The 72,089-nt window shown below is 42.5% G+C and overlaps 4 protein-coding genes across 5 annotated transcripts in view; all 4 read right to left on the bottom strand.

The window, feature by feature from the left end:
- Positions 1 to 20,589, bottom strand: part of LOC135530472 (zinc finger protein 135-like) — a 21,038-nt gene extending 449 nt beyond the window's left edge. Inside the window, exons 1-3 of the mRNA XM_064958789.1 lie at positions 20,206 to 20,589; positions 5,192 to 5,572; positions 1 to 1,725 (exon numbers count right to left, since the gene is read on the bottom strand). The exon at positions 1 to 1,725 is cut by the window's left edge and continues 449 nt beyond it. Coding sequence (XP_064814861.1) covers positions 1,205 to 1,725; positions 5,192 to 5,572; positions 20,206 to 20,401 — 1,098 coding nt within the window. The 5' untranslated portion in view covers positions 20,402 to 20,589 and the 3' untranslated portion in view covers positions 1 to 1,204. The remainder of the gene's footprint in view (positions 1,726 to 5,191; positions 5,573 to 20,205) is intronic.
- A 10,418-nt stretch (positions 20,590 to 31,007) lies between these two features.
- On the bottom strand, positions 31,008 to 43,760 carry LOC135530477 (zinc finger protein 239-like). Its single transcript, XM_064958793.1, has 3 exons — positions 43,517 to 43,760; positions 32,880 to 32,890; positions 31,008 to 32,644 (listed from the first exon to the last, which is right to left on the bottom strand). Exons 1-3 carry the CDS (start codon positions 43,758 to 43,760, stop codon positions 31,901 to 31,903), a joined length of 999 nt encoding a protein of 332 aa, XP_064814865.1. The 3' UTR covers positions 31,008 to 31,900.
- A 5,033-nt stretch (positions 43,761 to 48,793) lies between these two features.
- Positions 48,794 to 59,701, bottom strand: LOC135530478 (zinc finger protein 239-like). The gene is made up of 2 exons (XM_064958794.1): positions 59,222 to 59,701; positions 48,794 to 50,041 (listed from the first exon to the last, which is right to left on the bottom strand). The coding sequence occupies exons 1-2, from the start codon at positions 59,553 to 59,555 to the stop codon at positions 49,269 to 49,271; spliced, it is 1,107 nt and encodes a 368-aa protein (XP_064814866.1). The 5' UTR covers positions 59,556 to 59,701; the 3' UTR covers positions 48,794 to 49,268.
- A 2,469-nt stretch (positions 59,702 to 62,170) lies between these two features.
- On the bottom strand, positions 62,171 to 69,327 carry LOC135530479 (zinc finger protein 239-like). 2 transcript variants are annotated; one of them, XM_064958796.1, is made up of 2 exons: positions 68,790 to 69,327; positions 62,171 to 63,218 (listed from the first exon to the last, which is right to left on the bottom strand). In XM_064958796.1, exons 1-2 carry the CDS (start codon positions 69,106 to 69,108, stop codon positions 62,617 to 62,619), a joined length of 921 nt encoding a protein of 306 aa, XP_064814868.1. In that variant the 5' UTR covers positions 69,109 to 69,327; the 3' UTR covers positions 62,171 to 62,616. The 2 variants fall into 2 exon arrangements, with proteins under 2 accessions (XP_064814868.1, XP_064814869.1); XM_064958797.1 differs by having other exon boundaries at positions 62,171 to 63,215.
- Positions 69,328 to 72,089: the final 2,762 nt, after the last annotated feature.

Raw genomic sequence — 72,089 nt, 5'->3', positions numbered from 1 at the left:
ACTTCGTGGGCCGGGTTCCCGCTTGATTAGGAGGGTTCAGTTGGGCCTTCCCTCTGTTGGGCCCATCGTGGGCCGGGTTCCCGCTTGATGAGGAGGGTTTAGTTGGGCCCTTCTCTCTGTTGGGCCCTTCATGGGCCGGGTTCCCACTTGATGAGGAGGTTCCTTATTTCGGCTGGCCTTCTCTGGTCGTTCTCAGGTGTAAGGCTCTGATCTGTCCATAAAATGTCACAATGTCCTTCTTTTTAGTTGTCTGATTACTTTGCACTCATTCTGAAAGATGTCCTGAGGACATTAAGAACAGCTAATTAACCGTAGCATTGATTGTTAAGAGGTTCCGTTGTCTTCTTCGTGTGTTGTGTTTTGCGCTGTGTGTGTGTGTGGGGGGGGGGGGGGGGTCGTGACTAATCGTAGACCTCAGCTACAGCTTGTGGTTCTCCTAGTCTGATATGATCATTCTTAACTCAATATTTTTATACCGGGGAAAAACTGAGGCATTTTTCGTCATTCTGACCCGTTCTCCGGGCTCCCTGGGGCGTGGCTAGTTACGAGGCAAGGTATCAGAATTACTATCTCGTTAGAGTACTAAAATCACAATCCCATCATCACAAAAACATTCTCTTTATCCTTGATATTTTCTACACAACGTAAAGAATGTAAACCTGATATACACAGTGCGAAAGCTCTTGAAGTTAATGCTTTCATTAAAACCTATTTATAACAATTTTAATGACATCACAAAATAGACATTACATTTTCCATATTCCATCTCTCATCGTTCCCAACATTCGGATGTTGGAATATATTGTCCCAGTGTCCATTGTTTGATGTTGAAGTTTTTGGGGTCGTCTAAGAATCTCTCGGTAACAAAGAGAAATTCCAGTCGCCCAAATTAGACCCCAAAAGGAATAGTCTGCCTACAATTTACAATCGATGGTGAGGTGTCATAAAACCCCCATATCCCTCCCTCCCTCTATTGAATGCTGATCCACTGTAACCTGATCCTCGGATCCTCACAGGAGTCATGGCAACAGTATATCTGGAGAGAGAGAGAGCCATGATTCCGTGTAACAGAGTATGTTAGAAACCCTTGGATCCTCACAGGAGAGTCATGTCAGTCTCCAGATGAAAACTAAGACAAAAAAGTAGGTCTATTTCAATAATGATTTCATTTGGCAGAAACAAAAAAAACACACAACTTCTCAGGTCAAAAACACAAGTCAGAACACAGCCTCTCTATTCTCTCATGTGTTTTCAGGTCCTCTGACTGGGAAAATGTCTTTCCACAATGAGAGCAGTGGTATGTCTTCTCCTCCTGTGTATGTATTCTTTCATGCCTATTCAGATGTCTTAACCGGTTAAATCTCTGTCCACACAGGGAGCAGCGGTAGGGCTTATCCCCTCCTATGTGTGTCCTGTCATGCACATTCAGGGCCTCTAACTTGGTAAAACTCATTTCACACAGGGAGCAGTGATAGAGCTTTTCGTGTGTGTGTGTCCTCTCATGGAGTTTCAGAGTCGTTAACCACCTAAAACTCTTTTCACACCGGGAACAGTGGTTGGGCTTTTCTCCTGTATGTATTCTCTCATGTGATTTCAGGTGTAGTAATCGGGTGAAACTTTTTCCACAGTAGGAGCAGTGGTGTCGTCTCGCTGGTTTGGGTGTCACTGGGCCTGGTTCCCCTGAAGGACTCTTCCCACTGTCAGAGTGAGAGTCTGGTCTCTCACCTGCCAAAGACAAACAGATTATTTAGTTAAATACTTAATAGAGACCAGAATAAAACTTCTACATGATAAAACTGGCTCCATGTCGAGTAGGAGCCTGGTGAAGAGCTCCGGTCTGAGTAACTGACTGATGCTGCTCCCTCTGTGACATCGCTGCTCCCTCTGTGACATCGCTGCTCCCTCTGTGACATCGCTGCTCCCTCTGTGACATCGCTGCTCCCTCTGTGACATCACTGCTCCCTCTGTGACATCGCTGCTCCCTCTGTGACATCGCTGCCCCCTCTGTGACATCGCTGCTCCCTCTGTGACATCGCTGCTCCCTCCTTTTAAACTACTGCCCAGCCTTTCTGAACTGCCTGACTGAACAACACACATCATCTGAAGCTGTGGAAGACCATCTCCAAGACCTGCCAGATCTCTACATGGGTTTTGTTAGTTTTGACAGTCTGGGGGGGTTGATCATGCTGTTTAATCAGCTTCTTGATATGCCACACCTGTCAGGTGGATGGATTATCTTGGCAAAGGAGAAATGCTCACTAACAGAGAGGCTTCCCATTAACTTCAAGGAGGGGTCCCCTTGAGGCCCAGTGGTTCTGGTGTTAAAAAGACTTGGTGGCTTTAACAACACAGTAGATCTCCAGGAAGAGGGTTGGACTGAACCTACAGGACAGTAGATCTCCAGGAAGAGGGTTGGACTGAAAACCTACAGGACAGTAGATCTCCAGGAAGAGGGTTGGACTGAAAACCTACAGGACAGTAGATCTCCTGGAAGAGGGTTGGACTGAAAACCTACAGGACAGTAGATCTCCAGGAAGAGGGTTGGAGTGAAAACCTACAGGACAGTAGATCTCCTGGAAGAGGGTTGGACTGAAAACCTACAGGACAGTAGATCTCCAGGAAGAGGGTTGGAGTGAAAACCTACAGGACAGTAGATCTCCAGGAAGAGGGTTGGAGTGAAAACCTACAGGACAGTAGATCTCCAGGAAGAGGGTTGGAGTGAAAACCTACAGGACAGTAGATCTCCAGGAAGAGGGTTGGGTAGCACAGGCTTAGATCACAGACATCATTGTGCTGCCTTATTTCCAGACCCTTCCAAGGCCTTCAACACTGTTGACCATAACATGGGGTTTCTCTTTGTCATTATGGGGTATTGTGATGTCATTATGGAGTATTGTGATGTCATTATGGGGTATTGTGTGTAGATTGATGAGGAAAAACATTTAATTTAATCCATGTTCAGAACAGGGCTGAAACGTAACAAAATGTGTGAAAAAGTCCAAGGGATCTGAATACTTTACAACAGTAAATAACACTGGTCCATCTGTTGTAACTTGTATAGTCATCTGTATGCAGACGACACCTACAGTTGAAGTGGGGAAGTTTTGCATTCACTTAGACTGGAGTCATTAAAACTCGTTTCTTTCAACCACTCCACACATTCCTTGTTAACAAACTATAGTTTTGGCAAGTCGTTTTGGACATCTACTTTGTGCATGATGCAAGTCATTTTTTCCCAACGAATATTTACAGACAGATTATTTCACTTATATTTCACTGTATCACAATTCCAGTGGGCCAGAAGTTTACATACACTAAGTTGACTGTGCCTTTAAACAGCTTGGAATATTCCAGAAAATGATGTCATGGCTTTAGAAGCTTCTGATAGGCAAATTGACATCATTTGAGTGAATTGGAGGTGTACATGTGGATGTATTTCAAGGCCTGCCTTCAAACTCAGTGCCTCTTTGCTTGACATCATGGGAAAATCAAAAGAAATCAGCCAAGGTCTCAGAAAAAAATTGTGGACCTCCACAAGTCTGGTTCATCCTTGGGAGCAATTTCCAAATGCCTGACGGTACCACGTTCATCTGTACAAACAATAGTACGCAAGTATAAACACCATGGGAGCACTCAGCCGTCATACCGCTCAGGAAGGAGATGCGTTCTGTCTCCTAGAGATGAACATACTTTGGTGCGAAAAGAGCAAATCAATCCCAAAACAACAGCAAAGGACCTTGTGAAGATTCTGGAGGAAACAGGTACAAAAGTATCTATATCCACAATAAAACGAGTCCTATATCGACATAACCTGAAAGGCCGCTCAGCAAGGAAGAAGCCACTGCTCCAAAACGGCCATAAAAAAGCCAGACTACGGTTTGCAACTGCACATGGGGACAAAGATCGTACTTTTGGAGAAATGTCCTCTGGTCTGATGAAACAATAATAGAACTGTTTGGCCATAATGACCATCGTTATGTTTGGAGGAAAAGGGGGAGGCTTGCAAGCCGAAGAACACCATCCCAACCGTGAAGCACGGGGGTGGCAGCATCATGTTGTGGGGGGGCTTTGCGGCAAGAGGGACTGGTGCACTTCACAAAATAGATGACATCATGAGGAAAGAAAAAGATATCAAGATATCAGTCAGGAAGTTAAAGCTTGGTCACAAATGGGTCTTCCAAATGGACAATTGCCCCAAGCATACTTCCAAAGTTGTGGCAAAATGGCTTAAGGACAACAAAGTCAAGGTATTGGAGTGGCCATCACAAAGCCCTGACCTCAATTCCATAGAAAATGTGTGGGCAAAACTGACAAAGCGTGAGCGAGCAAGGAGGCCTACAAACCCGACTCAGTTACACCAACTCTGTCAGGAGGAATGGGCCAAAATTCACCCAACCTATTGTGGGAAGCTTGTGGAAGGCTACCCAAAAAGTTTGACCCAAGTTAAACAATTTAAAGGCAATGCTACCGAATACTAATTGAGTGTATGTAAAACTTCTGACCCACTGGGAATGTGATGAAAGAAATAAAAGCTCAAATAAATCACTCTCTCTACTATTATTCTGACATTTCACATTCTTAAAAATAAAGTGGTGATCCTAACTGACCTAAAACAGTGAATTTTTACTAGGATTAAACGTCAATAATTGAGAAAAACTGAGTTTAAATGTACTTGGCGAAGGTGTATGTAAACTTCCAACTTCAACTTGCCATTGACCCAACTGTTGGCCAGCCTATGTTAGAGCTGCTATCTGACCTTGTTACCTAACAGAACGCCCTGGTTGGTTTAAAACGTGTACTGTAATGTGGACAAGACTAAATACATGTTGTTCTGTAGTTCAGGATGTTTCAGATGGACGATATATTTATTCACTGGATGGTTTTTCCCATCGATCGGGTTCCGATAAATATCTGGGCATTTGGATTGACAAAGACTTCATGTTTTTTTTTTAACATATGGATGAGATAGTTAAAAAGCTCTGATTTAAACCGGGCTTCTTTTTTATTTTTTTTTAGATCTTGCCTCTAACTAAAGAGCAGAAATCAGATTGTACAGTCAACTGTTCCTGACCGTTCTTGATTATGGTGACATCGTTTACCAGAATGCAGCAGTCACTACCCTTAAACATTTGGATGCCATCTACCATACAGCACCACTTGTTTTATCACTGGTGGCAGTTCTGATACTCACCACTGCATCCTGTATCAAAAGGTTGGCTGGTCCCTTGGTATTGGAAAGGCTTTTCCCCTGCGTGTATCTTCTTATGCTTCTTCAGGCTCCTTAACCAGGCAAAACTCTTTTCACATTGGGAACATTGGTAAGGCTTTCCCGCTGCGTGTATCTTCTTATGCCGATTTAGATTCCCTAAACAGGTAAAACTCTTTCCACACTGGGAACATTGGAAAGGCTTTTCTCCTGTGTGTTTTTTCTCATGCCGTTTTAGGTCCCCTGAGAGGGAGAATCTCATTTCACGTTGGGAGCAGTGGTGTCGTCTCGCTGGTTTGGGTGTCTCTGGGTCTGGTCCCACTGAAGGACTCTTTCCGCTGTCAGAGTGAGAGTCTGGTCTCTCTCCTGCCAAAGACAAACAGATTATTTAGTTAAATACTTAATAGAGACCTGAAGAAAACTTCTACATGATAAAACTGGCTCCCTCTGTGACATCGCTGCCCCCTCTGTGACATCGCTGCTCCCTCTGTGACATCGCTGCCCCCTCTGTGACATCGCTGCTCCCCTCCTTTTAAACTACTGCCCAGCCTTTCTGAACTGCCTGACTGAACAACACACATCATCTGAAGCTGTGGAAGACCATCACCAAGACCTGCCAGATCTCTACATGTGTTTTGTTAGTTTTGGCAGTTTTTACAGTCTGAGATTGTCTTTGTAATGAAAAGTGTTGTATATAATACATTATAATTACTACTATTGTTATACTATCAGGTTTAGTCCCCCAATCACCTCATGAATTTAAATAAAGACCATCACTACTACTGTTATACTATCAGGTTTAGTCCCCCAATCACCTCATGAATTTAAATAAAGACCATCACTACTACTGTTATACTATCAGGTTTAGTCCCCCAATCACCTCATGAATTTAAATAAAGACCATCACTACTACTGTTATACTATCAGGTTTAGTCCCCCAATCACCTCATGAATTTAAATAAAGACCATCACTACTACTGTTATACTATCAGGTTTAGTCCCCCAATCACCTCATGAATTTAAATAAAGACCATCACTACTACTGTTATACTATCAGGTTTAGTCCCCCAATCACCTCATGAATTTAAATAATGTATTACTCTGCCATTTTTTTCATCCTTGATTTTCCCTCAATACGTCTAAATAATGATTTATATATATAATGGAGTGTCATTGTTACAATCTTAATTTCACCTACAGGACTGACATTTACCCACTTTGGGTTTTGCCCACTAGATGCCGCTGTTCCTGCTATTGTTTTTTTTATAAATTTTGCTGTGTTTATTAAATGGATCACAACAATTTCTTTCCAACTTTGGGTAGAAAACCAATAGCTTTTTTCTCACCATTAAAATATATTGTCCTCCGATTCAGTCCTCCATGAAAGCAATTTAGTCCTTCTCTGGCGTGTGGATTATTCCTTTCAAAGAAGTGATCTGGATTAGTTAAGACCATTCCTGGTTGGTGGGGTCTGGATTAGTTAAGACCATTCCTGGTTGGTGGGGTCTGGATTAGTTAAGACCATTCCTGGTTGGTGGGGTCTGGATTAGTTAAGACCATTCCTGGTTGTTGGGGTCTGGATTAGTTAAGACCATTCCTGGTTGTTGGGGTCTGGATTAGTTAAGACCATTCCTGGTTGTTGGGGTCTGGATTAGTTAAAACCATTCCTGGTTGTTGGGGTCTGGATTAGTTAAGACCATTCCTGGTTGTTGGGGTCTGGATTAGTTAAGACCATTCCTGGTTGTTGGGGTCTGGATTAGTTAAGACCATTCCTGGTTGTTGGGGTCTGGATTAGTTAAGACCATTCCTGGTTGGTGGGGTCTGGATTAGTTAAAACCATTCCTGGTTGTTGGGGTCTGGATTAGTTAAGACCATTCCTGGTTGGTGGGGTCTGGATTAGTTAAAACCATTCCTGGTTGTTGGGGTCTGGATTAGTTAAGACCATTCCTGGTTGGTGGGGTCTGGATTAGTTAAAACCATTCCTGGTTGGTGGGGTCTGGATTAGTTAAAACCATTCCTGGTTGGTGGGGTCTGGATTAGTTAAAACCATTCCTGGTTGGTGGGGTCTGGATTAGTTAAAACCATTCCTGGTTGGTGGGGTCTGGATTAGTTAAGACCATTCCTGGTTGGTGGGTCTGGATTAGTTAAAACCATTCCTGGTTGGTGGGGTCTGGATTAGTTAAAACCATTCCTGGTTGTTGGGGTCTGGATTAGTTAAGACCATTCCTGGTTGGTGGGGTCTGGATTAGTTAAAACCATTCCTGGTTGGTGGGGTCTGGATTAGTTAAAACCATTCCTGGTTGTTGGGGTCTGGATTAGTTAAGACCATTCCTGGTTGTTGGGGTCTGGATTAGTTAAGACCATTCCTGGTTGGTGGGGTCTGGATTAGTTAAAACCATTCCTGGTTGTTGGGGTCTGGATTAGTTAAGACCATTCCTGGTTGGTGGGGTCTGGATTAGTTAAAACCATTCCTGGTTGGTGGGGTCTGGATTAGTTAAAACCATTCCTGGTTGTTGGGGTCTGGATTAGTTAAAACCATTCCTGGTTGTTGGGGTCTGGATTAGTTAAAACCATTCCTGGTTGGTGGGGTCTGGATTAGTTAAAACCATTCCTGGTTGGTGGGGTCTGGATTAGTTAAGACCATTCCTGGTTGGTGGGGTCTGGATTAGTTAAGACCATTCCTGGTTGGTGGGGTCTGGATTAGTTAAAACCATTCCTGGTTGGTGGGGTCTGGATTAGTTAAGACCATTCCTGGTTGGTGGGGTCTGGATTAGTTAAAACCATTCCTGGTTGGTGGGGTCTGGATTAGTTAAAACCATTCCTGGTTGGTGGGGTCTGGATTAGTTAAAACCATTCCTGGTTGGTGGGGTCTGGATTAGTTAAAACCATTCCTGGTTGTTGGGGTCTGGATTAGTTAAGACCATTCCTGGTTGGTGGGGTCTGGATTAGTTAAAACCATTCCTGGTTGTTGGGGTCTGGATTAGTTAAAACCATTCCTGGTTGGTGGGGTCTGGATTAGTTAAAACCATTCCTGGTTGGGGGGTCTGGATTAGTTAAAACCATTCCTGGTTGGTGGGGTCTGGATTAGTTAAAACCATTCCTGGTTGGTGGGGTCTGGATTAGTTAAAACCATTCCTGGTTGTTGGGGTCTGGATTAGTTAAAACCATTCCTGGTTGGTGGGGTCTGGATTAGTTAAAACCATTCCTGGTTGGTGGGGTCTGGATTAGTTAAAACCATTCCTGGTTGTTGGGGTCTGGATTAGTTAAAACCATTCCTGGTTGTTGGGGTCTGGATTAGTTAAGACCATTCCTGGTTGGTGGGGTCTGGATTAGTTAAGACCATTCCTGGTTGGTGGGGTCTGGATTAGTTAAGACCATTCCTGGTTGGTGGGGTCTGGATTAGTTAAGACCATTCCTGGTTGGTGGGGTCTGGATTAGTTAAGACCATTCCTGGTTGGTGGGGTCTGGATTAGTTAAAACCATTCCTGGTTGGTGGGGTCTGGATTAGTTAAGACCATTCCTGGTTGGTGGGGTCTGGATTAGTTAAAACCATTCCTGGTTGGTGGGGTCTGGATTAGTTAAGACCATTCCTGGTTGGTGGGGTCTGGATTAGTTAAAACCATTCCTGGTTGGTGGGGTCTGGATTAGTTAAAACCATTCCTGGTTGTTGGGGTCTGGATTAGTTAAGACCATTCCTGGTTGGTGGGGTCTGGATTAGTTAAAACCATTCCTGGTTGGTGGGGTCTGGATTAGTTAAAACCATTCCTGGTTGTTGGGGTCTGGATTAGTTAAGACCATTCCTGGTTGTTGGGGTCTGGATTAGTTAAGACCATTCCTGGTTGGTGGGGTCTGGATTAGTTAAAACCATTCCTGGTTGTTGGGGTCTGGATTAGTTAAGACCATTCCTGGTTGGTGGGGTCTGGATTAGTTAAAACCATTCCTGGTTGTTGGGGTCTGGATTAGTTAAAACCATTCCTGGTTGGTGGGGTCTGGATTAGTTAAGACCATTCCTGGTTGGTGGGGTCTGGATTAGTTAAGACCATTCCTGGTTGTTGGGGTCTGGATTAGTTAAGACCATTCCTGGTTGTTGGGGTCTGGATTAGTTAAGACCATTCCTGGTTGTTGGGGTCTGGATTAGTTAAAACCATTCCTGGTTGTTGGGGTCTGGATTAGTTAAGACCATTCCTGGTTGTTGGGGTCTGGATTAGTTAAGACCATTCCTGGTTGTTGGGGTCTGGATTAGTTAAGACCATTCCTGGTTGTTGGGGTCTGGATTAGTTAAGACCATTCCTGGTTGGTGGGGTCTGGATTAGTTAAAACCATTCCTGGTTGTTGGGGTCTGGATTAGTTAAGACCATTCCTGGTTGGTGGGGTCTGGATTAGTTAAAACCATTCCTGGTTGTTGGGGTCTGGATTAGTTAAGACCATTCCTGGTTGTTGGGGTCTGGATTAGTTAAGACCATTCCTGGTTGGTGGGGTCTGGATTAGTTAAAACCATTCCTGGTTGTTGGGGTCTGGATTAGTTAAGACCATTCCTGGTTGGTGGGGTCTGGATTAGTTAAAACCATTCCTGGTTGTTGGGGTCTGGATTAGTTAAGACCATTCCTGGTTGGTGGGGTCTGGATTAGTTAAAACCATTCCTGGTTGGTGGGGTCTGGATTAGTTAAAACCATTCCTGGTTGGTGGGGTCTGGATTAGTTAAAACCATTCCTGGTTGGTGGGGTCTGGATTAGTTAAAACCATTCCTGGTTGGTGGGGTCTGGATTAGTTAAGACCATTCCTGGTTGGTGGGTCTGGATTAGTTAAAACCATTCCTGGTTGGTGGGGTCTGGATTAGTTAAAACCATTCCTGGTTGTTGGGGTCTGGATTAGTTAAGACCATTCCTGGTTGGTGGGGTCTGGATTAGTTAAAACCATTCCTGGTTGGTGGGGTCTGGATTAGTTAAAACCATTCCTGGTTGTTGGGGTCTGGATTAGTTAAGACCATTCCTGGTTGTTGGGGTCTGGATTAGTTAAGACCATTCCTGGTTGGTGGGGTCTGGATTAGTTAAAACCATTCCTGGTTGTTGGGGTCTGGATTAGTTAAGACCATTCCTGGTTGGTGGGGTCTGGATTAGTTAAAACCATTCCTGGTTGGTGGGGTCTGGATTAGTTAAAACCATTCCTGGTTGTTGGGGTCTGGATTAGTTAAAACCATTCCTGGTTGTTGGGGTCTGGATTAGTTAAAACCATTCCTGGTTGGTGGGGTCTGGATTAGTTAAAACCATTCCTGGTTGGTGGGGTCTGGATTAGTTAAGACCATTCCTGGTTGGTGGGGTCTGGATTAGTTAAGACCATTCCTGGTTGGTGGGGTCTGGATTAGTTAAAACCATTCCTGGTTGGTGGGGTCTGGATTAGTTAAGACCATTCCTGGTTGGTGGGGTCTGGATTAGTTAAAACCATTCCTGGTTGTTGGGGTCTGGATTAGTTAAGACCATTCCTGGTTGGTGGGGTCTGGATTAGTTAAAACCATTCCTGGTTGTTGGGGTCTGGATTAGTTAAGACCATTCCTGGTTGGTGGGGTCTGGATTAGTTAAAACCATTCCTGGTTGGTGGGGTCTGGATTAGTTAAAACCATTCCTGGTTGTTGGGGTCTGGATTAGTTAAAACCATTCCTGGTTGTTGGGGTCTGGATTAGTTAAAACCATTCCTGGTTGGTGGGGTCTGGATTAGTTAAAACCATTCCTGGTTGGTGGGGTCTGGATTAGTTAAGACCATTCCTGGTTGGTGGGGTCTGGATTAGTTAAAACCATTCCTGGTTGTTGGGGTCTGGATTAGTTAAGACCATTCCTGGTTGGTGGGGTCTGGATTAGTTAAAACCATTCCTGGTTGGTGGGGTCTGGATTAGTTAAAACCATTCCTGGTTGTTGGGGTCTGGATTAGTTAAAACCATTCCTGGTTGTTGGGGTCTGGATTAGTTAAAACCATTCCTGGTTGGTGGGGTCTGGATTAGTTAAAACCATTCCTGGTTGGTGGGGTCTGGATTAGTTAAGACCATTCCTGGTTGGTGGGGTCTGGATTAGTTAAGACCATTCCTGGTTGGTGGGGTCTGGATTAGTTAAAACCATTCCTGGTTGGTGGGGTCTGGATTAGTTAAGACCATTCCTGGTTGGTGGGGTCTGGATTAGTTAAAACCATTCCTGGTTGGTGGGGTCTGGATTAGTTAAAACCATTCCTGGTTGGTGGGGTCTGGATTAGTTAAAACCATTCCTGGTTGGTGGGGTCTGGATTAGTTAAAACCATTCCTGGTTGTTGGGGTCTGGATTAGTTAAGACCATTCCTGGTTGGTGGGGTCTGGATTAGTTAAAACCATTCCTGGTTGTTGGGGTCTGGATTAGTTAAAACCATTCCTGGTTGGTGGGGTCTGGATTAGTTAAAACCATTCCTGGTTGGGGGGTCTGGATTAGTTAAAACCATTCCTGGTTGGTGGGGTCTGGATTAGTTAAAACCATTCCTGGTTGGTGGGGTCTGGATTAGTTAAAACCATTCCTGGTTGTTGGGGTCTGGATTAGTTAAAACCATTCCTGGTTGGTGGGGTCTGGATTAGTTAAAACCATTCCTGGTTGGTGGGGTCTGGATTAGTTAAAACCATTCCTGGTTGTTGGGGTCTGGATTAGTTAAAACCATTCCTGGTTGTTGGGGTCTGGATTAGTTAAGACCATTCCTGGTTGGTGGGGTCTGGATTAGTTAAGACCATTCCTGGTTGGTGGGGTCTGGATTAGTTAAGACCATTCCTGGTTGGTGGGGTCTGGATTAGTTAAGACCATTCCTGGTTGGTGGGGTCTGGATTAGTTAAGACCATTCCTGGTTGGTGGGGTCTGGATTAGTTAAAACCATTCCTGGTTGGTGGGGTCTGGATTAGTTAAGACCATTCCTGGTTGGTGGGGTCTGGATTAGTTAAAACCATTCCTGGTTGGTGGGGTCTGGATTAGTTAAGACCATTCCTGGTTGGTGGGGTCTGGATTAGTTAAAACCATTCCTGGTTGGTGGGGTCTGGATTAGTTAAAACCATTCCTGGTTGTTGGGGTCTGGATTAGTTAAGACCATTCCTGGTTGGTGGGGTCTGGATTAGTTAAAACCATTCCTGGTTGGTGGGGTCTGGATTAGTTAAAACCATTCCTGGTTGTTGGGGTCTGGATTAGTTAAGACCATTCCTGGTTGTTGGGGTCTGGATTAGTTAAGACCATTCCTGGTTGGTGGGGTCTGGATTAGTTAAAACCATTCCTGGTTGTTGGGGTCTGGATTAGTTAAGACCATTCCTGGTTGGTGGGGTCTGGATTAGTTAAAACCATTCCTGGTTGTTGGGGTCTGGATTAGTTAAAACCATTCCTGGTTGGTGGGGTCTGGATTAGTTAAGACCATTCCTGGTTGGTGGGGTCTGGATTAGTTAAGACCATTCCTGGTTGTTGGGGTCTGGATTAGTTAAGACCATTCCTGGTTGTTGGGGTCTGGATTAGTTAAGACCATTCCTGGTTGTTGGGGTCTGGATTAGTTAAAACCATTCCTGGTTGTTGGGGTCTGGATTAGTTAAGACCATTCCTGGTTGTTGGGGTCTGGATTAGTTAAGACCATTCCTGGTTGTTGGGGTCTGGATTAGTTAAGACCATTCCTGGTTGTTGGGGTCTGGATTAGTTAAGACCATTCCTGGTTGGTGGGGTCTGGATTAGTTAAAACCATTCCTGGTTGTTGGGGTCTGGATTAGTTAAGACCATTCCTGGTTGGTGGGGTCTGGATTAGTTAAAACCATTCCTGGTTGTTGGGGTCTGGATTAGTTAAGACCATTCCTGGTTGTTGGGGTCTGGATTAGTTAAGACCATTCCTGGTTGGTGGGGTCTGGATTAGTTAAAACCATTCCTGGTTGTTGGGGTCTGGATTAGTTAAGACCATTCCTGGTTGGTGGGGTCTGGATTAGTTAAAACCATTCCTGGTTGTTGGGGTCTGGATTAGTTAAGACCATTCCTGGTTGGTGGGGTCTGGATTAGTTAAAACCATTCCTGGTTGGTGGGGTCTGGATTAGTTAAAACCATTCCTGGTTGGTGGGGTCTGGATTAGTTAAAACCATTCCTGGTTGGTGGGGTCTGGATTAGTTAAAACCATTCCTGGTTGGTGGGGTCTGGATTAGTTAAGACCATTCCTGGTTGGTGGGTCTGGATTAGTTAAAACCATTCCTGGTTGGTGGGGTCTGGATTAGTTAAAACCATTCCTGGTTGTTGGGGTCTGGATTAGTTAAGACCATTCCTGGTTGGTGGGGTCTGGATTAGTTAAAACCATTCCTGGTTGGTGGGGTCTGGATTAGTTAAAACCATTCCTGGTTGTTGGGGTCTGGATTAGTTAAGACCATTCCTGGTTGTTGGGGTCTGGATTAGTTAAGACCATTCCTGGTTGGTGGGGTCTGGATTAGTTAAAACCATTCCTGGTTGTTGGGGTCTGGATTAGTTAAGACCATTCCTGGTTGGTGGGGTCTGGATTAGTTAAAACCATTCCTGGTTGGTGGGGTCTGGATTAGTTAAAACCATTCCTGGTTGTTGGGGTCTGGATTAGTTAAAACCATTCCTGGTTGTTGGGGTCTGGATTAGTTAAAACCATTCCTGGTTGGTGGGGTCTGGATTAGTTAAAACCATTCCTGGTTGGTGGGGTCTGGATTAGTTAAGACCATTCCTGGTTGGTGGGGTCTGGATTAGTTAAGACCATTCCTGGTTGGTGGGGTCTGGATTAGTTAAAACCATTCCTGGTTGGTGGGGTCTGGATTAGTTAAGACCATTCCTGGTTGGTGGGGTCTGGATTAGTTAAAACCATTCCTGGTTGTTGGGGTCTGGATTAGTTAAGACCATTCCTGGTTGGTGGGGTCTGGATTAGTTAAAACCATTCCTGGTTGTTGGGGTCTGGATTAGTTAAGACCATTCCTGGTTGGTGGGGTCTGGATTAGTTAAAACCATTCCTGGTTGGTGGGGTCTGGATTAGTTAAAACCATTCCTGGTTGTTGGGGTCTGGATTAGTTAAAACCATTCCTGGTTGTTGGGGTCTGGATTAGTTAAAACCATTCCTGGTTGGTGGGGTCTGGATTAGTTAAAACCATTCCTGGTTGGTGGGGTCTGGATTAGTTAAGACCATTCCTGGTTGGTGGGGTCTGGATTAGTTAAGACCATTCCTGGTTGGTGGGGTCTGGATTAGTTAAAACCATTCCTGGTTGGTGGGGTCTGGATTAGTTAAGACCATTCCTGGTTGGTGGGGTCTGGATTAGTTAAAACCATTCCTGGTTGGTGGGGTCTGGATTAGTTAAAACCATTCCTGGTTGGTGGGGTCTGGATTAGTTAAAACCATTCCTGGTTGGTGGGGTCTGGATTAGTTAAAACCATTCCTGGTTGTTGGGGTCTGGATTAGTTAAGACCATTCCTGGTTGGTGGGGTCTGGATTAGTTAAAACCATTCCTGGTTGTTGGGGTCTGGATTAGTTAAAACCATTCCTGGTTGGTGGGGTCTGGATTAGTTAAAACCATTCCTGGTTGGGGGGTCTGGATTAGTTAAAACCATTCCTGGTTGGTGGGGTCTGGATTAGTTAAAACCATTCCTGGTTGTTGGGGTCTGGATTAGTTAAAACCATTCCTGGTTGTTGGGGTCTGGATTAGTTAAAACCATTCCTGGTTGGTGGGGTCTGGATTAGTTAAAACCATTCCTGGTTGTTGGGGTCTGGATTAGTTAAAACCATTCCTGGTTGTTGGGGTCTGGATTAGTTAAAACCATTCCTGGTTGTTGGGGTCTGGATTAGTTAAGACCATTCCTGGTTGGTGGGGTCTGGATTAGTTAAGACCATTCCTGGTTGGTGGGGTCTGGATTAGTTAAGACCATTCCTGGTTGGTGGGGTCTGGATTAGTTAAGACCATTCCTGGTTGGTGGGGTCTGGATTAGTTAAGACCATTCCTGGTTGGTGGGGTCTGGATTAGTTAAAACCATTCCTGGTTGGTGGGGTCTGGATTAGTTAAGACCATTCCTGGTTGGTGGGGTCTGGATTAGTTAAAACCATTCCTGGTTGGTGGGGTCTGGATTAGTTAAGACCATTCCTGGTTGGTGGGGTCTGGATTAGTTAAAACCATTCCTGGTTGGTGGGGTCTGGATTAGTTAAAACCATTCCTGGTTGTTGGGGTCTGGATTAGTTAAGACCATTCCTGGTTGGTGGGGTCTGGATTAGTTAAAACCATTCCTGGTTGGTGGGGTCTGGATTAGTTAAAACCATTCCTGGTTGTTGGGGTCTGGATTAGTTAAGACCATTCCTGGTTGTTGGGGTCTGGATTAGTTAAGACCATTCCTGGTTGGTGGGGTCTGGATTAGTTAAAACCATTCCTGGTTGTTGGGGTCTGGATTAGTTAAGACCATTCCTGGTTGGTGGGGTCTGGATTAGTTAAAACCATTCCTGGTTGGTGGGGTCTGGATTAGTTAAAACCATTCCTGGTTGTTGGGGTCTGGATTAGTTAAAACCATTCCTGGTTGTTGGGGTCTGGATTAGTTAAAACCATTCCTGGTTGGTGGGGTCTGGATTAGTTAAAACCATTCCTGGTTGGTGGGGTCTGGATTAGTTAAGACCATTCCTGGTTGGTGGGGTCTGGATTAGTTAAGACCATTCCTGGTTGGTGGGGTCTGGATTAGTTAAAACCATTCCTGGTTGGTGGGGTCTGGATTAGTTAAGACCATTCCTGGTTGGTGGGGTCTGGATTAGTTAAAACCATTCCTGGTTGGTGGGGTCTGGATTAGTTAAAACCATTCCTGGTTGGTGGGGTCTGGATTAGTTAAAACCATTCCTGGTTGGTGGGGTCTGGATTAGTTAAAACCATTCCTGGTTGTTGGGGTCTGGATTAGTTAAGACCATTCCTGGTTGGTGGGGTCTGGATTAGTTAAAACCATTCCTGGTTGTTGGGGTCTGGATTAGTTAAAACCATTCCTGGTTGGTGGGGTCTGGATTAGTTAAAACCATTCCTGGTTGGGGGGTCTGGATTAGTTAAAACCATTCCTGGTTGGTGGGGTCTGGATTAGTTAAAACCATTCCTGGTTGGTGGGGTCTGGATTAGTTAAAACCATTCCTGGTTGTTGGGGTCTGGATTAGTTAAAACCATTCCTGGTTGGTGGGGTCTGGATTAGTTAAAACCATTCCTGGTTGGTGGGGTCTGGATTAGTTAAAACCATTCCTGGTTGTTGGGGTCTGGATTAGTTAAAACCATTCCTGGTTGTTGGGGTCTGGATTAGTTAAGACCATTCCTGGTTGGTGGGGTCTGGATTAGTTAAGACCATTCCTGGTTGGTGGGGTCTGGATTAGTTAAGACCATTCCTGGTTGGTGGGGTCTGGATTAGTTAAGACCATTCCTGGTTGGTGGGGTCTGGATTAGTTAAGACCATTCCTGGTTGGTGGGGTCTGGATTAGTTAAAACCATTCCTGGTTGGTGGGGTCTGGATTAGTTAAGACCATTCCTGGTTGGTGGGGTCTGGATTAGTTAAGACCATTCCTGGTTGGTGGGGTCTGGATTAGTTAAAACCATTCCTGGTTGGTGGGGTCTGGATTAGTTAAAACCATTCCTGGTTGGTGGGGTCTGGATTAGTTAAAACCATTCCTGGTTGGTGGGGTCTGGATTAGTTAAAACCATTCCTGGTTGGTGGGGTCTGGATTAGTTAAAACCATTCCTGGTTGGTGGGGTCTGGATTAGTTAAAACCATTCCTGGTTGGTGGGGTCTGGATTAGTTAAGACCATTCCTGGTTGTTGGGGTCTGGATTAGTTAAAACCATTCCTGGTTGGTGGGGTCTGGATTAGTTAAAACCATTCCTGGTTGGTGGGGTCTGGATTAGTTAAAACCATTCCTGGTTGGTGGGGTCTGGATTAGTTAAGACCATTCCTGGTTGTTGGGGTCTGGATTAGTTAAAACCATTCCTGGTTGGTGGGGTCTGGATTAGTTAAAACCATTCCTGGTTGGTGGGGTCTGGATTAGTTAAAACCATTCCTGGTTGTTGGGGTCTGGATTAGTTAAAACCATTCCTGGTTGTTGGGGTCTGGATTAGTTAAAACCATTCCTGGTTGGTGGGGTCTGGATTAGTTAAGACCATTCCTGGTTGGTGGGGTCTGGATTAGTTAAAACCATTCCTGGTTGGTGGGGTCTGGATTAGTTAAAACCATTCCTGGTTGGTGGGGTCTGGATTAGTTAAAACCATTCCTGGTTGGTGGGGTCTGGATTAGTTAAGACCATTCCTGGTTGGTGGGGTCTGGATTAGTTAAGACCATTCCTGGTTGGTGGGGTCTGGATTAGTTAAAACCATTCCTGGTTGGTGGGGTCTGGATTAGTTAAAACCATTCCTGGTTGGTGGGGTCTGGATTAGTTAAAACCATTCCTGGTTGTTGGGGTCTGGATTAGTTAAAACCATTCCTGGTTGTTGGGGTCTGGATTAGTTAAAACCATTCCTGGTTGGTGGGGTCTGGATTAGTTAAGACCATTCCTGGTTGGTGGGGTCTGGATTAGTTAAAACCATTCCTGGTTGGTGGGGTCTGGATTAGTTAAAACCATTCCTGGTTGTTGGGGTCTGGATTAGTTAAAACCATTCCTGGTTGTTGGGGTGGTGGTGTGGACTGATACTGTATACTGGAAACTGCATCTAACGGCTATCTAAGCTCCATTCATGTAGATCAGGTTGTCATTCCTGTGGTATTATTGATCAGGTTGTCATTCCTGTGGTATTATTGATCAGGTTGTCATTCCTGTGGTATTATTGATCAGGTTGTCATTCCTGTGGTATTATTGATCAGGTTGTCATTCCTGTGGTTTTATTGATCAGGTTGTCATTCCTGTGGTATTATTGATCAGGTTGACATTCCTGTGGTTTTATTGATCAGGTTGACATTCCTGTGGTATTATTGATCAGGTTGTCATACCTGTGGTATTATTGATCAGGTTGTCATACCTGTGGTATTATTGATCAGGTTGTCATACCTGTGGTATTATTGATCAGGTTGTCATTCCTGTGGTATTATTGATCAGGTTGTCATACCTGTGGTATTATTGATCAGGTTGTCATACCTGTGGTATTATTGATCAGGTTGTCATACCTGTGGTATTATTGATCAGGTTGTCATACCTGTGGTATTATTGATCAGGTTGTCATTCCTGTGGTATTATTGATCAGGTTGTCATACCTGTGGTATTATCGATCAGGTTGTCATTCCTGTGGTATACGGGCTTTATTGCTTAAACTATTTATACCCTACGTATTTATCTAGACAGGGAAGATAACAGTTTAATGTGGCTCTGTGATCCCCTACGTATTTATCTAGACAGGGAAGATAACAGTTTAATGTGGCTCTATACTCCCCTACGTATTTATCTAGACAGGGAAGATAACAGTTTAATGTGAATCTATACTCCACTATTTTAGATTGGAGATCAAATGTTTCATATGAGACAAAGGAACAGAACGTCACCTTTTAGTTGAGGGTATATTCATACATATCAGTTTTACCATTTAGAAATAAAATATCTAGTCCCTACATTTGAATGCCTCAGAAGTATTTGGACAAATTCACTTATATGTGTATTAAAGAATTTGATCCCATATTCCTAGAACACAATGACTACATCAAGCTTGTGACTCAGCAAACTTGTTGGATACATTTGCAGTTTGTTTTGGTTGTGTTTCAGATGATGTTGTACCCAATAGAAATGAATGGTGAGAGGGTGATGTATAATGTTTACATTATATCAGGGATCCTATTGGAAGACTGAGAGCAGGGAGGCGATCACATTGATAAGGGGAGAGATGGTGATGTATAATGTTTACATTATATCAGGGATCCTATTGGAAGACTGAGTGCAGGGAAGAGATCACATGTGGCAGACATTGATAAGGGGAGTGAGACATGGATTAGTGATGAAGGGGGGTTCGAGGTCAGGCCATGTTAAGGGAGGAAGAAAAGTGTATGGCCCGCATTATTTAGTGTCCAGTAAAGTGAAGTAAAGTGCAGTAAAGTAAAGTGAAGTAAAGTGCAGTAAAGTGAAGTAAAGTGCAGTAAAGTGAAGTATAGTGCAGTAAAGTGCAGTAAAGTGAAGTATAGTGCAGTAAAGTGAAGTAAAGTGACGTATAGTGCAGTAAAGTGCAGTAAAGTGAAGTATAGTGCAGTAAAGTGACGTATAGTGCAGTAAAGTGCAGTAAAGATACAATGTTTGTACAGATGTGCAGTTTTTTTTGTTGGTCTCATCGAGCTGGATCCTCTGGGAAGAATAAACGGGTTCCGTTTTTTCCGTTGAGTTTTAACTCTGAGAATTAGAACCTAACAACGGTAAATAATGTATTGTATCATACGAGTCACACAAGAATAGAACATGTTTCTAAACACTTGTATATTAATGTGGATGCTAACATGATGGGTTCGGTAGGTAGCCTAGTGGTTAGAGAGTTGGGCCAGTAACCAAAATGTTGCTGGGTCGAATCCCGAGCTGACAAGGTAAAAATCTGTCGTTCTGCCATTCTGCCCTTGTACAACCCACTGTTCATCGTAAATAATCTGTTCTTTACTGACTTGCCTGGTTAAATAACTTTTTTGGGGGGGGTAATCATGAATGGATCATGAATAATAAAGTGTGAGAAAGGTAGAGCCATAAATACCATACTCCTTATTGGTACTTAAACGTTTTATATCTCCACTGTCCTAATAAACAGATAGGGAGAGTAGCTGAGGGTTTGAACAAATGGAACATCTCTAATTCATAGACAGAGCTGTGAATGCAAGGACCCACCATGAGATCAAAATTATTGTTTTAAAACCGTTTTGAGTCAAATAAGGTGTTTGTTTACATTTTCATTGTTTACACACAACGGAGCTTTACAAGCTTATATTTGGGGTTCTGGTGAGGTGCACATTTCAGTGCAATGTCCCTTTGGCTTTAAAACAACAACGACAAAGTTTCTGGCCATGTTTTTAAGACAGTACTCACTGGTGTTAATCAGATCTTCAGTCTCCTCTTCCTCCTTCACTCTAAAATGTTCTTTCTCTTCTTTCACTGTAATATCCCCCTTCTCTTCTTTCAGGACAATGTTCAGCCCCTGAGCTTCTTTCTCCGTCCAGCAGACCGCCTCTTCTTTAACAAGAGGATAGTCGTTCAGTGAGTTCATTGTCGGGCTAGCTAGCATTAACGATAAGCTTAGTGCTAGACTCGGTATAATCAACACATTTGTACATTTAACAGGCAAATTACTTTAAGTTAAATAGTAGATACGTAAAGAGAATTGTGTTAAAAACACCGAGATCAATATACACAAAAATGGTCTAAAGCGCTTTAATGTTTTCGGTTGTATGTTGGCTACCAGGCTAAAGAGGTGGTTGAATGAGTCAGTATCCGTGTTGTTGAAACAGCTTCCGGTGTCGTGTGGTCCACTAGATATGACGTCATCACATGAAGGTCGCATATCGCCGTCAGCTGACTGGAATGGGTAACGCAGTTTAGAAAAAATATTCACTCCATTGTTTGTTCATTTAAAGATGAGGAAATATGTTGTGTCTGACTTCTTGCAGCCAATACTTTCGTCTATGCAGACCTGTAGCTACATGTGAATATGTACATTATGAATATATACTGTTAGAATAGTTTAATGCAGACCTATAGCTACATGTGAATATGTACATTGTGAATGCGGACCTATAGCTACATGTGAATATTACATTAGGAATATATACTGTTAGAATAGTTTAATGCAGACCTGTAGCTACATATGAATACACGAGGATATACATGAGGTGAGAATAGTTTCCTGTAGATCAGTTGGTAGAGCTTGGCGCACACAACGCCAGTCTTGGCAATATGATGTCAGTTGCATGCTATCGAGGTGGTTGACTAGCTGCGGTTATTGAAGAATTGTCCCGTCTACTAGATTACATGTCACGCTGGTTTTCTGTACACATGTATATTTGGATAGACTAGATTAGACTACACCTAATAGAGAATCGAAGAGGCATTTGAATTTCACTGTATTCAGTTATATAATATATATTTCAAAGTCGAAATGCAAAGAACTACCTCTCTACCAACAATCTGCATGAACCCTTCTAGTCTGGCTAGATACAACTACAGAACTACCTCTCTACCAACAATCTACATGAACCCTTCTAGTCTGGCTAGATACAACTACCTCTCTACCAACAGTCTACATGAACCCTTCTAGTCTGGCTAGATACAACTTCAGAACGACCTCTCTACCAACAATCTACATGAACCCTTCTAGTCTGGCTAGATACAACTATAGAACTACCTCTCTACCAACAATACCAAGAGTGTGCAAAGCTGTCATCAAGGCAAAGGGTGGCTACTTTGAAGAATCTGAAATATAAAATATATTTTGATTCGTTTAGTTTTTTGGTTACTACATGATTCCATATGTGTTATTTCATAGTTTTGATGTCTTCACTAATATTCTACAATGTAGAAAATAGTAAAAGAAAATAAACAAAAACCCTGCAACAAGTAGGTGTGTCCAAACTTTTGACTGGTACTGTAAGTATTCAGACCCCTTTGCTATGAGACTCAAAATTGAGTTTAAATGCATCCTGTTTCCATTGATCATCCTGGAGATGTTTCTACAACTTGATTGTCTATATAAAGGTCTTAGAGTTGACGGTGCAAAACACAAGCCATGAGGTCAAAGGGATTGTGTCAAAGCACAGATCTGGGGAAGGGAACCAAAACGTTTCGGCAGTATTGAAGGTATCCAAGACCACAGTGGCCTCTGTCATTCTTCAATGGAACAAGTTTGAAACCACCAAGACTCTTCCTCGAGCTGGCCACCCGGCCAAACTGACCAATCGGAGGAGAAGGGCCTTGGTCAGGGAGGTGACCAAGAACCCGATGGTCACTCTGACAGTGCCCCAAAGTTTCTCTGTGGAGATGGGAGAACCTTTCAGAAGGACAACCATCTCTGCAGGAGTCCACCAGTTGGGCCTTTATGGAAGAGTGGCCAGACGGAAGCCACTTCTCAGTAAAAGACAGATGACAGCCCGCTTGGAGTTTGCCAAAAGGCACCTAAAGGACGCAGACCATGAGAAACAAGATTCTCTGTTCTGATGAAACCAAGATTGAACTCTTTAGCCTGATTGCCAAGTGTCACGCCTGGAGGAAACCTGACACCATCACAACGATGAAGCATGGTGATGGCAGCATCATGCTATGGGGTTGTTTTTCAGCGGCAGGGACTGGGAGACTAGTCAGGATTGAGGGAAAGATAAACGGAGCCAAGTACAGAGAGATCCTTGATGAAAACCTGCTCCAGAGTGCTCAGGACCTCAGACTGGGGTGAAGGTACATTTTTCCAACAGCACAACGACCATAAGCACACAGCCAAGACAACGCAGGAGTGGCTTCGGGACAAGTCTCTGAATGTCCTTGAGTGGCCCGGCCAGAGCCCGGACTTGAACCCCGTTCTAAAATCTCTGGAGACCTGAAAATAGCAGTGAAGCAAAAGAGAACAATGGGAGAAACTCCCCAAATACACGTTGGCCAAGCTTGTAGCGTCATTCCCAAGAAGACTCAAGTCTGTAATCAAATACACGTTGGCCAAGCTTGTAGCGTCATACCCAAGAAGACTCAAGTCTATAATCACTGCCAAAGGTGCTTCAACAAAGTACTGAGTAAAGGGTCTGAATACTTATGTAAATGTGATCTTTCAGTTTTTTCGCAAAAAATATCTAAAACCTTTGTCATTATGGGGTATTGTTTGTAGATTGATAATGGGGGAAAAAAAAACAATTTAATCCATATTAGAATAAGGCTGTAACGTAACAAAATGTGGAAAAAGTCAAGTGGTCTGAATACTTTCCGAATGCACTGTACATTCAGTACGGTGTATAATTGATTGTACCATGAAATAAATTATGCTCCCTTCAGGGTGTAAAACAAAATAAATAATACTATTAGTTTAAATGGTGTTTCTTTGTTGACGAGGTTGAACACCCCCTCTGCTTTTAGAGTTAAAGGAAGAACAATACATCAGGCCTATCCTCTTTATTTGTCATTGTTCAGGATCAATTCGGTGTAAAACATATATCTGACAAATGTTTTAGTTCAGTTTATTCCTCTCACGTTTCAAGAGGTTGTATCAGTCATTAGTTTCAATTGACATTCAAATATATGTGGTATTATGACATCATTATTAACCCTTCTAGTCTGGTATTATGACATCATTATTAACCCTTCTAGTCTGGTATTATGACATCATTATTAACCCTTCCAGTCTGGTATTATGACATCATTATTAACCCTTCCAGTCTGGCATAATGACATCATTTTCAACCCTTCTAGTCTGGCATAATGACATCATTATTAACCCTTCCAGTCTGGCACAATGACATCATTATTAACCCTTCCAGTCTGGCACAATGACATCATTATTAACCCTTCCAGTCTGGTATTATGACATCATTATTAACCCTTCCAGTCTGATATTATGACATCATTATTAACCCTTCCATTCTGGCATAATGACATCATTATTAACCCTTCCATTCTGGCATAATGACATCATTATTAACCCTTCCATTCTGGCATAATGACATCATTATTAACCCTTCCATTCTGGCATTGACATTATTAACCCTTCCATTCTGGCACAATGACATCATTATTAACCCTTCCAGTCTGATATTATGACATCATTATTAACCCTTCCATTCTGGCATAATGACATCATTATTAACCCTTCCATTCTGGCATTGACATTATTAACCCTTCCAGTCTGGCATTATGACATCATTATTAACCCTTCCAGTCTAGCATTATTACACTATTGTACTTGTGTCTATGAGCGTCGATGTAAATGTTGCTGAGAATATGACATAACAAGGAGCCCATTAAGCGAACAGACAGTTTGATCAGGCAGCAGCTAGAAAGAATTGGCCTTCAGAACATGACACACAACACCATTGAAGCGCACACATTAAGTATGCAGGACAACAGAGAACATATCAATGAACAACTTATCCAATGTTATCAGAACAACGTCGTCACATTTCATACACCTTTAGCTTGACGACACCAAACAACAAAATTAAAAGAGGTTCCGAGGATAGAATCAAGAAATGCACATTCTATTCATCTATTCATCTTCACATTCTATTCATCTATTCATCTATTCATCTACACATTCTATTCATCTATTCATCTATTCATCTTCACATTCTATTCATCTACACATTCTATTAATCTATTCATCTATTCATCTTCACATTCTATTCATCTACACATTCTATTAATCTATTCATCTTCACATTCTATTCATCTACACATTCTATTAATCTATTCATCTTCACATTCTATTCATCTACACATTTTATTCATCTATTCATCTTCACATTCTATTCATCTACACATTCTATTCATCTATTCATCTTCACATTCTATTCATCTACACATTTTATTAATCTATTCATCTATTCATCTTCACATTCTATTCATCTACACATTCTATTAATCTATTCATCTATTCATCTTCACATTCTATTCATCTACACATTCTATTAATCTTCACATTCTATTCATCTATTTCAGGGGACAAGACGGGAACAGGGTCTATTTAATCATTTCCATTTAAAAAAATATGTAAATAATCAAATTAACATTAAGGGATTATACTTATATCCAATATGTGAACGTGTACAAACAAAACACACATTTTAAACTTTTTATCAGAGATAAAAAAAATAATAAAAAAAAAAGTAGTGTCAAGAAAAAGTATGTGAATTAGAGTGTCCTGGGTTTCTGCATAAATTGGTCATCAAATTTGATCTGATCTTCATCTAAGTCACAACAATAGACACACAGTGTGCTTAAACTAATAACACACAAATTATTGTATTTTTCGTGTCTATATTGAATACATAATTTAAACACTCACAGTGTAGATTGGAAAAAGTATGTGAACTCCTAGGCTAATTACTTTTACAAAAGCAAATTGTAGTCAACTAACCTGGAGTCCATTCAATGAGATTGGTTAGAGCTGCCCTGCCCTATAAAAAAACTCACAAAATGTTCAGAGCGGTTGCTACTCTCCCTAGGAGCAGCCGTCCTGCAAAGATGACTGTAAGATCACAGTGCAGAATGCTCAATGAGGGTAAGAAGAATCGTACAGTGTAAGCTAAAGACTTACAGAAATCTCTGGAACATGCTAACATCTCTGTGGACGAGTCTACGATACGTAAAACACTAAACAAGAATGGTGTTCATGGGAGGAACCACGGAAGAAGCCACTGCTGTCCAAAAAAAAACATTTCTGCACGTCTGAAGTTTGTAAAAGTGCACCTGGATGTTCCACAAAGCTACTGGCAAAATATTCGGTGGGCAGATGAAACTACAGTTGATTTGTTTGGAAGGAACACACAACACTGTGTGGAGAAAAAAGGCACAGCACATCAACATCAAAAGCTCTTCCCATCTGTAAAGTATGGTGGAGGGAGCATCATGGTGTGGGGCTGCTTTGCTGCCTCAGGGCCTGGATAGCTTGCTGTCAGCGACGGAAAAATGAATGTTGTTGTGACCTACATGAAGATCAGATGGTGTGGGGCTGTGGGGCTGCCTCATGGCCTGGACAGCTTGCTGTTAGCGATGGAAAAATGAATGTTGTTGTGACCTACATGAAGATCAGATGGTGTGGGGCTGCTTTGCTGCCTCAGGGCCTGGACAGCTTGCTGTCAGCGACGGAAAAATGAAAGTTGTTGTGACCTACATGAAGATCAGATCAAATTTTATGACCAATTTATACAGAAAACCAGGACATTCTAAAGGGAATTTCACTTTTTCTTGTCACTGTAAGCCTATGTTTAAGTAAGCTTTCATGTGGCATAAACAAAAACACAACTTCTCAGGTCAAAAGCACAAGTCAGAACACAGCCTCTCTATTCTCTCATGTGTTTTCAGGTCCTCTGACTGGGAAAATGTCTTTCCACAATGAGAGCAGTGGTATGTCTTCTTCTCGAGTGTATTTGTATGTACTGTTTCATGCTCATTCAGGTACCTTAACCGGGTAAATGTCTTTCCACACTGGGAGCAGTGGTAGGTCGTATCTCCTCGTGTGTGTGTCCTGTCATGCTTATTCAGGCCAACTAACTTGGTAAAACTCTTTCCGCACAGAGCGCATTGGTAAGGTTTTTCTTCTGTGTGTGTCCTATCATGCTCTTTTAGGTTCCCCAAATGGGTAAAATGCTTTCCACCCAGGTATGGCTTCTCTCCCGTGTGCACTCTCTCATGCTGTTTCAGGTTCACTAACCCACTAAAGCTCTTTACACAGTAGGAACAGTGGTAAGACCTTTCTCCTGTATGTATTCTCTCATGTGTTTTCAGGCTCGCCAACCAGGTAAAATTTACTCCACATTGGGAGCAGTAATAAGGCTTCTCTCCTGTGTGTATTCTATTGTGTATTTTCAGGGACCCGAACTCTGTAAATCTCTTTCCACACAGGGAGCATTGGTAGGGCTTTTCTTGTGTGTGTGTCCTTTCATGTGTTTTCAGGCTCCCTGACCACCTAAAACTCTCTCCACAGTGGGAACAGTGGTAAGGCATCTCTCCTGTGTGTATTCTCTCATGCGTTGTCAGGGTGCCTAACGACCTAAAGCGCTTTCCACAATGGGAACAATGGTAAGGCTTCTCCCCTCTGTGTATTCTATCATGCTGTTTCAGGTTCTCTAAACGGGTAAACCTCTTTCCACACTGAGAGCAGTGGAAAGGCTTTTCTCCTCTGTGTGTCCTCTCATGCACTCTTAGGTTCTGTAGCTTAGTAAAACTCTTTCCACAGAGGGAACAGTGGTGTCGTCCTGCTGGTTTGGATGTCTCTGGGTCTGGTTCCCCTGAAGGACCCGTCTCTGGGTCTGGTTCCCCTGAAGGACTCTTCTCTGGGTCTGGTTCCCCTGAAGGACTCTTCTCTGGGTCTGGTTCCCCTGAAGGACTCTTCTTTGGGTCTGGTTCCCCTGAAGGACTCTTCCCGCTATCAAAGTGAGAGTCTGGTCTCTCTCCTGCCAAAGAAAACAGAGTATTTAGTGAAACAGAAAGACCTGAATGACACTTCAAAATGATAAAATGGCAGTGATGGAAAAAGTACCCAATTGTGATACTTGAGTAAAACTTCAGACTTTCAAAAGTGAAAGTCACCCAGTAAAATACTACTTGAGTAAAAGTCTAAAAGTATTTGGTTCTAAAAATACTTAACTATCAAAAGTGAAAGTAGAAAATCACTTCAAATTCCTTATATTACGCAAAGCAGACAGCACCATTTTCTTGTTTTTCAAATGCACAGATAGCCAGGGGCTATATAAATTATGCATTTGTGTCTGCCAGATCAGAGGCAGTAGGGACCACGTGTTCTCTTGATAAGTGCGTGAATTGGACCCTTTTCCTGTCCTGCAACTTTTGGGTGTCAGGGAAAATGTATGGAGTAAAAAGTACATTATTTTCTTTAGGTATGTCGTGACGTAAAAGTGTTCCGGTACAGCTGGTGCTCTCATGCATTTTTCAGTGTTATTTGCCTCGAAGCGAGCATAGAAGTAGTTTAGCTCGTCCGGTAGGCTCGTGTCACTGGACAGCTCTCGGCTGTGCTTCCCTTTGTAGTCTGTAATGGTTTGCAGGCCCTGCCACATCCGACGAGTGTCGGAGCCAGTGTTGTACGACTCGACCTTAGGCCAGTATTGACATATTGCCTGTTTGATGGTTAATCAGAGGGCATAGCAGGATTTCTTAGAAGCTTCCGGGTTAGAGCTCCTTGAAAGTGGCAGCTCTAGCCTTTCACTCAGTGCGGATGCTGCCTGCAATCCATGGTTTCTGGTTGGGGTATATACGTACGGTCACTGTGGGGACGACATCATCAATGCACTTTTTGATGAAGCCAGTGACTGATGTGGTGTACTCCTCAATGCCATTGGAGGAATCCCGGAACATATTCCAGTCTTTGCTAGCAAAACAGTCATCTGCTTCATCTGACCACTATTTTATTGATCTAGTCACTGGTGCTTCCCTCTTAAATTTTTGCTTGTAAGCAGGAATCAAGAGGATGGAATTATGGTCAGATTTTACCAAATGGAGGGTGAGGGAGAGCTTTGTATGCATCTCTAGAGTAAAGATGGTCCAGAGTTCTTTTCCGTCTGATTGCACATTTAACATGCTGATAGAAATTTGGTAAAACTGATTTAAGTTTCCCTTCATTAAAGTCCCCGGCCACTAGGAGCGCCGCCTCTGGGTGAGCATTTTCTTGTTTGCTTATGGCAGAATACAGCTCATTCAATGCTATCTTGGTGCCAGCCTCTAACTGTGGTGGTATGTGAACGGCTATGTGAACGGCTACAAAGAATATAGATAAACTCTCTTGTAATGTGGTCTGCAGCTTATCATGAGAAACTCTACTTCAGGCAATGTGGTCTTAGTGCCAGCCTCAGTCTGTGGTGGTATGTAAACAGCTACGAAAAATGCAGATAAACTCTCTAGGTAGATAGTGTGGTCTACAGCTTATCATGAGAAACTCTACTTCAGGCAATAGTATAGTAATAATTCAATAGCTCAAGACTTCCTTACAAAAATACATAGACCTCCACCCCTTGTCTTACCAGACGCTGCTGTTCTAACCTTCCGGTACAGCAGCATATAACCAGCCAGCTGTATGTTGATATTGTCGTAGTTCAGCCACGACTCCGTGAAGCATAAGATGTTACAGTCTTTAATGTCCCGTTGGTCGTTTAATCTTCCCAATAACTTGTCCATTTTATTGTCCAAAGATTGCACGTTTGCTAGCAGAATTGAGGGGAGTGTTTTTTTTTTTCTCGATCGCCTCTGACTCTTCAGAAGGCAACCCGCCCTCAGGCCTCTCTTTCTCCGTCTCCTCTTCAAGCAGATCACTGGGGTCGGGGCCTGTTCCCGAGGGAGCCATATATCCTCCGACTCTTCAGAAGGCAACCCGCCCTCAGGCCTCTCTTTCTCCGTCTCCTCTTCAAGCAGATCACTGGGGTCGGGGCCTGTTCCCGAGGGAGCCATATATCCTCCGACTCTTCAGAAGGCAACCCGCCCTCAGGCCTCTCTTTCTCCGTCTCCTCTTCATGCAGCTCACTGGGGTCGGGGCCTGTTCCCGAAGAAGGCATATACCCTCCGCCTCTTCAGAAGGCAACCCGCCCTCAGGCCTCTCTTTCTCAGTCTCCTCTTCAAGCAGATCACTGGGGTCGGGGCCTGTTCCGGGGGAGCCATATACCCTCCGCCTCGGGCTCGTCAGAGTGGTGAAAGAAGAAGAATGATTCTGCCGTGGTGAGTCACCGAGGTCCTGATGTCTAGAAGTTATTTTCGGTCATAAGAGACGTTAGCGGCAACATTATGTACAATTTTTTTTTTTTACTAATTTACATACAACGCAGATAAACAAACAAAAAAAACAATCGGTTGGGGGCGTCTGCATTTCTGCTCCGGCGCCATCTTACGGCGCAATTAGAGAACATTACCAACCCCTTCGCTCCGTATTTTCCTGCTCCACCACCACAGAAAGCACTGAGCTAGGCTGAAACACCTGCACTTTGGAGCTGCCTTACTCAAGAAAGCAAAAAGGTTTGTATGCCGGCTTTATTAACGCAATATTTATTAATTCATTTTTTTAAACATTGTTTGCAAACTGATGTGATGCATATTAATGCCAAAATAACATGCAAAACAGGCAACCACAAAAACAACAAAAAACTATATACACTGCTCCAAAAAATAAAGGGAACACTAAAATAACACACCCTAGATCTGAATGAATTAAATACTTTTTTCTTTACATAGTTGAATGTGCTGACAACAAAATCACACAAAAATGATCAATGGAAATCAAATTTATCAACCCATGGAGGTCTGATTTGGAGTCACACTCAAAATTGAAGTGGAAAACCACACTACAGGCTGATCCAACGTTGATGTAATGTCCTTAAAACCAGTCAAAATGAGGCTCAGTAGTGTGTGTGGCCTCCACGTGCCTGTATGACCTCCCTACAACTCCTAGACAGTCTGTGGTGCAACGTGGCATAGGTGGATGAAGCGAGACATGATGTCCCAGATGTGCTCAATTGGATTCAGGTCTGGGGAATGGGCGGGCCAGTCCAAAGCATCAATGCCTTCCTCTTGCAGGAACTGCTGACACACTCCAACTACATGAGGTCTAGCATTGTCTTGCATTAGGAGGAACCCAGGGCCAACCACACCAGCATATGGTCTCACAAGGGATCTGAGGATCTCATCTCGGGTACCTAATGGCAGTCAGGCTACCTCTGGCGAGCACATGGAGGGCTGTGCGGCCCCCCAAAGAAATGCCACCCCACACCAAGACTGACCCACCGCCAAATCGGTCACGCTGGAGGATGTTGCAGGCAGCAGAACGTTCTCCACGGCGTCTCCAGACTGTCACGTCTGTCACATGTGCTCAGTGTGAACCTGCTTTCATCTGTGAAGAGCACAGAGCGCCAGTAGCGAATTTGCCAATCTTGGTGTTCTCTGGCAAATGCCAAACGTCCTGCACGGTGTTGAGTTGTAAGCACAACCCCCACCTGTGGACGTCGGGCCCTCATACCACCCTCATGGAGTCTGTTTCTGACCATTTGAGCAGACACATGCACATTTGTGGCCTGCTGGAGGTCATTTTGCAGGGCTCTGGCAGTGCTCCTCCTGCTCCTCCTTGCACAAAGGCGGAGGTAGCGGTCCTGCTGCTGGGTTGTTGCCCTCCTACGGCCTCCTCCACATCTCCTGATGTACTGGCCTGTCTCCTGGTAGCGCCTCCATGCGCTGGATACTACGCTGACAGACACAGCAAACCTTCTTGCCACAGCTCGCATTGATGTGCCATCCTGGATGAGCTGCACTACCTGAGCCACTTGTGTGGGTTGTAGACTCCGTCTCATGCTACCACTAGAGTGAAAGCACCGCCAGCATTCAAAAGTGACCAAAACATCAGCCAGGAAGCATAGGAACTGAGAAGTGGTCTGTGGTCACCACCTGTAGAACCACTCCTTTATTGGGGGATGTCTTGCTAATTGCCTATAATTTCCACCTGTTGTATATTCCATTTGCACAACAGCATGTGAATGTATTGCCAATCAGTGTTGCTTCCTAAGTGGACAGTTTGATTTCACAGAAGTGTGATTGACTTGGAGTTACATTGTGTTGTTTAAGTGTTCTCGTTATTTTTTTGAGCAGTGTATATATATATATAACCACATTAAATCACACTCATAAAAGATTTACATGAATTCCCAGGCCTCTCCTGTAAACCTTTTTAAACCAATTCCTGTAAACCTTTTTTGAATACGATTTAATAATGCGGTATTAAACAAACCCCCAAATTCTCAGTCAAAAACTTAAGTCAGAACACAGCCTCTCTATTCTCTCATGTGTTTTCAGGTCCTCTGACTGGGAAAATGTCTTTCCACAATGAGAGCAGTAGTATGTCTTCTCCTCCTGTGTATTTGTATGAATTATTTCAGGTTCTAGAAATAAATCTTATTCCACACTGATAACAGTGGTAGATCTTTTCTCCTGTGTCTCAATGTTTTCAGGATCCTTAACAAGGTAAAAGTCTTTCCACATTGGGAGCAGTGGTCAGGTGTGTCCTCTCATGTCATGTAAGGTCCTGTAATCGTGAAAATCTCTTTCCTCACTGGGAGAATTGGTAAGGCTTTTCTCCTGTGTGTATTCCTTTATGCCTTTTCAGGCTCGCTAAATGGGTAAAACTCTTTCCACAGAGGGAACACTTAAAAGGCTTTTCTCCCGTGTGTGTCCTCTCATGCTCTTTTAGATTGCCCAAAGTGGTCAAACTCTTTCCACACAGGGAGCAGTGGTGAGGCTTCTCTCCTGTATGTATTCTCTTATGTATTTTCAGGGTCTCTAAATGAGAAAAATACTTGCCACACTGGGAGCAGTAATAAGGCTTCTCTCCTGTGTGCATTCTCTCATGTGTTTTCAGACTCCCTATCTGGGTAAAACTCTTTCCACACAGGGAACAGTGGTAAGGCTTCTCTCCTGAGTGTATTTTCTCATGTTTTTTAAGATTGCCTAACATGGTAAAATTCTTTCCACACAGGGAGCAGGGGTAAGGCTTCTCTCCTGTATGAATTCTCTCATGTATTTTCAGGCTTCCTAACTGAGTAAAACTCTTTCCACACTGGGAGCATTGGTAGGTCTTCCTCCCTGCTGTATGTATTTCTTCATGCCTATTCAGGGCCCTTAACCAGGTAAAACTCTTTCCACACTGGGAACATTGAAAAGGCTTTTCTCCTGTGTGCATCGTCTCATGCTGTTTTAGGTTCCAGAACCGGGTAAAACTCTTTCCACAGTGGGAGCAGTGGTGTGGTCTTGCTGGTTTGGACGTCTCTGGGTCTGGTTCCCTGAAGGACTCTTCCTGCTGTCAGAGTGAGAGTCTGGTCCCTCTCCTGTCAAAGACAGAGTATTGAGTGAAACTGAGACCTGAATGAAACAACCACATGATAAAACTGTCTTCCTATGAGGTTTAATCCAGAATAGATCCCTCAATAACAAATAAAGAGTGGCTGTTGTGATTTATAGGCCAATAAAAACACTATTAAACTTCATGGTTGTAGACCTAATGGATAAATAGACTAGTCAGTATAGGATACATGCATTAGACCTAATGAATAAATAGACTAGTCAGTATAGGATACATGTATTAGACTAGTCAGTATAGGATACATGTAATAGACTAGTCAGTATAGGATATATGTATTAGACCTAATGGATAATTAGACTAGTCAGTATAGGATACATGTATTAGACTAGTCAGTATAGGATATATGTATTAGACCTAATGGATAAATAGACTAGTCAGTATAGGATACATGTATTAGACTAGTCAGTATAGGATACATGTAATAGACTAGTCAGTATAGGATACATGTATTAGACTAGTCAGTATAGGATACATGTAATAGACCTAATAGATAATTAGACTAGTCAGTATAGGATACATGTAATAGACCTAATAGATAAATAGACTAGTCAGTATAGGATACATGTATTAGACCTAATGGATAAATAGACTAGTCAGTATAGGATACATGTATTAGACTGGTCAGTATAGGATACATGTAATAGACCTAATAGATAAATAGACTAGTCAGTATAGGATACATGTATTAGACTAGTCAGTATAGGATACATGTATTAGACTAGTCAGTATAGGATACATGTATTAGACTAGTCAGTATAGGATACATGTATTAGACTAGTCAGTATAGAATACATGTAATAGACTAGTCAGTATAGGATACATGTAATAGACTAGTCAGTATAGGATACATGTATTAGACTAGTCAGTATAGGATACATGTATTAGACCTAATGGATAAATAGACTGGTCAGGATAGGATACATGTATTAGACTAGTCAGTATAGGATACATGTAATAGACTAGTCAGTATAGGATACATGTATTAGACCTAATAGATAAATAGACTAGTCAGTATAGGATACATGTAATAGACTCGTCAGTATAGGATACATGTAATTGACTAGTCAGTATAGGATACATGTATTAGACTAGTCAGTATAGGATACATGTAATAGACTAGTCAGTATAGGATACATGTAATAGACTAGTCAGTATAGGATACATGTAATAGACTAGTCAGTATAGGATACATGTAATAGACTAGTCAGTATAGGATACATGTAATAGACTAGTCAGTATAGGATACATGTATTAGACCTAATGGATAAATAGACTAGTCAGTATAGGATACATGCATTAGACCTAATGAATAAATAGACTAGTCAGTATAGGATACATGTAATAGACTAGTCAGTATAGGATACATGTAATAGACTAGTCAGTATAGGATACATGTATTAGACTAGTCAGTATAGGATACATGTAATAGACTAGTCAGTATAGGATACATGTAATAGACTAGTCAGTATAGGATACATGTAATAGACTAGTCAGTATAGGATACATGTAATAGACTAGTCAGTATATGATACATGTAATAGACTAGTCAGTATAGGATACATGTATTAGACTAGTCAGTATAGGATACATGTAATAGACCTAATGGATAAATAGACTAGTCAGTATAGGATACATGTATTAGACCAGTCAGTATTGGATACATGTAATAGACCAGTCAGTATTGGATACATGTAATAGACTAGTCAGTATAGGATACATGTAATAGACTAGTCAGTATAGGATACATGTAATAGACTAGTCAGTATAGGATACATGTAATAGACTAGTCAGTATAGGATACATGTAATAGACCAGTCAGTATTGGATACATGTATTAGACCTAATAGATAATTAGACTAGTCAGTATAGGATACATGTATTAGACTAGTCAGTATAGGATACATGTAATAGACTAGTCAGTATAGGATACATGTATTAGACCTAATGGATAAATAGACTGGTCAGTATAGGATACATGTAATAGACTAGTCAGTATAGGATACATGTATTAGACCTAATGGATAAATAGACTAGTCAGTATAGGATACATGTATTAGACCTAATGGATAAATAGACTAGTCAGTATAGGATACATGTAATAGACTAGTCAGTATAGGATACATGTATTAGACTAGTCATATAGGATACATGTAATAGACTAGTCAGTATAGGATACATGTATTAGACTAGTCAGTATAGGATACATGTATTAGACTAGTCAGTATAGGATACATGTATTAGACTAGTCAGTATAGGATACATGTATTAGACTAGTCAGTATAGGATACATGTATTAGACTAGTCAGTATAGGATACATGTATTAGACTAGTCAGTATAGGATACATGTATTAGACTAGTCAGTATAGGATACATGTAATAGACCTAATGGATAAATATACTAGTCAGTAAAGGATACATGTAATAGACCTAATAGATAAATAGACTAGTCAGTATAGGATACATGTATTAGACTAGTCAGTATAGGATACATGTAATAGACTAGTCAGTATAGGATACATGTAATAGACTAGTCAGTATAGGATACATGTATTAGACTAGTCAGTATAGGATACATGTATTAGACCTAATAGATAAATAGACTAGTCATATAGGATACATGTATTAGACTAGTCAGTATAGGATACATGTAATAGACTAGTCAGTATAGGATACATGTAATAGACTAGTCAGTATAGGATACATGTATTAGACTAGTCAGTATAGGATACATGTAATAGACTAGTCAGTATAGGATACATGTAATAGACTAGTCAGTATAGGATACATGTAATAGACTAGTCAGTATAGGATACATGTAATAGACCTAATGGATAAATAGACTAGTCAGTATAGGATACATGTATTAGACCTAATGGATAAATAGACTAGTCAGTATAGGATACATGTATTAGACTAGTCAGTATAGGATACATGTATTAGACCTAATGGATAAATAGACTAGTCAGTATAGGATACATGTAATAGACTAGTCAGTATAGGATACATGTATTAGACTAGTCAGTATAGGATACATGTAATAGACTAGTCAGTATAGGATACATGTAATAGACTAGTCAGTATAGGATACATGTATTAGACTAGTCAGTATAGGATACATGTAATGGACTAGTCAGTATAGGATACATGTAATAGACTAGTCAGTATAGGATACATGTATTAGACTAGTCAGTATAGGATACATGTATTAGACCTAATGGATAAATAGACTAGTCAGTATAGAATACATGTAATAGACTAGTCAGTATAGGATACATGTATTAGACTAGTCAGTATAGGATACATGTATTAGACTAGTCAGTATAGGATACATGTAATAGACTAGTCAGTATAGGATACATGTAATAGACTAGTCAGTATAGGATACATGTATTAGACTAGTCAGTATAGGATACATGTAATGGACTAGTCAGTATAGGATACATGTAATAGACTAGTCAGTATAGGATACATGTATTAGACTAGTCAGTATAGGATACATGTATTAGACTAGTCAGTATAGGATACATGTATTAGACCTAATGGATAAATAGACTAGTCAGTATAGGATACATGTATTAGACCTAATGGATAAATAGACTAGTCAGTATAGGATACATGTATTAGACCTAATGGATAAATAGACTAGTCAGTATAGGATACATGTAATAGACTAGTCAGTATAGGATACATGTAATAGACTAGTCAGTATAGGATACATGTATTAGACTAGTCAGTATAGGATACATGTAATATACTAGTCAGTATAGGATACATGTAATAGAATAGTCAGTATAGGATACATGTAATAGACTAGTCAGTATAGGATACATGTATTAGACCTAATGGATAAATAGACTAGTCATATAGGATACATGTATTAGACTAGTCAGTATAGGATACATGTAATAGACTAGTCAGTATAGGATACATGTATTAGACTAGTCAGTATAGGATACATGTAATAGACTAGTCAGTATAGGATACATGTAATAGACTAGTCAGTATAGGATACATGTATTAGACCTAATGGATAAATAGACTAGTCATATAGGATACATGTAATAGACTAGTCAGTATAGGATACATGTATTAGACCTAATAGATAAATAGACTAGTCAGTATAGGATACATGTATTAGACTAGTCAGTATAGGATACATGTAATAGACTAGTCAGTATAGGATACATGTAATAGACTAGTCAGTATAGGATACATGTATTAGACCTAATGGATAAATAGACTAGTCATATAGGATACATGTATTAGACTAGTCAGTATAGGATACATGTAATAGACTAGTCAGTATAGGATACATGTATTAGACTAGTCAGTATAGGATACATGTATTAGACTAGTCAGTATAGGATACATGTATTAGACTAGTCAGTATAGGATACATGTATTAGACTAGTCAGTATAGGATACATGTATTAGACCTAATGTATAATTAGACTAGTCAGTATAGGATACATGTAATAGACTAGTCAGTATAGGATACATGTAATAGACTAGTCAGTATAGGATACATGTATTAGACTAGTCAGTATAGGATACATGTAATAGACTAGTCAGTATAGGATACATGTAATAGACTAGTCAGTATAGGATACATGTATTAGACTAGTCAGTATAGGATACATGTATTAGACTAGTCAGTATAGGATACATGTAATAGACTAGTCAGTATAGGATACATGTAATAGACTAGTCAGTATAGGATACATGTATTAGACTAGTCAGTATAGGATACATGTATTAGACTAGTCAGTATAGGATACATGTAATAGACTAGTCAGTATAGGATACATGTAATAGACTAGTCAGTATAGGATACATGTAATAGACTAGTCATATAGGATACATGTAATAGACTAGTCATATAGGATACATGTATTAGACCTAATGGATAAATAGACTAGTCAGTATAGGATACATGTAATAGACTAGTCAATAGACTAGTCAGTATAGGATACATGTAATAGACTAGTCAGTATAGGATACATGTATTAGACTAGTCAGTATAGGATACATGTAATAGACTAGTCAGTATAGGATACATGTAATAGACTAGTCAGTATAGGATACATGTATTAGACTAGTCAGTATAGGATACATGTATTAGACCTAATAGATAAATAGACTAGTCAGTATAGGATACATGTATTAGACTAGTCAGTATAGGATACATGTAATAGACTAGTCAGTATAGGATACATGTAATAGACTAGTCAGTATAGGATACATGTAATAGACTAGTCAGTATAGGATACATGTAATAGACTAGTCAGTATAGGATACATGTAATAGACTAGTCAGTATAGGATACATGTAATAGACTAGTCAGTATAGGATACATGTAATAGACTAGTCATATAGGATACATGTATTAGACCTAATGGATAAATAGACTAGTCAGTATAGGATACATGTAATAGACTAGTCAGTATAGGATACATGTAATAGACTAGTCAGTATAGGATACATGTAATAGACTAGTCAGTATAGGATACATGTAATAGACTAGTCAGTATAGGATACATGTATTAGACTAGTCAGTATAGGATACATGTAATAGACTCGTCAGTATAGGATACATGTAATAGACTAGTCAGTATAGGATACATGTAATAGACTAGTCAGTATAGGATACATGTATTAGACCTAATAGATAAATAGACTAGTCAGTATAGGATACATGTATTAGACTAGTCAGTATAGGATACATGTAATAGACTCGTCAGTATAGGATACATGTAATAGACTAGTCAGTATAGGATACATGTAATAGACTAGTCAGTATAGGATACATGTAATAGACTAGTCAGTATAGGATACATGTAATAGACTAGTCAGTATAGGATACATGTAATAGACTAGTCAGTATAGGATACATGTAATAGACTAGTCATATAGGATACATGTATTAGACCTAATGGATAAATAGACTAGTCAGTATAGGATACATGTATTAGACTAGTCAGTATAGGATACATGTAATAGACTAGTCAGTATAGGATACATGTATTAGACCTAATGGATAAATAGACTAGTCAGTATAGGATACATGTATTAGACTAGTCAGTATAGGATACATGTAATAGACTAGTCAGTATAGGATACATGTAATAGACTAGTCAGTATAGGATACATGTAATAGACTAGTCAGTATAGGATACATGTATTAGACCTAATAGATAAATATACTAGTCATATAGGATACATTTATAAAATAAGGCTGTAACGTAACATAATGTGGAAAAAGTCAAGGGGTCTGAATACTTTCCGAATGCACTGTAGATCACTGTGATGCTTTTCTAGGAACAGGTTCTTGATATTCTATTGATGATATTAATTGAGAACATATTTTTGGATCTACGATGTCATAACTCATTTTAATCATATTGTGGATTATTTAAATTATATTGAGGAGCTGTGCCATTTTGTACCACTGTCTCTATTTAAATTATATCTAGGGCTGTGTCATTGTGTACCACTGTCTCTATTTAAATTATATCTAGGGGCTGTGTCATTGTGTACCACTGTCTCTATTTAAATTATATCTAGGGGCTGTGTCATTGTGTACCACTGTCTCTATTTAAATTATATCTAGGGCTGTGTCATTGTGTACCACTGTCTCTATTTAAATTATATCTAGGGGCTGTGTCATTGTGTACCACTGTCTCTATTTAAATTATATCTAGGGGCTGTGTCATTGTGTACCACTGTCTCTATTTAAATTATATCTAGGGGCTGTGTCATTGTGTACCACTGTCTCTATTTAAATTATATCTAGGGGCTGTGTCATTGTGTACCACTGTCTCTATTTAAATTATATCTAGGGGCTGTGTCATTGTGTACCACTGTCTCTATTTAAATTATATCTAGGGGCTGTGCCATTGTGTACCACTGTCTCTATTTAAATTATATCTAGGGGCTGTGTCATTGTGTACCACTGTCTCTATTTAAATTATATTGAGGGGCTGTGTCATTGTGTACCACTGTCTCTATTTAAATTATATCTGGGGGCTGTGTCATTGTGTACCACTATGTCTATGTAAATTATATCTAGGGCCTGTGTCATTGTGTACCACTATGTCTATTTAAATTATATTGAGGGGCTGTGTCATTGTGTACCACTGTCTCTATTTAAATTATATTGAGGAGCTGTGTCATTGTGTACCACTGTCTCTATTTAAATTATACTGAGGGGCTGTGTCATTGCGTACCACTGTCTCTATTTAAATTATATCTAGGGGCTGTGTCATTGTGTACCACTGTCTCTACTTAAATTATATCTAGGGGCTGTGTCATTGTGTACCATCATCTCTATTTAAATTATATCTAGGGGCTGTGTCATTGTGTACCACTGTCTCTATTTAAATTATATCTAGGGGCTGTGTCATTGTGTACCACTGTCTCTATTTAAATTATATCTAGGGGCTGTGTCATTGTGTACCACTGTCTCTATTTAAATTATATCTAGGGGCTGTGTCATTGTGTACCACTGTCTCTATTTAAATTATATCTAGGGGCTGTGTCATTGTGTACCATCATCTCTATTTAAATTATATCTAGGGGCTGTGTCATTGTGTACCATCATCTCTATTTAAATTATATCTAGGGGCTGTGTCATTGTGTACCATCATCTCTATTTAAATTATATCTAGGGGCTGTGTCATTATGATCCTCAGACTCCTCTTTCCTTTTCCCCATGTGAACCATAAAAAAAGATAACTTTTTGAAAAATTACAAAATAGCACAGTTGGTTAGGAGCCCGTAAAACGACAGCCATCCTCCACGGAGCCATTATGTACAATAACGTATCAATGACCCAAGCCCAGCTCATTTAATCCCTACCATTGTGTCGCTGAGTTGTCATAATGCTTCAGCAAATGTACATTATTATTATTATTACTTTAAAGTACTACTTAAGTACTTTTTGGGGATATCTGTACTTGACTATTTATATTTTTCACAAATTTTACTTCACTACATTCCTAAAGATAACAATGTACTTTTTACTACATACATTTTCCCCTCACACCCAAAAGTACTCGTTAAATTTTGAACGCTTAGCAGGCCAGGAAAGTGGTCCAATTCACACACTTATCAAGAGAACACGTGGGCATCCCTCCTGCTTCTGATCTGGAGGACTCACTAAACACATGCTTCGTTTGTAAATGATGTCTGAGTGTTGGAGTGTGTCCCCTGACTATCTGTAAATGATGTCTGAGTGTTGGAGTGTGCCCCTGACTATCTGTAAATTATGTCTGAGTGTTGGAGTGTGTCCCCTGACTATCTGTAAATGATGTCTGAGTGTTGGAGTGTGCCCCTGACTATCTGTAAAATATGTCTGAGTGTTGGAGTGTGCCCCTGACTATCTGTAAATTATGTCTGAGTGTTGGAGTGTGTGCCCTGACTATCTGTACATGATGTCTGAGTGTTGGAGTGTGTCCCCTGACTATCTGTACATGATGTCTGAGTGTTGGAGTGTGTCCCCTGACTATCTGTCCAATTGTAAAACAAGAAAACGATGCCATCTGCTTTGTTTAATACTTTTACTGGTGATAGTTATGTATATTTTAGCAATTCAATTTACTTTTGAAACATAGGAATATTTAGAACCAAGTAGTATTTTACTGGCTGACAATGCTTGATAATGTATGTAATATCAATAAGAGAGATATATTTTCTTGGTGATTTCAATACTGACTTCAATATTTCAATATCAACAAGCTGCCCACTCAAGAAAAAAAAAAACTCAAAACTGCAACCAGTGCCTGCAACCTGGTTCAGGTTATCAGTAACCATGGATTGTAAAACGGTCATGGTCACAACATGTTGAAACAACAGTAGCTAGGATGGGGAGAAGTATAACAAATGAAGGGCTGCTCTGTCTTCTTAAACAACACTATCAACAAGGCAGGTCCTACAGGCCCTAGTTTCTACCTTCTTAACAGCACTATCAACAAGGCAGGTCCTACAGGCCCTAGTTTCTACCTTCTTAACAACACTATCAACAAGGCAGGTCCTACAGGCCCTAGTTTCTACCTTCTTAACAACACTATCAACAAGGCAGGTCCTACAGGCCCTAGTTCCTACCTTCTTAACAACACCATCAACAAGGCAGGTCCTACAGGCCCTAGTTTCTACCTTCTTAACAACACTATCAACAAGGCAGGTCCTACAGGCCCTAGTTTCTACCTTCTTAACAGCACTATCAACAAGACAGGTCCTACAGGCCCTAGTTTCTACCTTCTTAACAGCACTATCAACAAGGCAGGTCCTACAGGCCCTAGTTTCTACCTTCTTAACAACACTATCAACAAGGCAGGTCCTACAGGCTCTAGTTTTGTCACACCTGGACTACTGTTCAGTCGTGTGGTCAGGTGACACAAAGAGGGACTTAGGAAAATTTAAATAGGCTCAGAACAGAGCAGCACAACTGGCCCTTGGATGTACACAGAGAGCTAACAATGATATGCATGTCAATCTCTCCTGGCTCAAAGTAGAGGAGAGATGCATCACTGCTTGTATTTGTGAGAGGTGTTGACAAGCTGAATGCACCGAGCTGTCTGCTTGAACTACTGGCACACAGCTCAGACACCCATGTCCACCCCACAAGACATGCCACCAGAGGTCTCTTCACAGTCCCCAAGTACAGAACAGACTATGGGAGAAGCACAGTACTACATAGAGCCATGACTACATGGAACTATATTCCACAGTACTACACAGAGCCATGACTACATGGAACTATATTCCACAGTACTACATAGAGCCATGACTACATGGAACTATATTCCACAGTACTACACAGAGCCATGACTACATGGAACTATATTCCACAGTACTACACAGAGCCATGACTACATGGAACTATATTCCACAGTACTACACAGAGCCATGACTACATGGAACTATATTCCACAGTACTACACAGAGCCATGACTACATGGAACTATATTCCACACCAGGTAACTGAAGCAAGTACAAGTACAGTAGAATCAGATTTGGTTTAAAAAAAACGACACCTTATGGAACAGTGTGGACAAAGAAGAACCACATAGACATACATATGAGAAGACGCACACCTACACACCTACACATGTACTGTAGATATGTGGTGGTAGAGTAGTGGCCTGATGGAACACACTTAATTTGTTGTGAAAAGCGTTATGAAATGTAATGTCATGTAATATTTTTTTAAAAATCATATATAACTGCCTTAATGTTGCTGGACCCCAGGAAGAGTAGCTGCTGCCTTGGCAGGAACCAATGGGGATCCATAATAAACCCCAGGAAGAGTAGCTGCTGCCTTGGCAGGAACAAATGGGGATCCATAATAAATCCCAGGAAGAGTAGCTGCTGCCTTGGCAGGAACAAATGGGGATCCATAATAAACCCTAGGAAGAGTAGCTGTTGCCTTGACAGGACCTAATGGGGATCCATAATAAAACCCAGGAAGAGTAGCTGCTGCCTTGGTAGGAACTAATGGGGATCCATAATAAAACCCAGGAAGAGTAGCTGCTGCCTTAGCACAACCTAAAAAGAGATCCTTAATAAATACAAATGAAACTGCCTCCATGTTTTGAGGATATACAGTGTTAATTTACAGTTACATTGTTTACAAACAATGAGAGTAAAACAAGCTTATATTTTGCATTCGGATAGAGTACAACAGTTGAACTAAATTCAGTGGACATTTACACGTTATATTCTCCAAGAATCAATGGCGAGGCCCAGAGCCAGATATTAAAACGATATATTAATTCAACAAGGGCAGTTTGTGGCCCAGTACTCACGGGTGTTAATCAGATCTTCAGCCTCCTCTTCCTCTTCAAAAGGTTCTTTCTCTTCTTTCACTATAACATCCTCCTCCTCTTCCTCCTTTTTAATTCTGAAAGCTTCTACCTCCTCTTCTTCTACTGTGACAGCCTCTATCCCCTCTTCATCTTTCACTCTAAAAGGTTCTTTCTCTTCTTTCACTGTAACATCCTCCTCTTCTTTCAATGTGATACTGATAGCCTCTTCTACCTCCTTTTTCATTCTGAAAGCTTCTTCCTCTCCTTTTACTGTAATATCCCCCTCCTCTTCTTTCACGACAATGTTCAGTCCCAGAGCTTCTTTCTCCGTCCAGTAGACCTCCTCTTCTTTATCAGGAGGAGAGTAGCTTAGTGAACTCATGGTCGGAGATGTTAGCTAGTTAGCATTAACGACTAGCCTGGTTCTAAGCTAATTCAGCAATCCAGCTAGCTACTAACTTAACAACGTATATATTTAATTAAATGGTGAAACTAGCTATACGAAATAATTATGTTTTAAACACAGGGACCAATATACACCGAAACAGTCTTAAGAGCTCATACGTTTCGGCTATATTGGCTAACAAGCTACGGAGGTGTCTGACAAGCTGCAGTTGTTGAAGAAACTTCCCGTTCCGTCCACTAGATTACACGTCACGCTGGTAGCGACGCCCGAAAGACGCTCATCGCCATCTGCGGCCTAGAGTGGGGAAGTTGATTGATTTGTGCAGATTTGTAATGAGAAAACAATCAAAACATATTTTACATCTGCTATACACAGTGGTGTTTTTTTAACGTCATATCCGGATGTAACCTAAAACATTACCCCAGTTTGATATGCTGCTTGTGTATTCATTCCCATATCAGCAAAATAAAACGTCATGTTTTGGTCACAGAGAAACAATCACATGGTTAGCTAGTTGGCTACAGCAGGTTCTACCATTTCACAATAGTCTGTAATGACTAGTTAACAAAATACGTTTTTGTTGTGAAAGCAAAATAAGTGTATCTAGCCTTTTAGCTCCCTCTGGACTGCTAGCTCGATAGCCTTTTGCTGCCTTGGCAACAGCTAATGGGGATCCATAATAAATATAAATACCCTTGGTTTTGCTGTTTAAATTTAGCAGTTTTTCTTATTCACAATAAAGAGTACCATAATGATAGTCACTTCATACTTGTGTTGTTTCATGTATTTTGGGAGGCTAGACTCTCAAGACAATTACTTAACCTTTCTGGCTGTAGTAACTAGTGACATCCTTGTTGTTGTGAATAAGCTGTCATGTCCACCAGATTTTCGTCACACTGGCAGCATTGCCTGAAAGACCGGGTAACGCATTTGAAGAAAATATTTGATTTATTTTTCATTTCTTTCAATAAAGTTTACATTTTATATTGAGGCGTACAAAGAGAAACATATGTTAATTTATTAGTTTTTGATTCATTTAAAATAAACTTTACATCTACTACACAATCAGTCAAATAAACAGTTTATTTTAACAATGCTATTCAAATGAGCCTCTAGCTATATACATGGTATTAGAATAGATACCCACATATACAGTACCAGTCAAAAGTTTGGACACATCTACTCATTCAAGGGTTTTTCTTTATTTTTACTATTTTCTACATTGTAGAATAATAATGAAGACATAAACTACAAAATAACATATATAATAGGGATGCACCGATATTACATTTTTGACAAACACCGATAACCGATATTAAACATTTTTGCGGCCTTTTAAGCATTCTACTACAGTTAAATAGTTGAAACACACACACACACTGACCAAAAAGTTATTCCCATTACCAGTAAAACATAATCAAAACCTATTTCTTTCACTTATGTGTTGTTTCGTGGTTCATTTGTTCAGTCATTTCATTCTCAATCAGGATTTCATCATACATGTCAAGCAGTGAAGTTTCAGCTCTGTCTGTCCGTGTCCTCTTCCTTGGTGCACACTGTCACTGTGTCCGTTTCCATGTTGTCCAGCTCTGTCAGTCTGTGGCCTCTCTTCCTTGGTGAGCACGATCACTGTGTCCGTTTCCATCTTGTCCAGCTCTGTCAGTCCGTGGCCTCTCTTCCTCCTTGCCCACTGTCACTGTGTCCGTTTTCATCTTGTCCAGCTGTGTCTGTAACATTTAATGTAAACCCTGTTTCTTGTCTGTATTGAATTAGTGGTCCTTGTAGCATCGAGCACGGCGGCGACACAGTAAAAAGGCTCAGAGAGAATGCCTGTTAAAGAAGTAGCGGGTCCTAGTGTACCTAGTGTAACGGATGTGAAATGGCTAGCAAGTTACCGGTGGTGTGCGCTAAATAGCGTTTCAATCGGTGACGTCACTTGCTCTGAGACCTTGAAGTAGTGGTTTGTGGAGTGACAGGTAACGACGCTTCCAGGGGTGACTGTTGTTGATGTGTGCAAAGGGTCCCTGGTTCACGCCCGGGTATGGGTGAGGTCTAAAATTATACTGTTACACTAGTATCGAGCATGGTGGCAACACAGTAAAGCGGCTCAGAGAGAATGCCTGTTAATAAAGAAGTAGCGGGTCTTGTACCTAGCATCGAGCACGGCCGCGACACAGTAGAGGCTCATAGAGAATACCGCCGAATCGCTTATTCACAGCTTCTAGTTGAGCACTTTTACAAGTTTTAATCCTCTACCTTTGTTATGGCTGCTTTGCTTGATGTATTGTTGTCTCAACCTTCTTGCCCTTTGTGCTGTTGTCTGTGCCCAATAATGTTTGTACCATGTCCTGCTGCTGCCATGTTGTGTTGCTACCATGCTGTGTTGTCATGTGTTGCTATTTAGCTCGCAGCACCGCTAACTAGCTAGCCGTTTCACATCCATTACACCTAGTAAAAAATGTAAAAAAAGGTTACATATATATATATATTAAATAAATAAAACCCCACGGTCGGCAGTTTTGTTGAGTGTTTCAGAGCGTATCATGTCTGCTGCAGACACAGTTGAGGAGCTTATTTCTCCAAACAGTTGTTAGAATGTGTTCATGTTTCAAAGTTTCAAACATGTTCTCAAATGCCATTGAAATGGCAGCATTGGAATGAGAACCAGCACATTCTTGAACATGCAATACGGCTTTCCTGAGTACGAAATCCTCGTCGACCAACTGTGCTGTCAGACTCAGCATGCTCATGGGGCTGACATCGCTGGTCCAAATGTCAGTCGTGAAGCTAATAACAGTGACACCCATTGCAAGTAGCTCATGGATGTGAGTTTCAACAACTCTGAGACTGTAGGGCAACATCTGAAAAATAGCTTCTACTTGGTAGTGTGTACTGGGGTTTCGAAGTGCTCGACCGGTGCAGATCGGTTGATTTTCAAGGGCAATGAATTCCATTATCTTGGCGTTAGTGGATTTCACCTTTGTGTTTCCAGACTGAAATTTTCTTACCCTTTCAAATGACTGCTGGACTTGAACTTGTTTAGTTGTTTGAAATGTGAACTTAGTTTTTTTTCTGCTTTTGTTCTAAGTCGTCGCAGAACACCTGGGGGTGATGCACTTTCAAATGAGTCATTGTGGTATTGAAAAGATTTCACTTTCTCCCCTCCTCAGGAAATAATAGCAGCACAACTTTAAAATCGATCCACACAGCAGACATTGTGGGCTAGGTTAGGAATGCTGTGCAAATAAATAAATAAAAAATCCTACAATGTGATTTTCTGGATTTCTTTCTCTCATTTTGTCTGTCATAGTTGAAGTGTACCAATGATGAAAATTATAGGCCTCTCTCATCTTTTTAAGTGGGAGAACTTGCACAATTGGTGGCTGACTAAATACATTATGTCATCTACCTACTTTATATAGGTATGTGCGTCAGCTTTGACATTGGTTTTGCACATTGCCGTTAAACTAGACATCGGGCCGATGTTGGCATTGTTAGCTATAATCAGCCGATTCCGATATATCGTGCATCCCTAATATAGACACAGTGCATTTGGAAAGTATTCAGAACCCTTGACTTTTTCAACATTTTGTTACGTTACAGCCTTATTATAAAATAAATTAAATTGTTTTTGTTCTCATCAATCTACGTACAATACCCCTAATGACAAAGCAAAAACAGGTTTTAAGAAATATTTGTAAATGTATAAAAAAAACAACTGAAATATCACATTATCATAAGTATTCAGACCCTTTACTCGGTACTTTGTTGAAGCACCTTTGGCAGCGATTACAGCCTCAAGTCTTCTTAGGTATGATGCTACAAGCTTGGCACACCTGTATTTGGGGAGTTTCTCCCATTCTTCTCTGCAGATCCTCTCAAGCTCTGTCAGGTTGGATGGGGAACGTTGCTGCACAGCTATTTTCAGATCTCTTCAAAGATGTTAGATCGGGTTCAAATCCGGGCTCTTGCTGGGCCACTCAAGGACGTTCAGAGACTTGTCCCAAAGCCACTCCTGCGTTATCTTGGCAGTGTGCTTAGGGTCGTTGTCCTGTTGGAAGGTGAACCTTCGCCCCAGTCTGAGGTACTGATCGCTCTGGAGCAGGTTTTCATCAAGGATCTCTGTACTTTTCTCCGTTCATCTTTGCCTCGATCCTGACTAGTCTCCCTGCCAATGAAAAAAATCCAGACAGCATGATATTGCCACCACCATGCTTCACCGTAGGGACAGTGCCAGGTTTCCTCCAGACATGACACTTGGCATTTAGGCCTATCTCGGTTTCAGAGATGGTTGTCCTTCTGGAAGATTCTTCCATCTTCACAGAGCTCTGTCAGAGTGATCATCGTGTTCTAGGTCACCTCCTGACCAAGGCTCGTCTCCCCCGATTGCTCAGTTTGGCCAGGCGACCAGCTCTAGTTAAGAGTCTTCAATTTAAGATGGAGGCCACTATGTACTTGGAGGCCTTCAATGTTGCAGACATTTTGGTGCCCAGGATCACAACCCTTCCCCAGATCTCGACAGAATCTCGGTGCTCTATGGTTTTTGCTCTGACATGGACTGTCAACTGTGAAACCTGTATATAGACAGGTGTGTGCCTTTCCAAATCATGTCCAATCAATTGAATTTACCACAGGTGGACTCCAAGCAAGTTGAAGAAACATCTCAAGGATGATCAATGGAAACAGGATGCACTTGAGCTTAATTTCGAGTTTCAAAGCAAAGGGTCTGAATATTAATGTCATTGATGAAAAAACTAAAACAGGCCTATTTTTTGTTGTTGTTGTTGTAAGAATTCATAAAACAATATGATTTGTGGTGTTTGGTTCTAAATATCAGAGTAAGAAATTGACGGACACAACAATAGTGCCAACCAACTTTAATCACCCAAAGGATCGAATGGCTGAACAGACAAAGACAAAGACATACTTCCACCAGTGGTAGTGTGTATATATATATACCCCAATCTGGGTGGAGTCTCGTCCTTCTCTCTAGACATGACGTCTTTGTTGCTAGGCAGGAAGTTAAGTGATGCGGGCGATAAACTGTTCCTTCTCTCTATACATTCCTCATAACCATTAACTTCTATTGTAGAAACCAGACTATGGCACCCCTTATGTCAACGTAAAACGGATGATTAACGATATTTAAAGTTTAAAAATCTAAACCCATCAGTGGGTTCAAAAACAAACAAAAAAACCCACTTAATTCTCAGTCAAAAGCAAATGAGGACAGTGGAAGGTTTTCTCTCCTGTGTGTGTTATAGTACAGTTATGTATTATATAGACAGTTTAAATCATAAACAATATGATTTAATGTGGCATGAAACAAAAAACACAAATTCTCAGTTAAAAGCACAAGTCAGAACAGAGCCTCTCTATTCTCTCATGTGATTTCAGGTCCTCTGACTGGGAAAATGTCTTTCCACACTGAGAGCAGTGGTATGACTTCTCCTCCTGTGTATGTATTATTTCATGCTTATTCAGATGTCTTAACCGGTTAAAACTCTTTTCACACAGGGAGCAGTGGTATGTTTTATCCCCTCCAGTGTGTGTCCTCTCATGCCGATTCAGGGCCCCTAACTTGATAAAACTCTTTCCACACAGGGAGCAATGGTAGGGTTTTTCTTGTCTGTGTCTCCTCTCATGGTCTTTAAGGCTCCCCGAATGGCTAAAACTCTTTCCACACTGGGAGCATTGGTAGGGCTTTTCTCCTGTGTGTGTTCTTTTATGCTGTTTTAGGTTCCCCAGCTTGCTAAAACTATTTCCACACTGGGAGCATTGGTAGGGCTTTTCTCCTGTGTGTGTCCTCTCATGCGCCTTCAGGTCGCCTAACTTCCTAAAACTCTTTCCACAGTGGGAGCAGTGGTAAGGCTTCTCTCCAGAGTGTATTCTCTTATGCCCCCATAGGCTTCCTGCCCAGGTAAAAGTCATTCCACATTGAGAACAGCGATAAGGCTTCTCTCCAGAGTGTTTTTTCTTATGCTGCTTCAGGGCCTTTAACCAAGGAAAACTCTTTCCACAGTGGGAGCACTGATGTCGTCTCGTTGGTTTGGGTGTCGCCGGGTCTGGTTCCCCTGAAGGACTATTCCCGCTGTCATCATGAGAGTTTGGTCTCTCTCCTGCCAAAGACAAACAGATTTAGTTTAACAGAGACCTGAATGAAACCTCCACATAATACAACTGTCTTCCTATGAGGCTAAATCTGGACTAGATCACTCAACAAAGGAGCATGTTAACCAGCAGCATACCACGCTGCATACCACTGCTGATTTGCCTCTGAAGCTAAGCAGGGTTGGTCCTGCTCGGTACCTGGATGGGAGATCAGGTGCTGCTGGAAGTGGTGTTGGAGGACCAGTAGGAGGCAGTCTTTCCTCTGGTCTAAAAAAATTATCCCAATTCCCCAGGGCAGTGATTGGGGACAGTCTTTTGGATGGAACTTCCTGACTCTATGTGGTCACTAAAGATCCCATTGCACTTATCTTAAGAGTAGAGTAGTTAACCCCGGTGTCCTGGCTAAATTCCCAGCCTGGCCTTCATACCATCATGGCCAACCTAATCATCCCCAACTTCCAATTGGCTCATTCAGGGAGAGGTTGTTGTTCTGGCACAACACGGCCAGGTCTCTGATCTCCTCCCTATAGTCTGTCTCATCATTGTCGGTGATCAGGCCTACCACTGTTGTGTCATCGGCAAACTTATTAATGATGGTGTTGGAGCTCGCATCCGCTACAAGACCATGGTGCTTGCCTACGGAGCTGTGAGGGGAACGGCACCGCAGTACCTCCAGGCTCTGATCAGGCCCTACACCCAAACAAGGGCACTGCGTTCATCCACCTCTGGCCTGCTCGCCTCCCTACCACTGAGGAAGTACAGTTCCCGCTCAGCCCAGTCAAAACTGTTCGCTGCTCTGGCCCCCCAATGGTGGAACAAACTCCCTCACGACGCCAGGACAGCGGAGTCAATCACCACCTTCCGGAGACACCTGAAACCCCACCTCTTCAAGGAATACCTAGGATAGGATAAGTAATCCTTCTCACCCCCCCTTAAATGATTTAGATGCACTATTGTAAGTGGCTGTTCCACTGGATGTCAGAAGGTGAATTCACCAATTTGTAAGTCGCTCTGGATAAGAGCGTCTGCTAAATGACTTAAATGTAAATGTAAATTCACCTCCTCTCCCCTGTAACTACTCCCTAGGTCGTTGCTGTAAATGTGTTCTCAGTAAACATACCTGATAAAATAAAGGATACAAATAAATCACAGTGGCCTATCCGCCACACTGATCCTCAACACAGGGGCCCCTCAGGGGTACGTGCTCAGTCCCCTCCTGTACTCCATGTTCACTCATGACTGCACGGCCAGGCACGACTCCAACACCATCATTAAGTTTGCCGATGACACAACAGTGGTAGGCCTGATCACCGACAATGATGAGACAGACTATAGGGAGGAGATCAGAGACCTGGCCGTGTGGTGCCAGAACAACAACCTCTCCCTCAACGTGATCAAGACAAAGGAGATGATTGTGGACTACAGGAAAAAGAGGACCGAGCACTTTTAGGCCAAGACTGTTAGTATCTGGATGTACATATAAACAATGGAAGGATATGGGGAGTTGCAGAGGCTATATTAAGATCTCAGAGCAGAGGCTATATTAAGATCTCAGAGCAGAGGTTAAAGTAAGGTCTCAAAGTACTTAAGAAATCGCTGCTTGACAAGAGAAGCCACGGATGGAATATTTGAGCTTCTCAAGTTTAAGATATAAGACATAACATCACTGACCCAGTGAACATGCGAAGGCTGGGTACCCGACTTCCACTTAAAAATAATAATACGCTTGGAGGGATGAGAAGGCTATGGCCTCTGATTGGGTGTTACAGAGAGTGAGCCCGTCAGGTGCTACCCAGAAAATAGCGACAGAGGTATCTGGGGAAATCTCCTTAGTGCATGAGACAGTCTCAAAGAACGAGGGGAAGAATGAACTAGTGTCAGACATGACCAGTAGAGGAACAGAATGGAACTAGTGTCAGACATGACCAGTAGAGTAACAGAAGGAACTAGTGTCAGACATGACCAGTAGAGTAACAGAAGGAACTAGTGTCAGACATGACCAGTAGAGTAACAGAAGGAACTAGTGTCAGACATGACCAGTAGAGTAACAGAAGGAACTAGTGTCAGACATGACCAGTAGAGTAACAGAAGGAACTAGTGTCAGACATGACCAGTAGAGTAACAGAAGGAACTAGTGTCAGACATGACCAGTAGAGTAGTAGAATGGAACTAGTGTCAGACATGACCAGTAGAGTAACAGAAGGAACTAGTGTCAGACATGACCAGTAGAGGAACAGAATGGAACTAGTGTCAGACATGACCAGTAGAGTAGTAGAATGGAACTAGTGTCAGACATGACCAGTAGAGTAACAGAAGGAACTAGTGTCAGACATGACCAGTAGAGGAACAGAATGGAACTAGTGTCAGACATGACCAGTAGAGGAACAGAATGGAACTAGTGTCAGACATGACCAGTAGAGTAGTAGAATGGAACTAGTGTCAGACATGACCAGTAGAATCTAATGCAGAATACTTTAAACGGCAGTAACCCGTGTCTAATGCAGAATACTCCTGTAGAATACTTTAAACTGTAGTAACCTGTCTACTGCAGAATACTTTAAACTGTAGTAACCTGTCTACTGCAGATTACTTTAAACTGTAGTAACCTGTCTACTGCAGAATACTTTAAACTGTAGTAACCTGTGTCTACTGTAGAATACTTTAAACTGTAGTAACCTGTCTACTGCAGAATACTTTAAACTGTAGTAACCTGTGTCTAATGCAGAATACTTTAAACTGTAGTAACCTGTGTCTAATGCAGAATACTTTAAACTGTAGTAACCTGTCTACTGCAGAATACTTTAAACTGTAGTAACCTGTCTACTGCAGAATACTTTAAACTGTAGTAACCTGTCTACTGCAGAATACTTTAACCTGTAGTAACCTGTCTACTGCAGAATACTTTAAACTGTAGTAACCCGTGTCTACTGCAGAATACTTTAAACTGTAGTAACCTGTCTACTGCAGAATACTTTAAACTGTAGTAACCTGTCTACTGCAGAATACTTTAAACTGTAGTAATCTGTCTACTGCAGAATACTTTAAACTGTAGTAACCTGTCTACTGCAGATTGAGGATGAAGTGTATTCAGGATGCAAGGTGATATCGGAAATCTCTCTTCCAAACCCTCTCTCCCTCAACGCTTTCCATTGGTCAGAAGTGGGGGAATGCAATATTCTGAATAATGTCATACAGCATAGAAATGTGTCCCTTTACATAGGGATCCAGGTTCAGACATTCATCAAGCCACCTGGTGGGTGGGAGTGATGGGAAAGAGGGGAATATCTTTCTTGTAAAGTTAGGAATCTGTTGGTACCTGAAGAAGTGTGTCTGGGGTTCAGTGTGAATCTGTCGGTACCTGAAGATGTGTATCTGGGGTTTACTGTGAATCTGCAGGTACCTGAAGATGTGTGTCTGGGGTTTACTGTGAATCTGTTGGTACCTGAAGAAGTGTGTCTGGGGTTTACTGTGAATCTGTTGAGACTAAGGAGACCAGGGATGGTAGTGGCACAGACTAAGGAGACCAGGGATGGTAGTGGCAGACTAAGGAGACCAGGGATGGTAGTGGCACAGACTAAGGAGACCAGGGATCGTAGTGGCACAGACTAAGGAGACCAGGGATGGTAGTGGCACAGACTAAGGAGACCGGGGATGGTAGTGGCAGACTAAGGAGACCAGGGATGGTAGTGGCACAGACTAAGGAGACCAGGGATGGTAGTGGCAGACTAAGGAGACCAGGGATGGTAGTGGCAGACTAAGGAGACCAGGGATGGTAGTGGCACAGACTAAGGAGACCAGGGATGGTAGTGGCACAGACTAAGGAGACCAGGGATGGTAGTGGAGCACAGACTATGGAGACCAGGGATGGTAGTGGCACAGACTATGGAGACCAGGGATGGTAGTGGCAGACTAAGGAGGCCAGGGATGGTAGTGGCACAGACTAAGGAGACCAGGGATCGTAGTGGCAGACTAAGGAGACCAGGGATCGTAGTGGCACAGACTAAGGAGACCAGGGATGGTAGTGGCAGACTAAGGAGACCAGGGATGGTAGTGGCACAGACTAAGGAGACCAGGGATGGTAGTGGAGCACAGACTAAGGAGACCAGGGATGGTAGTGGCACAGACTAAGGAGACCAGGACCAGGGATGGTAGTGGCACAGACTAAGGAGACCAGGACCAGGGATGGTAGTGGCACAGACTAAGGAGACCAGCGATGGTAGTGGCAGACTAAGGAGACCAGGGATGGTAGTGGCAGACTAAGGAGACCAGGGATGGTAGTGGCACAGACTAAGGAGACCAGGGATGGTAGGGGCACAGACTAAGGAGCCCAGGGATGGTAGTGGCACAGACTAAGGAGACCAGGGATCGTAGTGGCACAGACTAAGGAGACCAGGGATGGTAGTGGCACAGACTAAGGAGACCAGGGATAGTAGTGGAGCACAGACTATGGAGACCAGGGATGGTAGTGGCACAGACTAAGGAGACCAGGGATGGTAGTGGCACAGACTAAGGAGACCAGGGATGGTAGTGGCACAGACTAAGGAGACCAGGGATGGTAGTGGCACAGACTAAGGAGACCAGGGATGGTAGTGGAGCACAGACTAAGGAGACCAGGGATGGTAGTGGAGCACAGACTAAGGAGACCAGGGATGGTAGTGGCACAGACTAAGGAGACCAGGGATGGTAGTGGCAGACTAAGGAGACCAGGGATGGTAGTGGCACAGACTAAGGAGACCAGGGATGGTAGTGGCAGACTAAGGAGACCAGGGATGGTAGTGGCACAGACTAAGGAGACCAGGGATGGTAGTGGCACAGACTAAGGAGACCAGGGATGGTAGTGGCAGACTAAGGAGACCAGGGATGGTAGTGGCAGACTAAGGAGCCCAGGGATGGTAGTGGCACAGACTAAGGAGACCCGGGATGGTAGTGGCAGACTAAGGAGACCAGGGATTGTAGTGGCAGACTAAGGAGACCAGGGATGGTAGTGGAGCACAGACTATGGAGACCAGGGATGGTAGTGGCACAGACTAAGGAGACCAGGGATGGTAGTGGCACAGACTAAGGAGACCAGGGATGGTAGTGGAGCACAGACTAAGGAGACCAGGGATGGTAGGGGCACAGACTAAGGAGCCCAGGGATGGTAGTGGCAGACTAAGGAGACCAGGGATTGTAGTGGCAGACTAAGGAGACCAGGGATTGTAGTGGCAGACTAAGGAGACCAGGGATGGTAGTGGCACAGACTAAGGAGACCAGGGATGGTAGTGGAGCACAGACTAAGGAGACCAGGGATGGTAGGGGCACAGACTAAGGAGCCCAGGGATGGTAGTGGCAGACTAAGGAGACCAGGGATTGTAGTGGCAGACTAAGGAGACCAGGGATTGTAGTGGCAGACTAAGGAGACCAGGGATGGTAGTGGCACAGACTATGGAGACCAGGGATGGTAGTGGCACAGACGAAGGAGACCAGGGATGGTAGTGGAGCACAGACTAAGGAGACCAGGGATGGTAGTGGCAGACTAAGGAGACCAGGGATGGTAGTGGCACAGACTAAGGAGACCAGGGATGGTAGTGGCAGACTAAGGAGACCAGGGATGGTAGTGGCACAGACTAAGGAGACCAGGGATGGTAGTGGCAGACTAAGGAGACCAGGGATGGTAGTGGCACAGACTATGGAGACCAGGGATGGTAGTGGCAGACTAAGGAGACCAGGGATGGTAGTGGCAGACTAAGGAGACCAGGGATGGTAGTGGCACAGACTAAGGAGACCAGGGATGGTAGTGGCACAGACTAAGGAGACCAGGGATGGTAGTGGCACAGACTATGGATACCAGGGATGGTAGTGGCAGACTAAGGAGACCAGGGATGGTAGTGGCAGACTAAGGAGACCAGGGAAGGTAGTGGCAGACTAAGGAGACCAGGGATGGTAGTGGCACAGACTAAGGAGACCAGGGATGGTAGTGGCACAGACTATGGAGACCAGGGATGGTAGTGGCACAGACTAAGGAGACCAGGGATGGTAGTGGCAGACTAAGGAGACCAGGGATGGTAGTGGCAGACTAAGGAGACCAGGGATGGTAGTGGCACAGACTAAGGAGACCAGGGATGGTAGTGGCAGACTAAGGAGACCAGGGATGGTAGTGGCAGACTAAGGAGACCAGGGATGGTAGTGGCACAGACTAAGGAGACCAGGGATGGTAGTGGCAGACTAAGGAGACCAGGGATGGTAGTGGCAGACTAAGGAGACCAGGGATCGTAGTGGCACAGACTAAGGAGACCAGGGATCGTAGTGGCACAGACTAAGGAGACCAGGGATGGTAGTGGCAGACTAAGGAGACCAGGGATCGTAGTGGCACAGACTAAGGAGACCAGGGATGGTAGTGGCAGACTAAGGAGACCAGGGATGGTAGTGGCAGACTAAGGAGACCAGGGATGGTAGTGGCAGACTAAGGAGACCAGGGATCGTAGTGGCAGACTAAGGAGACCAGGGATGGTAGTGGCAGACTAAGGAGACCAGGGATGGTAGTGGCAGACTAAGGAGACCAGGGATCGTAGTGGCACAGACTAAGGAGACCAGGGATGGTAGTGGCAGACTAAGGAGACCAGGGATGGTAGTGGCAGACTAAGGAGACCAGGGATCGTAGTGGCAGACTAAGGAGACCAGGGATGGTAGTGGCACAGACTAAGGAGACCAGGGATGGTAGTGGCAGACTAAGGAGACCAGGGATGGTAGTGGCAGACTAAGGAGACCAGGGATGGTAGTGGCAGACTAAGGAGACCAGGGATGGTAGTGGCAGACTAAGGAGACCAGGGATTGTAGTGGCAGACTAAGGAGACCAGGGATCGTAGTGGCACAGACTAAGGAGACCAGGGATGGTAGGGGCACAGACTAAGGAGACCAGGGATGGTAGTGGCAGAGTAAGGAGACCAGGGATGGTAGTGGCAGACTAAGGAGACCAGGGATGGTAGTGGCACAGACTAAGGAGACCAGGGATGGTAGTGGCACAGACTAAGGAGACCAGGGATGGTAGTGGCACAGACTAAGGAGACCAGGGATGGTAGTGGCACAGACTAAGGAGACCAGGGATGGTAGTGGCAGACTAAGGAGACCAGGGATGGTAGTGGCACAGACTAAGGAGACCAGGGATGGTAGTGGCAGACTAAGGAGACCAGGGGTGATGTTTGACATGAGTTCTTTTCCATAAAGGAACACACCGGTCCTTCCTCCTCTATGAACGTTCCTCGCCGTCATTGTCTGAAATATATCTTTTTTTTTTTTTTTTTTTTTTTTTAAATGTAAAAACCCCAATTCATGTGAATATTAGTAGTACAGTAGTAATGGAGGACGAGGGTCTGTCCTTTCCGTCTCTCTGTTTATTCTTGTGAATATTAGTAGTACAGTAGTAATGGAGGACGAGGGTTTCCTCTTTCTGTCTCTCCAAAAACGCTTTACGCAACCGTGGGACCTTTGGATTCCAAATTTAAGTAGATAAGATAGTTGCTGTCTATTAAAAATATATATACTGGTTGTTGGATTCCTCATGTCCACTCAAAAGGTAGGAAGAAGAAGTGTTTGGTCCTAATTGGATGTTGGACACTATATTTATTGACTATTATGTGAGTCCTCTAAATCAAAAAGGGCAAATCAACTAGCTTCATTTCCTCAAAGATCAAATTACATTTCAAGTTGCTGAAATGACATGGAATGCCTCAGCTGTTTTTCCTAAATCTGTAGCAGCAGCTGGAATTTCCAGAGTTTTCCATCCCTGTGATTGGGTAACTCCTACTCCTATAGGTTAGTAAAGAGGTCAGGTAATATGGGAGTTGGATTGTGCCTAAGAACAGCCCTTAGCCGTGGTATATTGGTCATATACCACAACCCCCGGGGTGCCTTATTGCTGTTATAAACTGGTTATCAATGTAATTAAAGCAGTAAAAATATATGTTTTGTCATACCTGTGGTATACGGGCTTCATTGCTTAAATAAACTAAATATACTCCCCTACCAATTTATCTGGACAGGGAAGATAACAGTTAAATGTGGCTCCATACTCCAGCATTTTAGATTGGAGATCAAATGTTTCATATGAGACAGTACAGAACGTCACCTTTTAGTTGAGGGTATATATTTTTTACCATTTACAAATAACATCACTTCATGTATCTTGTGCCCCCATTTGAATGCCTCATAAGTATTTGGACAAAATTAATTTATATGTGTATTGAAGTATTTGGTCCCATATTCCTAGTACACAATGACTACATCAAGCTTGTGACTCAGCAAACTTGTTGGATACATTTGCAGTATGTTTTGGTTGTGTTTCAGATGATGTTGTTCCCAACAGAAATTAATTGTGTTGGGCTCTGAGAATATGAAAGATACTTATTCATGAACATGAGGGGAGAGATGGTGATGTATAACGTTTATATTATATCAGGGATGCTATTGGAAGACTGAGTGCAGGGAAGAGATCACATTGATAAGGGAGAGATGGTGATGTATAACGTTTACATTATATCAGGGATCCTATTGGAAGACTGAGTGCAGGGAAGCGATCACATTGATAAGGGGAGAGATGGTGATGTATAACGTTTACATTATATCAGGGATCCTATTGGAAGACTGAGTGCAGGGAGGCGATCACATTGATAAGTTTTGTTTTGGTTGTGTTTCAGATGATGTTGTACCCAATAGAAATGAACAGTAAGTAATGTATCGTATCATACGAGTCACACAAGAATAGAAAATGTTTCTGAACACTTGTATATTAATGTGGATGCGAACATGATTAGGGATAATCATCAAAGAATCATGAATAATAATTAGTGAGAAAGGTAGAGACATAAATACCATACTCCTTATTGGTACTTAAATGTTTTATATCTCCGCTGTCCTAATAAACAGATAGGGGAGAGTAGCTGAGGGTTTGAACAAATGGAACATCTCTAATTCATAGACAGAGCTGTGGACGCAAGGACCCACCATGAGATCAAAATGATGGTTTTAAACACGTTGAGTCAAATACAGTGTTTGTTTACATGTTCATTGTTTACACACAACGGAGCTTTACAAGCTTATATTTGGGGTTCTGGTGAGGTGCACATTTCAGTGCAATGTCCCTTTGGCTTTAAAACCACACATTAGTTCAACAACTGCAGAGTTTCTGGCCGTGTTTTTAAGACAGTACTCACTGGTGTTAATCAGATCTCCAGTCTCCTCTTCTTCTCTCCAAGCTTCTTCCTCCTCTTTTATTGAGATCGCCTCCTCTTCCACTCCAAAAGGTTCTTCCTCTTCTTTCAATGTGATACTGATAGCCTCCTCTTCCTCCTCTTTCATTCTGAAAGCTTCTTCCTCTCCTTTTACTGAAACCTCCTCTTTCCCCTCTTCTTTCACGACAATGTTCAGCCACAGACCCTCTTTCTCCGTCCAGCAGACCGCCTCTTCTTTAGCAGGAGGAGAGTAGCTTGGAGAGCTCATGGTGGGCAAGCTAGGATTGACGATTAAGGTTAAGTATAATCGACACATTTGTAAATTGAACAAGTAAGTTACGTTTAAGTTAAATAGTAGATCGGTGTGTTAAAAACACCGAGATCAATTACACAAAAAATGGTCTAAAGAGCTTTAATATTTTCGGTTGTATGTTGGCTACAAGGCTAAAGGGGTGGTTGAATGAGTCAGTATCCGTGTTGTTGAAACAGCTTCCGGTGTCGTGTTGGTCCACTAGATATGACGTCACCATATGGAGGTCGCGCATCGCCGTGAACTGACTGGAATGGGTGACGCAGTTTAGAAAAATATTCACAACATTGTTTATGTATTTAAAGATGAGCAAATATGTTTTGTCTGACTTCTTACAGCCAAAACATTCGTATATGCAGATCTATAGCTACATGTGAATATGTACATTAGGAATATATACTGGTAGAATAGTTTAATGCAGACCTGTAGCTACATGTGAATATGTACATTATGAATAAATAATATGACAGAATAGTTCCGTGTAGCTCAGTTGATAAAGCATGGCGCACGCAACACCAGGGTTGTTGGTTTGATATGAGTCTGCTTAATGAATAAAATGTTCATAAATTAATACCTCGTTGGGGATTTAACTCCAGTCTTGACAATATAATGTCAATTGTCAGTGTTATGGCTGCTTTGCTTGATGTATTGTTGTCTCGACCTTCTTCCTCTTTGTGCTGTTGTCTGTGCCCAATAATGTTTGTACAATGCCTTGTGCTGCTGTCATGTTGTTGTCATGTGTTGCTGCCATGCCATGTTGTCGTCTTAGGTCTCTCTTTATGTAGTGTTGTGTTGTTGGATTGTGTTTCTCTCTTGCCGTGATGTGTTTGGTCCTACATATTTTTTCTGTCCCCGTCCTGCATTTTGCCTTTTTGGTAGGCCATCATTGTAAATAAGAATTTGTTCTTAACTGACTTGCCTTGTTAAATAAAATTATACTACTTCACATCAGCAATATTTTGTCATTCAATCAAACAAACAGATAATTGTTTATTAATTTATTAAGAAAATCTGCGAAATGGAGAGTTGAAAATAAAGAGAAGGGAGGGTCACAAAAGTGAAGTTTGAGAAAGATTTGCTGAAGTGCTGAAAGAGCAAGATGATAACTATGTGAGGCACGATACAACTTTGTTCCCATTAGAAACAATGCCATTTTTTTTATTTTACCTTTATTTAATTAGGCAAGTCAGTTAAGAACATATTCTTATTTTCAATGACGGCCTAGGAACAGTGGGTTCAAGTCACCACTTTTTCAAATTGTGATGCATTATGGGGATAAAAAGTGTCCATCTTGCGCCTACATGTCGACTACATGAACATTAAAAAACAACCATTTGATCAAAGATCATAAAGTCAATTGCAGACAGTTCCTCATCCCCAGCTGTAACTTGCAGCCATTGGCTGTAATTGTGGAAGGTTCTATTGGGTCAACCAATCATCAGAGTGTTTCTGTTGGACCAAATACGAACAGGACCAAACACTTCAACAGGAACCAACTTTGCAAAACAATGGATAGTTACTAATGAATGTGATATTTGAGGATCTCTTTTTACTAAATGATTGTAAAATGTAGACATCTATTTATAGTTTCTGACTGTGTGAAAATGAAGACTCGTTTATTTCGACATTGTTTCAACATACCCCGTGATGACACAATACCCCGTGATGACACAATACCCCATGATGACACAATACCCCATGACGACACAATACCCCATAACGACACAATACCCCATGACGACACAATACCCCATGATGACACAATACCCCATGATGACACAATACCCCATGATGACACAATACCCCATGATGACACAATACCCCATGATGACACAATACCCCATAACGACACAATACCCCATGACAACACAATACCCCATGATGACACAATACCCCATGATGACACAATACCCCATGATGACACAATACCCCATGATGACACAATACCCCATGATGACACAATACCCCATGATGACACAATACCCCATAACGACACAATACCCCATGACGACACAATACCCCATGACAACACAATACCCCATAATGATACTACCTCAATTAGCCCGACTAACCAGTGCCTGTATGTAGCCTCGCCACTGTTATTTTTTACTGTTGTATTTATTTCTTTACTTATCTATTGTTCACCTAATACATATTTTTCACTTAAAAATCACACTGTTGTTTAGAGCCTGTACGTAAGCATTTCACTGTGAGGTCTACTACACCTGTTGTATTCAGCATTTCACTGTAAGGTCTACTACACCTGTTGTAGTCAGCATTTCACTGTAATGTCTACTACACCTGTTGTAGTCAGCATTTCACTGTGAGGTCTACTACACCTGTTGTAGTCAGCATTTCACTGTGAGGTCTACTACACCTGTTGTAGTCAGCATTTCACTGTGAGGTCTACTACACCTGTTGTAGTCAGCATTTCACTGTGAGGTCTACTACACCTGTTGTAGTCAGCATTTCACTGTAAGGTCTACTACACCTGTTGTAGTCAGCATTTCACTGTAAGGTCTACTACACCTGTTGTAGTCAGCATTTCACTGTGAGGTCTACTACACCTGTTGTATTCAGCATTTCACTTTAAGGTCTACTACACCTGTTGTATTCAGCATTTCACTGTGAGGTCTACTACACCTGTTGTATTCAGCATTTCACTGTAAGGTCTACTACACCTGTTGTATTCAGCATTTCACTGTAAGGTCTACTACACCTGTTGTATTCTGAGCACGTGACAAATAAACTTTGATTTGATTTGTTCTGGATCATACAAGACAAGGCTCCTGTTTCTATGAGCTGTTCTGGAAGGCTACTTATGTATATAATAATTTACATTTTGCAAATAATATAATAAACAACATCATAGGGTTGACATTCTGCATCCAATCAATCGAAGCTAATAAGATTTATTTTTTTACACGTTTTAAAATATTTTATTTTATTTTAGACATGATCAGGTCTCCAGATGAAAAAACTAAAACAAAAGTAAAGCTCTTTTTTAAAATGATTTCATATAAACATTACGATTTCATTTGGCATGAACAAAAACACAAATTCTCAATCAAAAACACAAGTCAGAACACAGCCTCTCTATTCTCTCATGTGATTTCAGGTCCTCTGCCCGGGAAAATGTCTTTCCACAATTAGAGCAGTGGTATGTCTTCTCCTCCTGTGTATGTATCCTCTGATGTGATTTCAGGTTCCCCAACTGAGTAAAACTCTTTCCACAGTGGGAGCATTGGTAGGGCTTTTCTCCTGTGTGTGTCCTCTCATGCTTTGTCAGGCCTTCTAACCACCTAAAACTCTTTCCACAGTGGGAACAGTGGTAGGGCTTTTCTCCTGTGTGTATTCTCTCATGTGACTTCAGGCTCCCTAACCAGGTAAAAGTCAATCCACAATGGGAGCAGTGGTAAGGCTTCTCTCCAGAGTGTATTCTCTTGTGTATTTTCAGGCTTCCTAACTGACTAAAACTGTTTCCACACTGGGAGCATTGGAACGGATTTTCTCCTGTGTGTGTCCTCTCATGCTCTTTTAGGTTTCGTAACTTAGTAAAACTCTTTCCGCAGTGCGAGCAGTGATGTCGTTTGGCTGGTTTGGGTGTCTCTGGGTCTGGTTCCCCTAAAGGACTCTTCCCGCTGTCAGAGGGAGAGTCTGGTCTCTCTACTGCCAAAGATAAACAGATTATTTAGTTAAACAGAGGCCTGAATAAAACCTCCACATGATAAAACTGTCTTCATATGAGGTTTAATCTAGACAACAACCCTCAATAACCTGTGGTCAGTTTTCACAACATTACATCATTAAAAGTAAACTTGGTGAGATTTTAAAAACAAATTATGTAGAGCTCCAAATCCAATCTTGTTCTCATGGGTGTCATGTTTTGGTCGAAAAATGTTCTAAAATGGTCATAAAATGTACATTTCAACTTCCAAATCGAACCACAAAGACGGTTGGAGGTCCACACATCAGAGAATGTTGGACTTGAATGGGAATATCTGTTGTTTTAAATTATACGGTCAATCCTCCATAAGAAACCTGTTGAAATCATAAAAATAAACAGAATAGAGAGGACCATTTAAGTTGACATTCAACGGTTGGATGGACCGGCGGCCATCTTGTACTACCGAAGTTCTTTTCCTTGACATCCAAAAGTTCTTATATAAAAATACTTTTAGACTTTTACTCAAGTAGTATTTCACTCGTGACTTTTACTTGAGTCATTTTCTATGAAGGGATCTTTACTTTTACTCCAGTTTGACAGCTGGGTACTTTTTCCACCCCTGGTCTGAAAGGTCCATTCTATGGTCTGAAAGGTCCATTCTATGAATTATATGGTCTGAAAGGTCCATTCTATGAATTCTATGATCTGAAAGGTCTATTCTATGAATTATATGTGTATAATTGAAATGACTCCCTGTATTCAACCAATGGCAGAAACCTCAGATGATATAAAGTAGGGTCTAAACTACAACATGAACCTCAGATAATATAAAGTAGGGTCTAAACTACAACATGAACCTCAGATGATGTAAAGTAGGGTCTAAACTACAACATGAACCTCAGATGATGTAAAGTAGGGTCTAAACTACAACATGAACCTCAGATGATGTAAAGTAGGGTCTAAACTACAACATGAACCTCAGATGATGTAAAGTAGGGTCTAAACTACAACATGAACCTCAGATGATGTAAAGTAGGGTCTAAACTACAACATGAACCTCAGATGATGTAAAGAAGGGTCTAAACTACAACATGAACCTCAGATAATATAAAGTAGGGTCTAAACTACAACATGAACCTCAGATAATATAAAGTAGGGTCTAAACTACAACATGAACCTCAGATGATGTAAAGTAGGGTCTAAACTACAACATGAACCTCAGATGATGTAAAGTAGGGTCTAAACTACAACATGAACCTCAGATGATGTAAAGTAGGGTCTAAACTACAACATGAACCTCAGATGATGTAAAGTAGGGTCTAAACTACAACATGAACCTCAGATGATGTAAAGTAGGGTCTAAACTACAACATGAACCTCAGATGATGTAAAGTAGGGTCTAAACTACAACATGAACCTCAGATGATGTAAAGTAGGGTCTAAACTACAACATGAACCTCAGATAATATAAAGTAGGGTCTAAACTACAACATGAACCTCAGATGATGTAAAGTAGGGTCTAAACTACAACATGAACCTCAGATGATGTCAAGTAGGGTCTAAACTACAACATGAACCTCAGATGATGTAAAGTAGGGTCTAAACTACAACATGAACCTCAGATGATGTAAAGTAGGGTCTAAACTACAACATGAACCTCAGATGATGTCAAGTAGGGTCTAAACTACAACATGAACCTCAGATGATGTAAAGTAGGGTCTAAACTACAACATGAACCTCAGATGATGTAAAGTAGGGTCTAAACTACAACATGAACCTCAGATGATGTAAAGTAGGGTCTAAACTACAACATGAACCTGAGATGATATAAAGTAGGGTCTAAACTACAACATGGATTTTGCACGTTTTATATAATTGACGGTAAAAAGGTAAAAAATGTAATAAAAAATAAATAAAAATTGGGAGGGGTGGAGGTTATAAAACAGTCTAACAAACCTTTTGTAAGCTTTTAAAATGATATCACACTCAACCGTTTGTCAATTCCAGTGATTCAAACATGGGATGTCTCATGGTATGGTGGGGAATACAAAAACATTTTTTTTAAACTAGACAAGTCAGTTAAGAACAAATTCTTATTTTTAATGAAGGCCTAGGAACAGTGGGTTAACTGCCTTGTTCAGGGGCTGAACGAGAGATTCTCACCTTGTCAGCTCGGGTTTCGATCTTGCAATCTTTTGGTTACTAGTCCGATGCTCTAACCACTAGGCTACCTGCTCCCCTACATTCTAACCACTAGGCCACCTGCTCCCCCTACACTCTAACCACTAGGCCACCTGCCGCCCCTACATTCTAACCACTAGGCTACCTGCTCCCCCTACATTCTAACCACTAGGCCACCTGCCGCCCCTACATTCTAACCACTAGGCTACCTGCTCCCCCTACATTCTAACCACTAGTCTACCTGCCGCCCCTACATTCTAACCACTAGGCTACCTGCTCCCCCTACACTCTAACCACTAGGCTAACTGCCGCCCCTACACTCTAACCACTAGGCTACCTGCTCCCCCTACATTCTAACCACTAGGCCACCTGCTCCCCCTACACTCTAACCACTAGGCCACCTGCTCCCCCTACACTCTAACCACTAGGCCACCTGCTCCCCCTACATTCTAACCACTAGGCTACCTGCCGGCCCTACACTCTAACCACTAGGCCACCTGCCGCCCCTACACTCTAACCACTAGGCCACCTGCCGCCCCTACATTCTAACCACTAGGCTACCTGCTCCCCCTACATTCTAACCACTAGTCTACCTGCCGCCCCTACATTCTAACCACTAGGCTACCTGCTCCCCCTACACTCTAACCACTAGGCTACCTGCCGGCCCTACACTCTAACCACTAGGCTACCTGCTCCCCCTACATTCTAACCACTAGGCTACCTGCTCCCCCTACACTCTAACCACTAGTCTACCTGCCTCCTCTACACTCTAACAACTAGGCTAACTGCGCCCCCTACACTCTAACCACTAGACTACCTGCTCCCCCTACACACTAACCACTAGGCTACCTGCCGGCCCTACACTCTAACCACTAGGCTACCTGCCGCCCCTACATTCTAACCACTAGGCTACCTGCTCCCCCTACATTCTAACCACTAGTCTACCTGCCGCCCCTACATTCTAACCACTAGTCTACCTGCCGCCCTTACATTCTAACCACTAGGCTACCTGCTCCCCCTACACTCTAACCACTAGGCTACCTGCCGGCCCTACACTCTAACCACTAGGCTACCTGCTCCCCCTACATTCTAACCACTAGGCTACCTGCCGCCCCACATCTCCTGAATGTTTTGCCATTCAGGTCCAAAAAGTCACTTTCTGACCACTTCTTACATGGACAAACATCTATGGACACTATGGACACTCTATGGACACTCTATGGACACTCTATGGACACTCTATGGACACTCTATGGACACTATGGACACTATGGACACTCTATGGACACTCTATGGACACTCTATGGACACTATGGACACTCAAAAGGGATGCTGTCAATAACGTGATTGAATTGAAATGGATTTATCCTCTATATCTACAACAGGGCTACGCTACATCCTCTATATCTACAACAGGGCTACGCTACATCCTCTATATCTACAACAGGGCTACGCTACATCCTCTATACGTAAAGCAGGGCTACGCTACATCCTCTATATCTACAACAGGGCTACGCTACATCCTCTATATCTACAACAGGGCTACGCTACATCCTATATATCTACAACAGGGCTACGCTACATCCTCTATATCTACAACAGGGCTACGCTACATCCTCTATATCTACAAAAGGGCTACGCTACATCCTCTATATCTACAACAGGGCTACGCTACATCCTATATATCTACAACAGGGCTACGCTACATCCTCTATATCTACAACAAGGCTACGCTACATCCTCTATATCTACAACAGGGCTACGCTACATCCTATATATCTACAACAGGGCTACGCTACATCCTCTATATGTACAACTGGGCTACGCTACATCCTCTATATCTACAAATGGGCTACGCTACATCCTCTATATCTACAACAGGGCTACGCTACATCCTCTATATGTACAACTGGGCTACGCTACATCCTCTATATCTACAACAGGGCTACGCTACATCCTCTATATCTACAACAGGGCTACGCTACATCCTCTATATCTACAACAGGGCTACGCTACATCCTCTATATCTACAACAGGGCTACGCTACATCCTCTATATCTACAACAGGGCTACGCTACATCCTCTATATCTACAACAGGGCTACGCTACATCCTCTATATCTACAACAGGGCTACGCTACATCCTCTATATCTACAACAGGGCTACGCTACATCCTCTATATCTACAACAGGGCTACGCTACATCCTCTATATCTACAACAGGGCTACGCTACATCCTCTATATCTACAACAGGGCTACGCTACATCCTCTATATCTACAACAGGGCTACGCTACATCCTCTATATCTACAACAGGGCTACGCTACATCCTCTATATCTACAACAGGGCTACGCTACATCCTCTATATCTACAACAGGGCTACGCTACATCCTCTATATCTACAACAGGGCTACGCTACATCCTCTATATCTACAACAGGGCTACGCTACATCCTCTATATCTACAACAGGGCTACGCTACATCCTCTATACGTAAAGCAGGGCTACGCTACATCTTCTATATCTACAACAGGGCTACGCTACATCCTCTATATCTACAACAGGGCTACGCTACATCCTCTATACGTAAAGCAGGGCTACGCTACATCTTCTATATCTACAACAGGGCTACGCTACATCCTCTATATCTACAACAGGGCTACGCTACATCCTCTATACGTAAAGCAGGGCTACGCTACATCTTCTATATCTACAACAGGGCTACGCTACATCCTCTATATCTACAACAGGGCTACGCTACATCCTCTATACGTAAAGCAGGGCTACGCTACAACCAGAACATATTAAACTGAGACCTCAATAAAAGACACCAAAAAATAAAAGTTGTCTATTTCTATTTATAAAACAGGTCATATCATTCAAAAGTACCTTGAGTCCATGTGTTTAAAGAGTAGGCTATATCGTTACAAATGATATATGTCTAAAAATGAGCTGGATCAGAAAGGCTACTTTTGAGATATTAATGTATAAAAATACATCTCATAATCTAGACTCTCTATATTAGAGCACAATATAAGAAGCATAATGACACCAAGTTGTTGTCTATATCATGTCTGTATCATGTAGGGGTCATAGGGTATTACAGTATAATGACTCGATGTTGTCTGTATCATGGAGGGGTCAGAGGTCATTGGGTCTGACAGTATAATGACTAGATGTTGTTTGTATCATGGAGGGGTCAGAGGTCATGGAGTCTGACAGGGGGCATGTACAGGTCTAAAAAAGTCCTATAATGGCCCTATTATCATGGTGTTATGAAACATGGATTGTGTTACACATGTAAAAAGCATATGGAACATACTTCCTCCAACGAGGTTTCAATGAGAAAATAGTAACAATAGTTTGTGCTGCCGTTTTTAAGACTGTACTTACGGGTCTTAATCAGATCTCCTGTCTCCTCCTCTTTCAATGTGACAGTCATCTCATCCTCCTCCTCTTTCACTCCAAAAACTGCATCCTCCTCTCGCTCTTCCTCCTCTTCTTTTACTGTAACATCCTCCTCCTCTTTCACTCTGAACGCGTCTTCCTCTTCTTTCACTGAAACGTCTTTCTCTTCTTCTTTCACAGTACCAGTCTCACCCTCTATTTGTTTTTGTATTGTAACATATTTCTCTTCCTCCTCCTCTTTCACCAGAGCTTCTTTCTCCGTCCAGTAGACCTCCTCATGGGTGGAGTAGCTTAGTGAGCTCATGGTCGGGGATGTTAGCTAGCTAGCTAGCGTTCGTTAGCCTATTGATAAGCTCAGTTATCAAGCCAGCTACCTAACAACGTATATATGAAATTAAATGGGGAAACTAGCTAGCAATAAGACATACGTATTTTTAAACCACAGGTGCAACTAAACAACGACTATTTTGTCTAGGAAGCTACCGAGGTGTCTTACAAGCTGTTGTTGTTGAAGAAACGTCCCGTCCACTAGATTATACGTCACACTGGCAGCGTCGCCTGAAAGACGCTCATCGCCATCTGCTGATTGGAGTGGGTAACGCAGTTGAGATCGATGTTTATTTTATTTCCAGACAAAAAGCTCAAATGTTTAATTTCTTTCATCACATAATAATAAAATAATGGGCGGCAAGTAGCCTAACGGTTAGAGCGGGTTGAATACCAGAGTGGAACAGGAAAACATCTGAAAGATTTGTTGATGTGTCCTTAATAAGCAAGGAACTAATTTGCTCATGGTGAGGGGACCCCAGAATAATAATGGTGAGGGGGACCCCAGAATAATAATGGTGAGGGGGACCCCAGAATAATAATGGTGAGGGGGACCCCAGAATAATAATGGTGAGGGGGGACCCCAGAATAATAATGGTGAGGGGGACCCCAGAATTATCATGGTGAGGGGGACCCCAGAATAATAATGGTGAGGGGGGACCCCAGATTTATCATGGTGAGGGGGACCCCAGAATTATCATGGTGAGGGGGACCCCAGAATAATAATGGTGAGGGGGGACCCCAGAATAATAATGGTGAGGGGGACCCCAGAATAATAATGGTGAGGGGGACCCCAGAATTATCATGGTGAGGGGGACCCCAGAATTATCATGGTGAGGGGGACCCCAGAATTATCATGGTGAGGGGGACCCCAGAATAATAATGGTGAGGGGGACCCCAGAATAATAATGGTGAGGGGGACCCCAGAATTATCATGGTGAGGGGGACCCCAGAATTATCATGGTGAGGGGGACCCCAGAATTATCATGGTGAGGGGGACCCCAGAATTATCATGGTGAGGGGACCCCAGAATAATCATGGTGAGGGGGGACCCCAGAATAATAATGGTGAGGGGGACCCCAGAATAATCATGGTGAGGGGGACCCCAGAATAATAATGGTGAGGGGGACCCCAGAATTATCATGGTGAGGGGGACCCCAGAATAATAATGGTGAGGGGGACCCCAGAATTATCATGGTGAGGGGGACCCCAGAATTATCATGGTGAGGGGACCCCAGAATAATAATGGTGAGGGGGACCCCAGAATAATAATGGTGAGGGGGACCCCAGAATAATAATTGTGAGGGGGACCCCAGAATTATCATGGTGAGGGGGGACCCCAGAATTATCATGGTGAGGGGGACCCCAGAATTATCATGGTGAGGGGGACCCCAGAATTATCATGGTGAGGGGGACCCCAGAATAATAATGGTGAGGGGGACCCCAGAATAATAATTATGAGGGGGACCCCAGAATTATCATGGTGAGGGGGACCCCAGAATTATCATGGTGAGGGGGACCCCAGAATTATCATGGTGAGGGGGACCCCAGAATTATCATGGTGAGGGGGACCCCAGAATTATCATGGTGAGGGGGACCCCAGAATTATCATGGTGAGGGGGACCCCAGAATTATCATGGTGAGGGGGGACCCCAGAATAATAATGGTGAGGGGGACCCCAGAATAATAATGGTGAGGGGGACCCCAGAATAATAATGGTGAGGGGGACCCCAGAATAATAATGGTGAGGGGGGACCCCAGAATAATAATGGTGAGGGGGACCCCAGAATAATAATGGTGAGGGGGACCCCAGAATTATCATGGTGAGGGGGACCCCAGAATTATAATGGTGAGGGGACCCCAGAATAATAATGGTGAGGGGGACCCCAGAATTATCATGGTGAGGGGACCCCAGAATAATAATGGTGAGGGGGACCCCAGAATAATAATGGTGAGGGGGACCCCAGAATAATAATGGTGAGGGGGACCCCAGAATAATCATGGTGAGGGGGACCCCAGAATAATAATGGTGAGGGGGGACCCCAGAATTATCATGGTGAGGGGGACCCCAGAATAATAATGGTGAGGGGGACCCCAGAATTATCATGGTGAGGGGGACCCCAGAATTATATCATGGTGAGGGGGACCCCAGAATAATAATGGTGAGGGGGACCCCAGAATAATAATGGTGAGGGGGACCCCAGAATAATAATTGTGAGGGGGACCCCAGAATTATCATGGTGAGGGGGACCCCAGAATTATCATGGTGAGGGGGACCCCAGAATTATCATGGTGAGGGGGACCCCAGAATTATCATGGTGAGGGGGACCCCAGAATAATAATGGTGAGGGGGACCCCAGAATAATAATTATGAGGGGGACCCCAGAATTATCATGGTGAGGGGGACCCCAGAATTATCATGGTGAGGGGGACCCCAGAATTATCATGGTGAGGGGGACCCCAGAATTATCATGGTGAGGGGGACCCCAGAATTATCATGGTGAGGGGGACCCCAGAATTATCATGGTGAGGGGACCCCAGAATTATCATGGTGAGGGGGACCCCAGAATAATAATGGTGAGGGGGACCCCAGAATAATAATGGTGAGGGGGACCCCAGAATAATAATGGTGAGGGGGACCCCAGAATAATAATGGTGAGGGGGACCCCAGAATAATAATGGTGAGGGGGACCCCAGAATAATAATGGTGAGGGGGACCCCAGAATTATCATGGTGAGGGGGACCCCAGAATTATAATGGTGAGGGGGACCCCAGAATAATAATGGTGAGGGGGACCCCAGAATTATCATGGTGAGGGGGACCCCAGAATAATAATGGTGAGGGGGGACCCCAGAATAATAATGGTGAGGGGGACCCCAGAATAATAATGGTGAGGGGGACCCCAGAATAATCATGGTGAGGGGGGACCCCAGAATAATAATGGTGAGGGGGACCCCA

The sequence above is a fragment of the Oncorhynchus masou genome, unplaced genomic scaffold (genome assembly GCF_036934945.1).
Source record: "Oncorhynchus masou masou isolate Uvic2021 unplaced genomic scaffold, UVic_Omas_1.1 unplaced_scaffold_1350, whole genome shotgun sequence".
NCBI lineage: Eukaryota > Metazoa > Chordata > Actinopteri > Salmoniformes > Salmonidae > Oncorhynchus > Oncorhynchus masou.
This window is presented reverse-complemented; position numbering and strand designations above follow the sequence as displayed.

Bases quoted from the DNA above. Each gene is read 5' to 3' on its own strand.
- LOC135530477 (XM_064958793.1), bottom strand. From the start codon at position 43,760: ATGAAAAAGGAGGTAGAAGAGGCTATCAGTATCACATTGAAAGAAGAG.
- LOC135530478 (XM_064958794.1), bottom strand. From the start codon at position 59,555: ATGTGTCGATTATACTTAACCTTAATCGTCAATCCTAGCTTGCCCACC. The intron at 50,042-59,221 runs GTGAGTACTGTC...TGTCTTTGGCAG, and splicing joins TGGAGATCTGATTAACACCA to GAGAGAGACCAAACTCTCAT.
- LOC135530479 (XM_064958796.1), bottom strand. From the start codon at position 69,108: ATGAGCTCACTAAGCTACTCCACCCATGAGGAGGTCTACTGGACGGAG. The intron at 63,219-68,789 runs GTAAGTACAGTC...TATCTTTGGCAG, and splicing joins AGGAGATCTGATTAAGACCC to TAGAGAGACCAGACTCTCCC.